Source organism: Chenopodium quinoa, unplaced genomic scaffold, assembly GCF_001683475.1.
Source record: "Chenopodium quinoa cultivar QQ74 unplaced genomic scaffold, ASM168347v1, whole genome shotgun sequence".
Lineage (NCBI taxonomy): Eukaryota > Viridiplantae > Streptophyta > Magnoliopsida > Caryophyllales > Amaranthaceae > Chenopodium > Chenopodium quinoa.
Window position 1 is genome coordinate 2,272,924 of NW_018744878.1, and position 71,047 is coordinate 2,343,970.

The 71,047-nt window shown below is 37.9% G+C and overlaps 5 protein-coding genes and 1 long non-coding RNA gene across 10 annotated transcripts; 3 read left to right on the forward strand and 3 right to left on the reverse strand.

Annotated features, from left to right (window-relative positions):
• Positions 1 to 2,064: 2,064 nt before the first annotated feature.
• On the forward strand, positions 2,065 to 7,512 carry LOC110705488 (vacuolar-processing enzyme alpha-isozyme-like). The gene is made up of 9 exons (XM_021883370.1): positions 2,065 to 2,316; positions 2,509 to 2,673; positions 2,794 to 2,950; positions 3,067 to 3,152; positions 3,249 to 3,448; positions 4,073 to 4,121; positions 5,043 to 5,267; positions 6,088 to 6,294; positions 7,073 to 7,512. Exons 1-9 carry the CDS (start codon positions 2,119 to 2,121, stop codon positions 7,214 to 7,216), a joined length of 1,431 nt encoding a protein of 476 aa, XP_021739062.1. The 5' UTR covers positions 2,065 to 2,118; the 3' UTR covers positions 7,217 to 7,512.
• Positions 7,513 to 10,720: 3,208 nt separating this feature from the next.
• On the forward strand, positions 10,721 to 16,111 carry LOC110705490 (putative F-box/FBD/LRR-repeat protein At1g78760). 2 transcript variants are annotated; one of them, XM_021883373.1, is made up of 8 exons: positions 10,721 to 12,359; positions 12,454 to 12,612; positions 12,697 to 13,018; positions 13,254 to 13,516; positions 13,749 to 13,899; positions 14,699 to 14,832; positions 15,378 to 15,492; positions 15,610 to 16,111. In XM_021883373.1, exons 1-8 carry the CDS (start codon positions 11,544 to 11,546, stop codon positions 15,831 to 15,833), a joined length of 2,184 nt encoding a protein of 727 aa, XP_021739065.1. In that variant the 5' UTR covers positions 10,721 to 11,543; the 3' UTR covers positions 15,834 to 16,111. The 2 variants fall into 2 exon arrangements, with proteins under 2 accessions (XP_021739065.1, XP_021739066.1); XM_021883374.1 differs by lacking the exon at positions 15,378 to 15,492 and having other exon boundaries at positions 10,723 to 12,359; positions 15,610 to 15,777.
• A 48-nt stretch (positions 16,112 to 16,159) lies between these two features.
• On the reverse strand, positions 16,160 to 20,543 carry LOC110705491 (vacuolar-processing enzyme gamma-isozyme-like). The gene is made up of 9 exons (XM_021883375.1): positions 20,307 to 20,543; positions 19,189 to 19,353; positions 18,194 to 18,350; positions 17,720 to 17,808; positions 17,391 to 17,590; positions 17,178 to 17,226; positions 16,870 to 17,070; positions 16,576 to 16,782; positions 16,160 to 16,472 (listed from the first exon to the last, which is right to left on the reverse strand). The coding sequence occupies exons 1-9, from the start codon at positions 20,520 to 20,522 to the stop codon at positions 16,335 to 16,337; spliced, it is 1,422 nt and encodes a 473-aa protein (XP_021739067.1). The 5' UTR covers positions 20,523 to 20,543; the 3' UTR covers positions 16,160 to 16,334.
• A 3,883-nt stretch (positions 20,544 to 24,426) lies between these two features.
• Positions 24,427 to 33,238, forward strand: LOC110705492. Of its 4 annotated transcripts, none has more exons than XR_002508088.1 (8): positions 24,427 to 24,641; positions 25,704 to 25,818; positions 25,954 to 26,066; positions 26,355 to 26,506; positions 27,167 to 27,428; positions 27,583 to 27,842; positions 32,253 to 32,366; positions 32,740 to 33,238. It is a non-coding gene; the product is annotated as an uncharacterized LOC110705492 (long non-coding RNA). The 4 variants fall into 4 exon arrangements; XR_002508087.1 differs by having other exon boundaries at positions 26,355 to 26,501; positions 27,164 to 27,428; XR_002508086.1 differs by having other exon boundaries at positions 24,428 to 24,641; positions 25,951 to 26,066; positions 26,355 to 26,501.
• A 13,366-nt stretch (positions 33,239 to 46,604) lies between these two features.
• LOC110705296 (cysteine-rich receptor-like protein kinase 25) lies at positions 46,605 to 49,062 on the reverse strand. The gene is made up of 2 exons (XM_021883134.1): positions 48,665 to 49,062; positions 46,605 to 47,160 (listed from the first exon to the last, which is right to left on the reverse strand). Exons 1-2 carry the CDS (start codon positions 49,058 to 49,060, stop codon positions 46,627 to 46,629), a joined length of 930 nt encoding a protein of 309 aa, XP_021738826.1. The 5' UTR covers positions 49,061 to 49,062; the 3' UTR covers positions 46,605 to 46,626.
• A 13,194-nt stretch (positions 49,063 to 62,256) lies between these two features.
• Positions 62,257 to 70,928, reverse strand: LOC110705831 (cysteine-rich receptor-like protein kinase 26). Its single transcript, XM_021883763.1, has 4 exons — positions 70,536 to 70,928; positions 69,870 to 70,081; positions 63,251 to 63,593; positions 62,257 to 62,781 (listed from the first exon to the last, which is right to left on the reverse strand). Exons 1-4 carry the CDS (start codon positions 70,926 to 70,928, stop codon positions 62,257 to 62,259), a joined length of 1,473 nt encoding a protein of 490 aa, XP_021739455.1.
• Between the last annotated feature and the right edge of the window lie 119 nt (positions 70,929 to 71,047).

The window sequence follows — 71,047 nt, forward strand, 5'->3', positions numbered from 1 at the left end:
ATCAATCAATCACAATCAATACATAAGGCTTGTTGTAATATTGGATTTCAGTGAAATAAAAGTCTTCCAATCAACTGTAGTCAAAAATAGAGACTTGACTTTGGTACCCTACATGATAAATTGCTCCATTATTAGTGTGAAATTGTTTATTGTCGAGTAGACTTCACCATTGAAGTCATTCTACTATAGTACTATGAGCATGAAAATTGAAAAGTAATTGCATGCACTAATATCTAAGTGGGTACGATTGACTTATAATACGTTCAAATTTAGGTTAAATAAGATAGTTTCGTCCTTTTAGTGAATAAATATTTGATACAATTTCTTGAATCCTATATATTACTCCATTTTATTTTATTTTATTGTGAACCAGGTTTATACTTGTCAGTATATTTTGCATATAGTGGTTCTAATTTTAATAATGTGGACTTTATTAAAACTTGAGTAAACTTCACAATAGTAATATTGAACCCTGAGGTCCACGCGTGCCAAGTGATGACGTTATTTTGAGCATAGTTACCCTAATTGAATATAATGTCCTTTATTGTCCATATTGACCATTATATTAAAACTCTCAGGTAATCATATATTAATCTCTTGTGACCTTAGCTTTATTATAACTCAACTTTTATTATAATAACTTATTTTTAACTTAGTGATCTTATTGCTAATATGACCACCTATATTTTTAGATAACTGTACAACATTTGAATATAGTGACCTTAATATTAAAGGCTCACAATAAATCAATGAGAATTATGGGCTATCTAAGAGTTTGAGTTTTATTTATTTATTATTTATTTATTTTAACGAGAGTTTGAGTTAATGTTATGTTCATATCCAAATCAAATAAAAAGAGGGAGATATTGAATATATAAGACTATTGAAAAAGTATAAATTAACAATTTAGGTAATGAATCATGTCTATTTACAAAAATAAAAATTGTAATAAATCATGTCTAAGGTAATTGTATACGTAATACTCCATAATACAGAAAAGAATCATATTATGATACATGCAATTAATTCTGATTATTGCTGTTATGATTAGCATATATGCTCTTTATAATTGTTGCCTTCTTAAGCATAATCCTTGCACGTTATATGGATTCCAACAAATGTAACATATGTTTCTCTTATATAAATGAAGAACAATTTAATGATTGAAAAAAATAAAATTAGGAAGGAAGGAGTATTACATACATAATTGAACTCGAAATGAATTACTTCATTTCATATATTTGATCCATTGAGCAAGCGAGTTGACGAAAAGCAAGATACATTTCGGACAATGTGTTCATTGAATATAAACTTAAGATTCAACAAATCATCCATGGTTAATATAACTTTGTACGTATTGTTAATTTTATGTGCCACCACCAATCTAGCCTATATTAGTATATCACCATGGCCTATTTGGCTTCCATAAAGATGCATAAATTAATTTCGAAACTTCTCTCTATGATCAATAAATTAGTTTTAATAATCGTTAAATTGAATCCACACTCCATTATATATCTGTGTACTCATTTCAGTGATACATATAGGATTACAAAAAAAGAGAGTTATAAAATTTATTCTAACAATACAATATTCAAGTGTTACATTATAAAATATGGAAGGAATATATAAAAAATTATTCAAAATTACCGAATAAAATTGTACATAGTATAATTTTTTTTTTATTAAGGGGATTTTTATTTATTTTTTTTAAAATATTATGAGATTAAAAGATCATAAGATGTACAAAATGTTAGATTATTTATTAAAAAAAAAAAGAGCTAATAAAGTGGATCCATCGACAAGAAGAATGATCCTTTTCATTAAATTTTCTCATTAATCAAACAGTGATGCTACTCTATATTATTTATTTATTTATTTATTTATTTATTTTCTCTTTAGCTATTGTTCAATCAAAATTGGAATCTTTCACCAAATATCTTATTAAAGAAAAAACAATAATTGGAATCTTCTATTCCATAGAATATCACATCAATGTGCATTTCGTTATAAAAGTACGTGTCTATATACTAACCCCTATAAATACTCCACTTTGTCATTCCAAAGTTCCGGCATAATTAGCTTGATATCACACTATTTTCAAAAGTTCTCATTATTATGGCTTTCAACTTCCAATACTTCTCTCCTATCTTAATCTTTCTCTTGGCTTTACTCATTCAATTTACCGAGAGTCGTCTAACACAAGAAACATTCAAATCAACTTTTGGAACTTCATCAATATCTAACGCTGATGAAGGGACAAATTGGGCTGTACTCGTGGCCGGTTCGAGGGGGTATGGTAATTATCGACATCAGGTTTGTACACTTTTATCGTATTTAGTAACTTTTTTTTTTTAAATAGTATCCCTTTGATTCGATGGATAATTAATTAGTCGCGTCACATAAAGCTGACTGTATACATGATCTGAAAGACAATCATGTATATATTCTCGATTTTGTAAGAGGATTTTAGAATTGAATATCGGAGATATTCATTTTATTTTACAGGCTGATATATGTCATGCATACCAAATCTTAAAGAAGAATGGTCTCAAGGATGAAAATATCGTCGTTTTCATGTACGACGACATAGCTCATAATGAAGATAACCCAAGAAAGGGAATTATAATTAACAACCCAAAAGGAGGAGATGTTTACAAAGGAGTTCCTAAGGTTTGATTCATTTCACTTCTAATTTACGTCAACTTATTTTGGTAGGTTATCAAGTAAATATTCTTGTTGATTACTTTGAGTTGTTCACACGGTATAATATTATCATCCTTGATCATGTAGGATTACACAGGCAAATATTTGACAACTAGCAATCTTTTGGCTGCGATACTTGGAAATAAAACAGCTATTAAAGGGGGCAGTGGCAAAGTCATCAATAGCGGTCCAAATGATCGTATATTTATTTATTATTCCGACCATGGAAGCCCCGGCGTACTTAGTAAGTAACTTTTGTACGAGTTTTATATTACATAACACGGAATATATATTATGTTGTACATACTGACCTTTATTATTTTTTATCATTGGTATCTTACTCGTGTGGCTTTATATTAGCTATGCCAAATGATGACGATCTATATGCGAAAGATTTTATCAACACCTTAAAGAAAAAGCACCAAATGGGAACATACAAAAGCATGGTAATTAATTAATTAATCTATAAACACACATATTATTTATACTATATAGTTTGGTTGGAATTTTAATTATAAGACTGTTTAAAATTAAATATGTAGGTGATATACGTAGAAGCTTGTGAAGCAGGGAGTATATTTGAGGGTCTTCTGCCGAAAGAGTGGAACATATACGTGACTACGGCATCTAACCCTGAAGAAAGTAGCTGGGCTACTTATTGCCCTGGCTTTGATCCTAGCCCTCCCGAAGAATATGATACATGTTTAGGTGACTTGTATAGTGTTGCTTGGATGGAAGACAGGTACGTAATTAATTTATACTCTCTCCGTTTTTTAATACTTGCTCTATTTCTCTTGGATAAGCATGTCAATGCTAATCTTTGATCATTAATATCTTTAATTATCAATAAGTATAAATTCTAACAATTGAAAATTAATAATCTATTCATTGAGATGATTCCAACAAGTACCCACAAGACAATATTTTTTCTTATGTATAAATCACAAACATTTGTCAAAGTAAGACAGATGAATAGTGTAAAACATAGAAATGGAGCAGGTATTTAAAAACGAAGGGAGTATATTGCACTCCGTAGTCACTATCTTTTCTTTACGAACACATTTATGAATTACGACTCAATCTAACTAGATAGGAGCTTTGAAATGAATCACAATCACTGGCATATATGTACCATGGTCAACACGGAAAAAATATGAAATTGGGTAGACTTTATATAGTACGGTGTATTCCTTAAAATATTTAAAAGTATCTAAACGGAAAGTGTAAAGTAGTACTACTAATGTTGTCATTTCAAAGGTACGACTTATGACCAATGAGTCAATGGCTAATTATGTTTTAGTCTAATTTGTTGATTTTTTTTTTTTTTTTTATTTTTTTTTTTTTGTGTTTCAATTATTGTCAACAGTGACATGCACAATACCCAGTCAGAGACAGTGGAACAACAATATCAAGTGGTAAGAACTGTACTCCGTAGATTATATAGTAATTGGGTGGCTAATTAGTAATTATTACCTTAATCATTTTATTTAATTACTTTGGTATTATTTTGTAAAGATAAAAGATTAGCTCAATATATCTAATACAAAAAGGTCATAACGCGTACAGCAGTGTAACGATAAGATGCATAAATGCATTATAATCTACTTTTAAAAAATATCGATCATAATCATTGTTTTAACTTTCAATTGTCGTTATAAAATGGCCTAATCAATCATGTCAGTGATGTCACTTAAATTCCTTTTCATATTAATTTTTGTGATTAATATGTTCTGTCAAAGAAAAAAAAAAACACAACATAGACGTCTTTGACGACTTGGTCCACCTAATACCTAGTATTATGCAAAATAGCTCTATACATTAAAACACTATATAATGAACGTGGAATTTTATTATTCCCTCTGTTTTTTTATAAGCAAGAGTCAAATTTGCATATTTATCGAGATATAACTTTGACCATCAATATTTTTAATGAGAGATTAGTAAAAATTATGAAAAAATTAATTTATAAAAGTAGACATAATTACAAATCCAACAACATATTATATGATCATATTTATATATAATATATTGTTAAAAAAATTAAGTCAATAATAACATTTAAATTGTGAAAAATATCAACTCTAGCTTATAAAAAAAATGGATGGAGCATAAATTTCTATGCATGCTAATATACTTTTATTTACAAATAGAAGTACACTTGATAAATTGCCGGATATTTCAAAATATTATATATATGCATGTACAATTTTAATAACATCTCATGAAATTTCATGTACTATTCCAATTTGGTGTTTTATAGTGAGCATGAGTTTGCAAAAACCTAATCTTATAACTTTGGTAAAAATTAAAGAATTCATCATAATGTAAACATATAGGTAAAGAAAAGAACAGCAGATGCTGGAGAACATGGATCTCATGTAATGGAATATGGTAATATCAACTTCAGTAAAGATCATCTCTCGCTCTACATTGGATCTTCAACCACCACCGATTCCGGCCATAAACATCACAACAAAGGGGGCAAAGGCAACCACAATAATCAAGCATCTTCGACTCCTGTTGAACAACATGAGGCCGACATTCTCTATTTAAAGCGAAAGGTTTGTTTAATTACTACTCTCTTCGTCTCATTATTGATTAGAATTTATCATCTACCTCATTTGACTCTTTTTTGCATTTGGTGTTTTAATTATTTTGTATGGAATCATCGAGTATTCCCGTTGTTCCTTGCCTTACTAACTAAGGAACGTTTTAAAGAAGGGAAAAAAGTGCAAAGTAAAATAGGAGATTGAGTTTAGAAAATATTCTATAATTTACACAACAAAAGGTGTTTTTTTTTTACGACGTGTAGTTTGGAACATTCTAATGGTGCTTTCTCCTCAACATTAAACAAGTGCTGATAAGTCTCAATAAATTTTAATCAAGTCCAATCAAATCCAATAAATTCACTCATTTTCAATTAGCCACGTATATAATAAGGTCTAATAAGTTTTACTCTTTTGCAATTAGGTATAAACATGGTCAATAAGCTCTAATCAATTCCAAGAAGTTTTAATTAAATTTAATTTAATTAAGTTTAATTTAGTTCAGATTGGTTTAGAAGATTGTAGGTGCAAGCTATAGAACAAATAAAGTGGGACAAAATGAATAATATTAGTTATCATAATACATGGGAATTTTATATATTCCTAGAGTTTTACTTCATTAAACTACACAATAAAGTGTATCCAACATAAACATTAAACTAACTATTTCAATGTGAATAAAAATAGCATTAAACTATATATATATATATATATATATATATATATATATATATATATATATATATATATATATATATATATATATACGAGTATGAGTTATTGTATTTATATTTTGATCTTTTGAAAAATAATAATCATATGAAAAAAAAAAAAGGTTTCAAGAGCACCAGAAGGATCTATTAAGAGAAAAGAGGCCCAAAAGGAATTGGATGATGCACTTTCACATAGAGAGCATGTAGACTGCACCTTTGAAGAGATTGGAAAAACTCTTTTTGGTGAAGAACAAGGCAATGCGATGATTAAGACCGTCCGATCAACGGGGCAATCGATTGTGGACGATTGGGATTGTTTCAAAACATTGGTACGTATCTATAACACCTTTCTCAATCTTTATGTTTTATATACTTAATTTCGTTCATATTCCATTATCAATTTGTCAAAATACTTATTTAAATCACATAGTTAATACCCACTTATGTCTAATCAAGATATTTATGACCGTACTTATTGTAGTTATCAATATATTATGTTTACATTCATGACTAGACTACGTAAATGTAATTTTTTTTTTTGTTCGTTAATAAATCGTTAATAAATTAAAATACGTAGTATAGAATATAAAGCCTTTCCACGAGCAATTGACATTAGAAGTACAAAAAGTTCATGGTTAATTTGACCTTTTGCTCTATTAAAAAAAAAAAAAAAAAGTTTGACCTTTTGCATGAAATAATTCTAGAGAAATAGAAGCTGCAAGAAATCTAGGTCTTTGTTTGAGAACGTTGTTTTTTTTTTTTTTTTTTTTTTTTTGATATTTCAAAGGTTTGAAAATGGAGAATATATATGTGAATTAGTCTGTTGGATGGTGTAAAAAAAATCTATATACTCCATTTATGAAATATAATACAAATCTAATATTATATGGTTACTCTTTTGTCATCAATGCATAGTATCTAATTATCTATACATTAAGAAGATTTTATATATTCAATTTAATTTCTACGTTTTTACCTTCTCATTATTAATTCTACAATTAATTATTTTGATACAATATACTAGCTAGGTACATATATAACATTTTTTTTTCCTTATCTTTTTAGATGTTAACAAAATATTCATAACATTATGTTAATTGTGTGTAGGTTGAGACTTATAAGACACATTGTGGAGCTCTATCAACCTACGGAAAGAAGCATATGCGGGCATTTGCAAATATGTGCAACTCTGGAGTGCAACAAGCTCAATTGGCTAAAGTAGCATCCCAAGTGTGTGGGAAACAAGTTTAATTAATTAGCTATAATAATCCATAATTTAGCCTTAATTAGCTTCCCAACTCAAGATAAAGCTCATATATTATTTACAAATGTATGAAAGAAAAAAAAAACAGTCGCAACATATATGTAAATGTAGAATAAATGGATAACTTGCAATTCTAGATAATATGCGCACTAACAAGATAAGATGGGCATGCATTCCTAGAATGTGCTAGCTATAACAAAGAAGTGCTAAGTGTAGATTATTAAGATGTACGGTTTCACGTCATGAAAATCAATTACACAAGCCATTTACTTCGTATTATCAATATTCAATACACCATCCATTAACATGTACATATGAAATATACCACGTCGTTCAGAATTGATTCCCGAATCCGAATTATTAACCCCGGATAAAACACCAAAAAAATAAAATAACAACATACAAATGAAATATTGATATTAAATAAGCTACATTCCATTGATATGTTTATTATACACATTTTTTAAAAAAGATAAGTAACTTAAAAGTTGGTGCTGGTGGAAATAGTCCAAAATCCAAATATTGGGTTGATCTTTATAATTTATTGGCTCTACTTTACTCCCTCCGTTTTTAAATATTTGCTCCATTTCTCTTGGACACGCATGTCGATGCTAATCTTTGATCACTAATATCTTTAATTATCAATAAGTATAAATTCTAACAATTGAAAATTAATAATCTATTCATTGAGATGATTCCAACAAGTACCCACAAGACTATATTTTTTCTTATGTATAAATCACAAACATTAGGGAACATCTACTACTGCCCATGCTACTGGGAAGATGTTATTACCATCTTTCCCAACAGCTGTGAGCAGTATACCTGGATAAGCTCCCCTGAGATGAGCACCATCAACTCCTAGGATTGCTCTGCATCCTGCTATGAATCCCTGTTTGCAAGCTTGAAGGCAGACATACAGTCTTTGAAAAACAGGTTGACCAATATCAACTCCATCTACCGTCACAACAGTTGTACTCCCTGGATTTTACTTCAAGATAGCTGCTGCATAATCCCAAACCTTCTCATACTCCAAACTTGCATCACCAAAGATCATTTTGAATGCTCGCTCCCAAGCATACCAAACTAAATAATATCCTTTTTCAACTTTGCACTCTCTTCTTGCTCTTTTGATAAATGCATCTAGCTTCCAAGTAGGATCATCCCTCTAATCTTCTAGATACCTCTCTACTAAGTATTGAGAAGTTATCTTGGAGTTCTTTACCTGATGTCCACAAATGCGCTTCAACTTGAGACTTTTAATCTGTCATGTATCCTCCCTCTTTAACTTCCTACAATGAATCTTAAGCCTGCACTTCAATTCCTTTTGCAGCTTAATTTGCATTCCAATATCCTTGCTCTTTTCCAAGAGCAAGCACATATGTGTGCACAATAAGCACTGACACTTACTCTATTGTTGTGCAGGAAATAAAAGTCATACCCATGCTCAATTGCATGGTACTGCAAAGCCCTCATAAACTCCTTGTTGCTAGGGAACTTGAGCCCTTTTGTTAACATAACCTTACCTTTAAAATCAGTAGCAGGGTTAAATTCAGGATAAATAGTTTCCTCATCATCAGAATCAACAACACTCACTACTTCATCATCAGAATCTACAATGTCTTCCTCATTCCCAATATGCAGGCCATGATCATTTTCATCCTCGATCAACATCTACTTCTGGTGCAGCCTTGGACAACCCCCCTAAACTCCTAGTAACCCTCTCCTCTATGTCATGATCTATAAATTCACTGAACAAATCATCATCCTCCTTGTCTTCTATGTCATGCTCACTTAAATCTGCCTCATCCTCCTTGTCTCTCTCATCTTCCCCATCAGGATCTCCCTCATCATCCCTAAGAAATGGAATAATCTGCAACCAATTTTGTTCTTCATTGGTTTCTAAGCTAATTTCTTGCCTAATTTTTGGGTTGCCTTCTATGCTAGGTTGTGTTTGATACTGTGGGTTATTAGGGAGTTTGTGGACAGCTGAAGGTACTGTGTTTGTGGTGTTTGAAGTAGGAGGTGTTACTAAAGTCAATGGCGGTATGATTTTTTGTGGTTGATTTAATGGGAAGCTTTGTTCTTGTACAATGAGCAACAGTTTGAGTTGGGGGAACGATTTGAGAAGTAGAATCAGATCTAGGGTTTTCAGTTTGGTTAACGTGCACCATGTGTGTTTGTGGACACCCTTGACTTTATTTAATGAGTCACCAAGCAACCTCATTGCTTTCATCTCACTCTCTTTGCTCTCACTGTCTGTGTAAAAACTAAAGATTCCTTCTCACATCCACCACTTGCTCTTCACGCACAACATAAAGGTGATAAAATCCATCCTTTTCAGGTGCCTCAAGAAACTTAGTTATGTCCTTATCACCCTCAATTTTTGCCTTGCCAGTGTGTAATGAACAACCCTTCTTCCTAAACCAAATATCCCCCACCTCAGCAAATCCCAAGTCATTTTCAATGCAATACACAAACTCAAAATAGCACACCTCCTCAACATTCACATGCAATACAATCCCCCATTTTGATGGATCTACATTTGGCTTCTTTTCATAAGTTGTCTTGTTTTTCTTAGTCACAAAATGCCCACTGTAATACATCCTAATGCTAATCGAATCCATAAATTTAAACCAAGGTTCAAACACATTCACTCTACCATTAAAAACCTGACCATCAAATAAACCAATAAAAAATTGCACAAAGACAACATATCAAGGACGAGTTTCAAGCAATCAAGTCAACAAATTGAAAAATCATTCAATGTTTATGGGTTTAGTATAAACTATTCAACACAAATTCTCAAACAATTAGGTGAATCAAGTTAATTTTTCATGCAATTATTCTGCTAAACCCTAACAATTTTACTACATTTATGCATTTCCAGTGCTTGATGGAAGAACATACCTTGGTTTGTGCTTACAATGTAATTAGGGAATTTTGATTTGCGTCCAAACGTCCCTTTTCGTCCTCCTTTAGCCATGGAAAAGAAGAAGTTCGTAAGTTCAGAGTTTCTGAAAAAAGCCCCAATTTTTTTTGTTATTTCAAGTAACATTATGGTGAATTTAATCTTATCTAACCTTAATTAATTGCATGCACCAGGTGAGAGGGAGAGAGAAAGCCAAACTGACGTGATTGATTTGCAGAGTTGTAATGACAAACATAGAAGACAGAGAGAATAGAGTGGAGTTGGAGGGAAAATAAAAGGGAAAATAACAAGGTGGAGTGCAAATAAAAAAATTGTGGGTGCAAGTAGTGAGAAAGGGGAGGTCAACGCCGAAATTGTGTAGTCAATGCCTGAAAAGTGAGGTTTGGTTTCTTTAGACAAATTTTTTCTTCGTTGTGGTTTTTTTTAACAAAAAATCGTTTAAAAGGTTTTTTTTTGCAAAATGAAGCTTGTAAAAAGTTTTTTCTAACAAATTTGCCTTTTAAAAAATCGAAGGGGGTATTATTATATTCAAACAATCAAATCACTTCAACAATAAAAAAATTTCCCAACCGAGAACCACCCTTTTTAGCCGGCCTTGAGAGTTGAGACTATTTACAAGGCTATGACTCTATGAGCCCATTTTGAAGCCCCCAACTTCCATAGTTGAAGTTGATGCATCAAATCCTGTCACTAAGAAAATAAATAAGAGTACGGAGTACTAATTATAGCAATACAGGCATAGCAACCCTTCTCCACATCCCCAATAGCAACAACTAACGCCTACCACAACGCCCACTGCTCATCGGAGCAACCAAGGGTGGCTGGAGTTTGATGGCGTCTTCTCACCCACTGCTCTTCCTCCGTGTACGGCGACGGTAGTCGGAGCTAAGCGCACTCTCTCTCTCTCTCTCATCTTTACTCATCCTTGTTTAATTATATTCTAATTTATCAAATTTTATTATAGCTGCTCAGATCTAATTTTTAAATTAAGAGTTTTTACTCTTCCAAAAAATTGAATTCAAAAACAAAACCGTGTTTTCACATTGTTTTTTTTAAGGAAACTTAGGTCCCAATTATTTCCTTTTATAATTTGTTTCCTATTTCCTGTTCATGTGACAGGAATTTGTTTCCTAATCAAATTCATATTCCTGTATTATTATTATTATTATTTTGTATAATTATCAATTATAAATATTAATCTCGATCAGAGCTGCCTTGATTTTCATAGTGTTCATCAAATATGGACTTATTTGATAAATTGTCAGATGATTTGATTATTCACATATTATCGCTTCTTCCTACTAAATATGCTGTGTTAACCAGTATTTTGTCCAGAAGATGGAAATTTTTATGGTGTTTTGCTACCAACTCTTTAGTGTTTGATGATCGCCATTCATTCCGTGATTATTATCACGATCCTGAAAAGTTTTCGCGTTATGACCCTGATCATCATCGTGTTTTGTATTTTCATGACTTCATTGGCAAAGTTGTCAAACTTAGCAAGGTGTCCCCAGTTGAATCTTTTTTGCTTATGTTTTATATGTCCAGAGAAGTCGAATTCGGTTTCATCATGGATACATGAGATTGTCAACAAACACAAACCTAAAAAGATTGAAATCTACTTTGGTTTTGATCTTTGTATGTGGAAAAAAGAGGTTAGGTTGCCTCTTGAGACTTTCAACAGTAAAACATTGCAAGTTCTTAAATTACATTTTTTTTGTTCCAAACCATTGGCTGACTCCAAGTTTAATAACGCGAATAGCATGTATCTACCCAACCTCAAAATCTTGCATTTCTGGATGGAGGTTTTGAAAAATGAATGGTGGTTCTTTATCTACCTTTTCCGAGCATCTCCAAAGCTTGAAGTAGCATGTTTTGGAGGTAACTTAGAAAATAGTAAGGTTTTGTATAACATGTATGGGCCTTGTTTGAAAAGACTGCGAATGAAATTTAGATCCATAGATTCGTCAAACAAATTCTTCATCAATGCACCAATGTTGGAGGAGCTCGAGATTGTGGATGAATCGTTCCAGAAATATGTCGTTAAAAGTAAATGCATTGTCAATGCAAAACTTGACATTGGACTTCCCTTCCTCAGAAAACTGCAGCGACTACATGTTTATATTAGCCGGTTATGCAAGCTTTTGTGTAGAATCTCAAATGTTAAGTTCCTTAATTTGAAGGCTCATACCATGGATGTAAGTTTATCTGATAGTTATTATGTTATGTTTTTCAAGAGTATTTGCTTAAGGATTGATTATATCTATTATGATCGTTTGTCTTTCATTGCAGGCTCTTAGCATTAGTTGTGATCACAAGGATACCTTCACCCTGCCTCAATTTCTTTCTTTACGTCGTTTCCAATTATGCTTTCTCAACTACTCTTCATGGGATGTTCTCCCAAAACTGTTAGAATGTTCACCAAATCTTGAAGTTCTAGTATTAAGCAAGGTTCTTACTTGTTACTGTTTCATTTTTAAGCCTCTGCTTTCGAAACTTGTACTGTATCTTATCTCTGATTTTTTAATTATTCAGGACTTCAAAGGTAAGGATTCTGAATTCAGGAGTGATTTAACCTGGATTCAGCCAACCAATGTGCCTGCCTGTTTGCTATCATGCCTTCATCTAATTGAAGTGCGGGATTGTGAGTCTCATCAAGTTGAATTCGATCTCATTAGCTATTTGCTTAAGCATGGCGAGGTTCTGAGTACTTTCCTAGTTGAGCTCCTCCCAACTAATTCAAGGGAGGACCTAAGGTTCAGAGAAAAACTGATGGCGATTCCAAGGATTTCAACCACTTGCAAATTAAAAATCTCCTCATACCCTCATTTTTCTCCACATAATGGCTTTTCCCCAGGTTAAATTTCGTACTTTTCGTTCTGTTTGTCAAATTTCTTATAACATTTTTGTTCTAATGAAGAAGTTACTAATTTTTGCCATAATTACTGTACTCAATCAAAATTTATACTTTAAAGCAAATCAAGCAATGTTTGGTTTCATGTATGTTGTTACGAATACTTCAATGCGATTTTTTCCCTTAGACGAAACTTAGAGAGACGTTGGTTAATGCTTTAGCTGTTTGTGCTTCTTAGATTTTGGAGAATATAAATATCAAGAGCTGCAGCAAAGGATGAACCCTCAAAAGTTAAGCTTTGAAGATTTAAGACTTTGCACAAATTACTTCAGTGATGAAAATTTAATAGCAAGAACCAAGAAATTCAAAATCTACCATGGAAAAATTTATCAATCTGGTGCATATGATTCACCAGTTAAGGACGTTGTTGTGAAAAAATGGGTAATACCAGCAAAGAGTCCTTACAAAAAATACAAGGAGGAGACTCTTCGTAGTTTTAATGTATGTAGCTTTGGTGTAGCTTTTAATTTATTTTCTCCTTTTCTTAATATTTGCAACACTTACTTTTCACTTTTGCATTATTCATATACAATGTGTGACACCAATTTTTTGTAAAACAATACTACGAAAATAGAAAATGTTATCATATCAAATTGTTGCAAGTATTAAGGAATAGTTCTGAATCTGTTTCCCCTCATATTTGTGATCATCATTTGAATTTCTTGTCATACAGGAAGAACTAAAGTTACTACAGCATCCAAACTTCTATTGTCATCCTTACTTTATGAACATACTTGGTTATTGCGCAGAAGATAACAATGAAAGACTTGGTGTTGTGTATGATTGCAAAGCCCTTGATTACTTAGAGAACCTCATACCTAAAGGTAAGTGTAGGCATCAAGTAGAATTTATGTTGCTTTGTCTGAAATAGATGACATTGATTTCGTTCTTAGAGCGAGTTGGGTATCGATACTTCTTTTTTTATCCTTAAACAATACATTCTCTGTTTCATATTGATCTTCTCACTTAGAATCTTATTGTGAGACAAAGCTAGTCAAAGTAAGAAATTAATATGAGACGGAGGGAGTAGGAGTGTAGGACACATGCAATTATAAGTAGATTTGTAAGTAATTGACTTAAAATGCCACCACTGTCGGTCGTTTGTATCATTTTGCATATCTACAATATCAATCTAGTCTTTCTTTGGAATGTTTTGCTCTCAGTGTTCATAACTTTATAAGTGTAATAGATAAACTTTTTTGCGCCTGCTTTACAATTTTATGTACATTGAACATTTTAAGGGTAATTATTACCCAATTTGAGGTAACTTTCAAACTTTATTAAGGTAACTTTAAGCATGCTATGATTTTAATGTAAATAGAACATGGGATAAGATTAATAAGGGAAATATAGATGCATTTACATATATACTATGATTTACTTCTGTGAGAGAGCAACTCTATAATTGTTATTTGCGTTTGGGTAATGTTTAACCATTTTAGAGCAACCTTACAACTAATATATTTAAAAGTTTTAAGTGTGATAGTTTGAAATTTAACTAACTAATATTAAAAAGTCATTTGTCAATTTTAGATGGCCGAAATTATTAATGTCATTCAAATAAATACTCCCTGTGACATTATATTCTATACTTTGGCTGACACTTGCTCCTTGGATTGATAGATAGCTTCAAGTGGTTGCAAAGAATGAAGGTGGCGCTGGTTCTGGCATGCATTTTGGAACATATGCATAAGAAGCATGTAGATCTCCCTTCTGTTACTCCTAGATTTAGTCCTGCTTATGTTATTCTGGATCAGGTTTGCATTTTTTTTTCCTAAACCCATTCGTAATTTAGAATTGGTAATTTGTCTGTCCATGCTTGTTGAAATACATTTTCACCCTCTTTTAGGCAAGGTTGTTTGTTTGGTTGGACGTGCGCATGTGTGCAGTGTGTGTGTGTTTTTGTTTGAGAAAATCATAATGTTGTGCTTGTCTTTGATGATGGCTTATTGGCTTTGCATTGTTGTTAATAAGTTGAGTAGAAAAAGGGAGCTTGTGACTCAGGCACGAGAGAGGAGGAAAAAGAAAGAGGGGGGTTTGTCAAAGCCTGATTGTTGACCTTGAAGTCACTTTAAGTTGCCTATGTTTAAGAGTGTCTTAAAAAGTGCTATCTCATAATACATGAATTTTAGGAGCTGCTATCTCATAATACATGATATTTGTTAACAACAATGTCAAAGTCTTCATCTTAAAAGGATGTTTTATTTGTTATTTCCAGTGACTGGTATCTTTTCTTATGTGCGTTTGATAATATACTAATGTATCTCTATTTTGATTTTTATTTAAATTTGAAAAACTTCAGGATTATATGCCAGTATTGTACAACTTTAATCGAAGAGGATATGAATTTAGAGAAGAGGACAATTATGACTATCGTATTGGAAAAGAATACCTAGATTCAAGGAATGACTATGACAGTATGCATGCTGATTAATTGTTTTACTCCCCCATATTTTCATATTGTGAACAATATGGAGGGAGTAATTTTCTTTTTCATGTTTAGCGTTATTGACTAACAATTTGTTAACATACAGTTAAAAAATATGGACAAACTCTTTTGGGGCTAATATCGAAAAGAGCTCACCGATGCCCTATAGGTAAACACCACACATCTGAATGTGTTACGATAGACCGATGGATAGCAGCGCAGAAAGATGATATAGATATTACTTCCTCCTTGTGTAAATCGGAGGTATCATTAGTGCATAAAGATTTGATCGATGATCCAACCTATGATGTTGCTGATGGTTTGAAATAGACACGCCTTGCAATGCGCTGTCTTGGTTTTCCTCAACACCGGCCAAGCATGCATGCAATCGCAAGTTACAGTTTTTTAAAAATAATTGGGATGTAATAGACCATAACAAAGTTATAAGTTCTTACTTTTGATTTGAGTGTGTTATCTCAAGAAATTGAGCAAAAATTGCTTTTTTAGTGCAAATGAGTAGAGAAGATAGTTCATTTTGTGTAAAAGAGTAAATAGTTATATGATAACCAGTTGTACAACACAATTATACTACTGATCTTATGACAAAATTGAAGCTGGTGTAAAACTGCAAAAGTAAGCTATTGCTGGGTCATGGGTGTCAATCAAATTGATACGGAGCAATTGAGAACACGTTGTAATCAAGATTAATTTCTTCCAAAGTTATAGTATAACATATATTTTAATTTGCTAAGAAATTGATATTAGTTTCTTCTCTTTTAAAGTTATACTATATAGCTTTCAAATCTTATTAATCAACTATCCAGAGCTACTTCACTTGGCACAAACTTGAGCCGATACTTGTGCCATCCGATCTATGTAAATCCCTGCGTTACAAAAGTTTGCAAATGCTCGAGCGTACTTCTTTCCATAGGATTGTAAGGATCCACAATGCTCTTCATAAGTACTTACCTACATACCATAATTAACCATACAAATTAGAATCTAGCCATTATATTGATAAATCTTATTTACCGTGATTGTAATGAGAATAAAAAGGTTATAAAGTACGTACCATTGCTTTGAAGCAATCCCAATCATCAACAAGAGGTGTTCCTGCTGGCCTATTCTTTGTAAGATATGAAGGACCGCGCGATTCACCAAATAATTGGTTTGCAATTGCTTGCACAGTTTGATCCACATGTTTCCTGTGTGAAGTCACTTCATCTAAACGCTTTTGAGCCTCAATTTTTTGTTTAGAGCCTTCGGGAGCTCTTCGGACCTATTAAGAAATAGGTAATGTTGTGAGAATTACAATGTTATCCTAGAAAATTAATATTGTTTGATCCGATTAATTAGAGATTGATACCATTTCTTTGAAGTAAATAAGATCAGCTTCGCGTTGCTCAACCACGTACAATGGAGTAATTGGCTCGGATTGGTTGGTCATGGAGTAAGTTTGGTTTGGCTTCCTAGATTCCAAAGCAATGTAAAGAGAAAGATAATTTGAACTCAAGTGAACGTCACCATATTCAATTACATGAGACATTTCACTTGTCCTGTTCTTCACCTACATGATTACAAAATTGATTGTCTTGGATCTTGTTAATTTGCACCATATAAAAACTAAAATGCTCAATCCGGGAGGTAAAAGATCGAATGAAGCCTTAATCTTACCATGGCGAATTGTTGTCTCAAAGTCTCATTTCTTGGATCTTTTCTTTCACTGTTTAATATAGCAAAGAGAAACCAAAGTTTTAGTTTGCATAAAGATTGAACTATTGCACGTACCAACGTACGTATAATATACCACAAATCATGCATGAACAAGACAAACTCTAGTTAATTCTATCTTCATATGTATAATTAAACAAAAAAAAAATTATTTACCTATCTTCCATCCAAGAGATACTATACAAGTCACCCAAACATGTATTATTGTATTCGGATGGGATGCCAGGGTCTCCACCACAATAGGTTGCGTAACTACTCTCGTTGGGGTTTGACGCAGTTGTTGCAAATATGCTTAGGTTATTTGGCAAAACTCCATCAAAAATACTTCCAGATTCACAAGCTTCAATATAAATAACCTATAAAGGCAAAAATTAATTGAGTGCCTAATGTAACAATAACATACAATAATTAATGTGAATTATTGATATAACAATTAAATTTGGCAAGAAATAAATGTTAATTAGCATTAGCTAAATTGATCTTACCATGGATTTGTAGGTATTTGAAGCATGCTTCTTTTTCAAAACTTCTATGAAATCCTTGGCGTAAATTGCAGGCTCATTTTGAGGCATTCCTAGTGTTTCACATAAAGGGGAAAAAAATCACTTCATAAATTTGCATTCTATACAACATGTGATTTACATTATGCAAAAATATAATATGCTTATAATATATTAATAACCATATATTGAATAAATAATTAAAATAGTGGAGTTTATATTTATTATGCCCTATTTAGATAAACTTATCTAGACTTTTTTTTTTTTTTTTTTAAGATAATAAATATTTTTTGACAATTCAGACAAATAAAGTTTTTTTTTTTTTAACACAATTTCATATACATATGTAATACAAGTATATAATTTCTGACAAGATTTGGGTCCATTTAATTTTTGAGGAATTAATAATCCACTTAAAACCAAGATACCAAAAAAAATAAAATGAATTTAGTAATTTACCAAGCATCCCTGCAGAACCATGGTCAGAGTAGTAAATGAAAATGTGATCATTTGGACCGCTGTCCAAAACCTTTCCACTACCTCCTTTGATGGCTTTTTTATCACCAAGTATAGCCGCGAATAGATTTTTAGTAGTCAAATTTTTTCCTGTATAATCCTGTGTAAACCAATACTGTTTTTTGAGCGTGCCAATTGGAATTTTTCACATGCAACCGTTGTAATAATTAATATATGAAGACCCTATTGAAAAGGTTGGTTAACGCTTAAGAGTAGAGAAGAGAGGTACAGAAATCCCCTACTCCCAAACATTTTGAAGTTGGCGGGATCCGAACGTATGACCTCAAAGTCACATAGTGAGTTTCCCATCAATTAAGTTCACCAAGCTTTGCTTGGTGCCACTAGCTATATGGTACACACATAACACATATAGAGTATATTACAATATTTGTTGAGAATGATCTTAAACCGTATTAGCTTTTCATATCTAAACAATACATTCCTATGTTTCCCAAATAATGTCGCAAATCTATCTTTAATACCAAACTTTATAACATTCAGCAATTTTGACCACAGATTTTCAGTGATATTTGGAACTAAACATAATCGAAAAAATCTTGCTGAATTTAAATCAATATAACATCTTTAAACAATTATTTGTGTGTGATCGAATATAATCAATATATATACCTTGGAAAACATAAAAAACAAACTACACTTGTGGTAATTAAAATTGAGCATAATATATATATTTTAATTCAACTTTTATTAGGACCGTACCACACCACGATACTAGGGTGAATTATAAAATACCATCGTTTTAGATAAAATAGTGCACGTCTTGAAATAAAATTATTTAATTTGGTTACAGAGAAAACTCTCCATTCGCCCCTTATTACTGGTCATAGACAAGGGGAATTATAAAAATAATGAGGAATGTCATTTTAGTCACAAACTCAATACTAGTAAGTTTTGCTTTAAATAAAAGAGAATTAAACCTTAGGAACATTTGTATAAACATTTCTGCCAACTGGTCTGTTTATAATAACACCTTGGTGAGGATTATCTACGTTAAATGCAATGTCATCATACATGAAGACGATAATATTTTCATCTTTGAGACCGCCCTTCTTCATAAGTTGGTATGCGTGACAAACATCTGCCTGCAAATTATGTATATCACAATTTATTAATAAAAAGTGTACTGGTATATATGTTATAAAAAAATTTATGGAAAAACCGGTTTTATAATTTTCAACTTTGGCCGGTTTATTTTTGTTATTACAACTTTGAGAAATTTTCTAGTAATTCAAACTTTTAAGGGTATTCGCTTTTTTTATTATTATTTTTTTTTCCAATAGGTTAACGACATATTATAGCCAATTCCTCTACCACAAGATGTCAGCACCCGATTGGTAAATTTTTTATTTATTGTTCCCCTACCAAAGCCGCCAACTACCTCCCTTTCCAACGCCAACCACCCCCTCCTCTCCTTACCACCTTTGACAACCTTCTCTTCCATCACCAACCACCTCCACCTCCCTCCCAGCCCCTCCCCTCCGGCCCCCACCACTGAAAACACCTTCCCTTCTCTACCAGGCCACTAAAATTACCCTTCCCTCGATCTCCTCTCTCACCATTGAAATTAAATCTGATCCTATTTATGGTCGATCAAAGGGGTTGTATAATTAGTGGTCAAAAAGGAGAAAAAACAAAGTAAAAATAAATAAAAATATTCGTTCATCAAGCTAAGTAACCGGTCATATGGGATCAAAGAAAGCAAATACTCCAAAGGTCAAACTATATAAAAACATCACAAAGTTGGGATTAATAAGAGCGAAATAGTCATAATTGAAATTTACAAAACCAAATTTCCATTAATTATTGATAAGAAAAAAATAAATCTTACAAAAGGAGAAGAAATTTAATTATAACATCATGTAACAATATAAATCTCCTAATGCATGATAACATATGAAAAGAAAATTAATTAACAAATTATAGTTACAAAAAAAAAATCATTCATGGTCGGTGGTTTTACAGTACGTGTTAGATGATATGAGATTATAAATTAAGCTATAAACCTGTGCTCACTCAGTAATAAAAATAAATGTACCTGATGCCTATAATTTTCATAACCACTAGAGCCAGCTATTAAAATTGCCCATTTTTCCCCACCATTATAAAAAACGTCGGAATTATTTGATGAATCTAGAGACAAGTCATCAAACACTTTACTTATAAGACGACATTCAACACTTAAAGAGAAAAACAATGCAAGAATTATGATTTTCAATTGGATTATTATCAAATGACAAGAATTTTTCCTCATTGGAATTTTATGAATTTCTGAAAATTTAAACAAATATTTTGTTGTATAATACATATAATGAAGAGCAAAGAAGTTATTTTATAGGCAAAAAAGTTATTTACTTAAAAATTAACAATTAAAATTTTAAACAATTAAATTTATGATATTTTATGAATTATGTGGTCCTTGTAAGTATATAACTTGTTGCATTGTAACTCTAAACCAAATATATCAAGACTTCAACAGCAACAAACGTTAAGGTCCAAAATAAATATATTATGGACCGGTCCACCCAAGATTTTTTAGTCGAGATAAGGTGCGGCAAATTATAATATGCACCATGGTGCATCTAGTTCTATGTGAACCACCAATAAAAATATATTGGCCTTGTTTGGCGGTTGGCTGTTGGCTGGTTCACTTGGCTTGTTTGACCAGCTGGTATGTTTGGCTGTTTATAATGGCTTTTGAAATTGGCTGTTAAAGCTGACTGTTTATAAAAGTGTTTGGTAAATTAATTGTTGGTAGTTGGCTGTTTATTAGATAATTTGTGGGCCAACAAGCCAAAAGCCAACAAAAAAGTTACTCAAAGCAGCTTTTTCATTTTGGCTTAAAAGCTAGCTTTTTCACTGGCTAAAAAGTCAATTACCAAACACATTTTTTGGCTGTTTGAACTTATAAAAAAACCAAAAGCCAAAAGCTAACCAAAAAGTCATTTACCAAACATGGCCATTGTCTCTTCTCTTTTCTCCTATACTTTCCTAATTTCTGATTTCTTTCTCTTTTATTTTCTCTCTCCTCTATTTTTCTCTCTATTTTATTTTTCTCTCTCTAGAATTCATTCATCATCCTTTTAATTAAATTCCTTCATTACCATAGTTGATCATCATAGAGTGAATTCCTTCGTTATTATAGATTAAATTCAATATTTTCTTCAACCTTCGATTTTAAGCTTTGTTAATGGATGGAGTTTTTACAATGAAGTAGTGAAGCTAAAATGGCGCCGTCGTCGAGGAGAAGGTGGTTAAGACGACGGAGATGATTATTTTTCCGATGAGATTTCATTATCTAAATCACCATGGCTAGGTTTGAGTTTTGGAGTATGTAACTTTCATATTCTTTTGATTTTTTTTAGTAATAATTAAGTATTTTGTTATAAACAGTTCTGTATTTGATTATATTTTAGTATTTTGAACAATTTAAGTTAAAAATATGAACGTATTATATTTTTAGTCGTTCTTTCGGGGACGGAGGGAGTAGTAAATTTCTTAAAACTCAAATAATGTGTTCCAATGCAAATTATAACATACACCCTTGTGGCCTTGTGCATGTAGTTTTGTGTGAACTAGTAATTAAACGGTGCGTTTAATTGGGTAATTTCACAAAACTTCAATGTTCTTCTTTTACTTTTGTATTTCGCATGTCTTCCTCGTCTTTCCTTAATTAAATCTGTCCAATTTTCTGACTCCGTCTTCTCTTCTTCTTAAACTTTCCTCCACTTTCTTACTCCTCTATTTTTCTCTCTCCTCTATTTTTCTCTTTCTGAATTGATTGAGTTCATTCATCACTTTGTAACTCAATAAGTTGACCACTCAGCTTGTATGAATTCGTTAATCGCCATTAAATTACTGAGCACCATGGATGACATTCTTATACATACCTAACGATCCGAGACCGGCAATGTATGCCAGATTTTTTTTATTACAATTGATATTAATTTCTAATTAATTACGTCATATTTTCTTAATGCATTTTAATGATTTTGAAATTGAAATTGATTTGATTGAGGTTTTGATGATTTGGCAATCTAAACTACGTAATCTTTCAATTATTAGTTGTAATTTGGTTTACTTTCTTATAATTCAACTAGCCTTTTGGCCCGTTCAATGCACGGGTTGTTACTTGGTTTTTATATCTTGGTTTTCTACTTTCTTATAATTCAACTAGCCTTTTGATGATTTGGCCCGTTCAATGCACGGGTTGTTATTATTGAGGTTTTATATCTTTTCTTATGTGCGTTTGATAATATACTAATCTTTCATGTTCTTTGATGATGCTTCTACTCCGAGGTTTTTGTTCCTCAAGGGGAACTTCTCTTCTCTGGTGAAGCTTTTGTTCCCCGAGGGAAACTTTCTCTTCTCAAGTCTTCAATTCTGAAGCACCAGTTCCTCCTAAGGAACTCTTCTTTTTGGATAGCGCAGCTTTGCTTCCGGACTTCTTGTTCCTCATGGTATTTTCACAAGACTCTTAGTTCTCCTGGTCTTTGCAACTGACCACACACTTAAACAATCAAGTACTTATTAGTTTGTAAGTAAGGGAGGTTGTGTCATCATTAAAATCATTAAGTCCAACAATTTTTTTTTAAATAATATTTAATTAGACCAATTACATTACGACACATGTCCCGGGGAACCGGTTTTAAAGGTTACAAGTTTTTTGTCTTGTTTAAAATTAACACCCGTTAAAAGTTATATTATTCTAGAATAATCCAAAGGTTGTATTACTTTATTTTTTTTTAAAAAAAAAAACGGTCAAAGGTTGTACTCCGTATTATTTTCTACAATTTTTCCTATTATTTATGGTTAAAATAACAAATAATTAAGTTTTAGTAGTAACCATGTGTGGCATGGGTCCTAAACATAAGTATACTTAACCCGTAGTTGAAACTGACCAAAACCCAAAACTATTCGACTCAAAATGAATATAATTCCACCGACCATTTTAACATTTCTAATCTAAATTAAAAAGATCAACTTCCCTAAATTACAATCAAATCATCAAACAAGGAAAGAAATCAGATTATTAATTGTGGAAAGAATTCACAAGCAAATTAAAGAAAAAGAATCAACTCATGCGTGTGAAAAGAAATCAAGTCTTTGCATAGTTGCATACAATCAGTTTTATGTTTGCTAAATGTAACATAAACTTGGTTGCAACTTGCACGCAAATCACTTTTGTTGCACATATGTTAATACTTTCCCAGAATTTCATGTTGTGAAATGTGCATGCATAAGAGCATCTTTAAGGGTGAACATTTTAATAGTTCACAATGAGTGAATAAATAAGGTGGTGGCTTAATGGCAAACTCTTTAATTGTTCATGTTGAGTGGTCATAAGTTCGATTGCAGGAGCAAGCACTTGCATGAATTAATTCGCTGTGGGCCCCACCAATATTTTGGACTGATATTCATGCAAAACGACGTCGTTTTGCTGTTTCATGTTGCAAAACGACGTCGTTTTGCTGTTAAAGGTCAGAAAAAAATAGAAATCAGCGGCTGGGAGCGCGCCACTTGGCCCAGCCGCTGCTTGACACGTGTGTACTGTTTTAAATATATCCGTTGTAATTTTACAACGGATATATTTTACAAAATACAAATCAAAAAAAAAAAAAAAAATTGCCAACGACTATTTTTTTTCCCCTCTATAAATAGACACCCATATTGATATACTTTTTTCAACTTTGAAAATTCATTTTTTTTTCTACTATATTTTTCTCTTCAAAAATCCCCTCTATAATTACCAATATTATTATTATTTATACCAATAGTAATATTATTATTGTTATTATTATTTTTAATTAGTAATCACGATTAAAATATTAGTTTTTTAAAAAGCTGATAAAAAAATGCGATAATTTCTTAATTAGTAATCACGATTAAAATATTAAATACGTCAATTAATTACATTGACATCGGGTTAATAAATTATAATTATGAAACAAAAAAGATTATATTTACAAAAATAAAATAAGGTGGGGTAGGGAGTATTGATGATGAACCATTGTTTAGTGTTCACTGTTAAGAGTGAATATTGTAAATGGTTTGTTGGGTTGATGTGGATGAGAGAGAAATGGTGATAGTGACCCATGAATCATTTTTTTGTGTTCACCAATAATGATGCTCTTATAATCTCACGTGCTCTTGTCTGAACAAAGTAGCCCAAGCAAACTTCCAGCCCAATTCTAACAAAACCCCGTATTCTTTCATTAATGTTTAAAAGCCTCAACTACAGTCTCTCTCCTCCGCGATGAACTCATCGACGAAATCACGAAACAAAATTTATTAATCAAAGAATGAAATTTTGCTGCAATTGGTCGCAACAAATCAATTAATGAATTAGAATCAAGCACAAATAACAATGAAGGTATCAGTCTCTATTTTGTTTCAATTCTGCCAAAATTTCGATTTTTTGTTTTCATGAACAATGGGTGTTTATGTGGAGAATAGATCTGAAGCATGCAATTAAGTTTCAAAATTAGGGGAAATCAACATAAAATCATAGATAACTATTCAGATCTAATACTAGTGCACATAAAAATTTCGAATCAATTAAATTATTGAATTTATGAAGCTTAATTGCTTTGATTCATAAGTAAAGAGTATAGTTGGGGTAAAGTACAGATTACATAGATGGTGAATTGATTTTGGTTACATTGATTTTAATCTTGATTAAAAGGATTTGAGTAGTTACAAATAACATAATATACTTATTAAAGGCGACTATAAGTTAATAAAGGTCACTATGGCTATTTTGACATTAGTTGTGTAATAGGATTTGAGTATTAGATAACCTAGAATCAATTTGTAGAGGTAGAGTTACGTATCTACTAATTTCTTTGATTATACTGCCAATGCCAAATCTATATTTCTTTAAGGTGAAAAATATAAGTTTCTTGCAATATAATTTGATTTAATTAAGTCTAAGAATACACCTATCTGAGCTGTGAATTTGAATTGAAATTGTCAAATGGGGCATGAAGGTAGTGAAATGTGCTAACCATTGTCAGACCCTGTGTTTTTAATGGGATCTATTTTTCTTCTTTTTGCACCCAATTTAAGGGTCAATAATCGATCTTACTGGATATCGGCATATTTATGATTTTTGTTGGGGTTTATTATATCATGAAGCAAAAAACAGAGGTGTATGGAAACTTGTTTTCTTAGAGGCATATGTGGTTCCTTCCCTTCTTTCTTCTAGGAAACCAAGATTAAATTTTCATTTTTAGTAAGAGGGTTAAACCTTGCTTGAATATCTATAACCCTTAATAAAAGTGGGAAGTTAGTAACAGTATTTTTTGGGGTTATTACACTTACACCCCCGAAATCAATGGATTGCCGAAATTACCCATTTATTCTAATTGGTTGATGCTTCATGCTTGAGTGATTTATCACCGACTTCCCTTAGCTCTCTTTCTTCTAATCTCAGAAAGAAGCTCAGACTTTTTATGGAAACAAGGAGAGAGAAAGCTAGAGAGAGAAAATATGTTTCCTTCAACAACAATGGCGATTAGCTCAAAATTACCATTGGAGCAGTTTCTGAGGTTAGTTTTTTTCTTTGAATTAGTTGATCAATTACCACTCCTCTCTTGTGAATTCGATTCCTCCAGTTTCGGCCCGCCGTCTCCGAGGTTCCCGTTCAGTCTGAGATTGTGTTTTAATTTCCTCCATTAAAGCAGTAATAATTTACAAGGGCGGCGGCTTAACTATCAGAAGAATGGGGAGATATTCAGCTTCGACGTTTTCGTGATATGCCTACCACCACCGATTTCCCCTCCGTCACAGCTTTTCGGTAACAAAAAAAAATTGATTATTGTTGTTGTTCATTTGATGGTTAATTACCCAACATTTGATTTATTTTTGTTGATTGTGAAATGGGGTAATGTGAATTTTTGTGGGTTTTTGAAAATTTGAGGTTTTTGTGGTTTAATTTAATTTTGTAATTGAATTTTTCTAGATATCCTCTCTTTAATTTAATTTTGTAATTGAATTGAGGAAATTTTAATCAGAAATAATCTGAGTAATCCATGAATGAAGGAGTGTTGATGAAATTCTAAGAATTTTCGCCCTTTTGATTCAGGTTTTCTTTTTTTGTCGAACAAGAAAAAGAGGAGACATATTGCGATGAACGGCGGCAGGGGTACTGGTGATGGCGAAGTTTCCGGCATCCGACTGCCGCTATCTCAGGACTGCAACCACTTAAAATATAGACGAAACTCATAAACTTGTAATGTATTTTCTTTCCCTTTCAATTTGTTGTGGTTGAATAGAAAGATAGAAAAATTGCTCATTTCTAAAATATTAGGCTTCAATTTTTATAAACAATGCTTCTAAATAGCAACTTCTTAATTCAGGCATTCTTTTTTGTCATTGAACTATAAGTTTTGAGTTTTCTTCTCATTTTGGTTATAATATTCATGGGTGTAAAAATTTCTACTTTACTTGAGCTTTGTCATTCATTTGGGTATCCATGTCTGTGAAATGATCTGATACAACTCATAATTTTGTTCTTTCTATTCTCTTAAATTTATTATCTGCAGTATGATCTTATATGATAGTAATTGTTAGTTCAATTATGATTGCATTTGTATAATTGATCATAATCTCATAAAACCCAAAAGGGATCTTATTTAATTGTTATTATATACTTGTGTATGTATTTCCTTAAAAAATTGTTAAATTCATGTATTTGTTGGGTTGGATTTAGAAAAGATTAAGACAAAAAAAAAAGGAAAATTATGATGGACTAAATTTAGAGATTGATTTTAGGCAATGTATTTGATAAGACCCTTATATAAACTATTTAAGCTTTGAGTAGAAGATGAAGAGTTCTAAATTTTGATTAAGAAATTGATGATTTACTAAAATTGAGTATTTTTTTATTATTAGCAGGAGTTGAAATCAATAAAATGTGTATAATGGAGATGTGATCGACAATTCAGAGTGTGAATCCTCCACTAGCACCTCCATTGCCCGGTGCACAACCTAAGAGGGTTTTGCTTAAGTCCAAGGGCATGTCATCTTATGAAGACCAAGGCTCTGTGAGCACTACAATAACAAATTTGTATGACCGCCATTTTAATGAAGATTATTGAGCTGATGTTGTCATTCATATAGATGATGGTGCCGAATTTATGCCCATGCTAATATATTGGTAAGATCTTTCTGAACCCATTTGACTATTTGATTTTTTTTTTTTTTTTTTGAATGAAATTAGACAATTCTTAATTCAGCTTGTCAACTTTGATCAGTAATATGCACATTATTTTTTGCATGCTGACTGCTGTGTTTCTGCTGTCATTCTGCAGCTATAACCCAGAAGATATGGAGGACTATATTTTGCACCTTCTGGTATTGTCTCATGTGTATGTTGTTCCTCATTTGAAAAGGGAGTGTGAGGTACAGCCGGAGAACGACTTGCTTAACATAAAAACAGTGTCGACGTTCTCCAGATTCCTCTTCTATGTTATGCCCCAAGGCTCAGCTCATTTGTCTCTGGAATGCGATGAAAGAGGCTCACCTAATCCTAGAAAGAGAGTTTCTAGCGACTGTGGCCGAAGCTGATAGAGTAAGTATACAATTATTCATTTTTAATCGTATATATATATATGGTGCTCCATGTCTGTCTATATTAATGTTTATTTGTGACTAGTAGAGGTGTCCACCGTGCGAGTCGTGCGAGCTGGGTTAGGGTTAGGTGGGTCGCGGGTTGGGGTTTCATGACACACGGCACGACACACGTAGGGTAGGGTGGGCCGGGTCGTGGGTTGGGTCGGAGAAGTTGGACACACCAGGGTTAGGTTCGTGGGTTAGACGAGTCGTGGGTGGGTCGAGCTGGGTTTGTGGGTTAGACGGATCGTGGGTGGGTCGAGCTGGGTTTGTGGGTTAGACGGGTCATGGGTGGGTCGAGCTAGGTTCGTGGGTTAGACGGGTCAAGGTGGGTTAGTGAGTTAGGGTGGGTCGAAGGGTGGGTTAGTGGGTTAGGGTCGGGTGGGTTTGTGGGTTAGGTGGGTTAGGGTCGGGTGGGTTAGTGGGTTAGGGTCGGGTGGGTTTGTGGGTTAGGTGGGTTAGGGTCGGGTGGGTTTGTGGGTTAGGGTCGGGTGGGTTCGTGGGTTAGGGTCGGGTGGGTTGTGTGGTGTTTTAATTTTTACAAAATTAACAATTTGATGGCTTGCTCTTAATTAAGATGCCTACGTATCCTTATATTATAAAATAAGGAATCAAAGCCAGCGTAGTTCTTATATTGTACTTCTTTTGAAATTTGGGGGGGGGCTTGGACCTATCTTTAGAAAACTAAAATTTAATTTTGCAATTAAATTGTAATTTTCGAAAAATAAGTTGCCTACGTATCCCGAAAGAATCAAAGCCCACGTAGTTCTTAGCGTACCTGATTTAGACTTTTCTAGCCACCCATGTTTGTTGCATCATCATCCCCGGAAGCTGCATCATCCGTTGACGACTCCAATATCATCACAGGATCATCTTCATCGTCTTCGTCTTCCTTTAAACCTTGAGTTCTTCTTTCAGCTTGATCCCAATCTTTCTTACAAACACAAATTTGAATGCTTTCCGGAGTTAAGCGAGATCTTTTTTCATCTAACACTCTTCTACCTGCACTAAAAGCAGACTCGGAAGCAACAGATGAAGCGGGAACTGCAAGTATATCTTTTGCAATTCTCACCAATATAGGAAAACTTTTTTTATGTTCTTGCCACCATTTTATAATTTGAAAGTTGTTGTTGGTCTCATGTTGATATGACAAATAATCATTAATAGCAAGTGTTGAAGAAGATGATGATGAGAATGATGTAGATGCTTTGTGTTTTTTTTTCATAACTTTATCAAGAAAACCAAATCTAGAATCGGAAGTGCTAGTAGTAGTTGGTGTTGCCAAATCAAAACCATAAATAGATGCATAATGATCATAAAGGTCTCCCAAAACAGATTTGCATTTGTTAATATATTCACTAACATCATAATCGATACTTAAACTTGTATAATAAAATTCTAAAAGATTTTCCAAACCTTCAGCTTTGACACCGGGGTCAAGAATAGCAGCAATTCCATAAATGATTGGAAATTCACTAAAATAAGTATGCCACTTACGTTTCATGCTATCAAGAACGGGACGAAGTCCATCAATCTTCATATGCTCTTCGATGGTGTGAACAACTTTAACACACTCAATTATGACTAAATGAACGTTAGGCTCATAAATATAAGAGAAAATATGAGTTGCACTATCAAAAGCATTTAAAACATCACGAACAAAAGAAGCATTAGTCCAATGACTTTCGGTTATTAACTCAGTAGGATCAACACGAGTCTCATTGTAAAGTTGGGTCAAAATATCACGATACTTTATAGCATCACTCAACAACTTGAAAGTAGAATTCCAACGGGTAGGGGTATCAATAGACCATTGTCTTTTCTTAAGACCTCTCTCTTTACACATAGCTATGTACTTTCTTCTAACTGACTGAGTAATCCTAATCCATTTTATAACTGTTCTAATTGGGTTTAGCAATGGTTGCAACTCAGCGAGACCCTCTTGAACAGACAAATTCAAAATATGAGCACAACATCTAACATGCAAGAGACTACCACCCAACAACAAATTCAACTCGGAGTCATTTTTCAAATAGTCAATACACTTTGTGTTTGCAGTTGCATTATCAAGAGACAAAGAAAAAACTTTATTATTCAAGTGAAATTCTTTTAAACAATCCAAAATACGAACTTTGATGTTAAAACCGGTATGCCTTTCTTCCATAGCTTGAAAACATAGTATACGTTTTTGAATAAACCAATCATCATCCACCCAATGAGCAGTAATGCAAAGAAAAGGTTCGCCAAAACTAGAAGTCCATGTATCACTTGTAAAACTAACACGACCATCAAAAGTACGAAATAATTCAATCAAACCACTCCTATACTTATAATAAGAAGTTTGTGTATAACGTCTTAGGGTATTTCGGGGGACACGAGTAAATGCAGGTTGTAATGCAACTTTATTAAAATGCTCAACGTTTGCATTTTCACCGTAACTAAAAGGGTATTCATTAGCAATAACTAAAGTACTCATTTCATCAATCATTCTATCTTTATTATAAATGAAAGGTGTACCTCCGCCGGGTTGGTTCATGTATCCACCCAATTGTGTTTGGACGCCACCCCCCGAAGGACGGGGGCCATTTTCGAACAAGTCGTGTTTATTTTGCAAATGCCGACTCAAGGTTCCGGTTCCATCTCCCGTTTTCCAATTATATGACTTGACATTTGCACCTAGCGCCTTGCAAACTAGGCATGTACACGTGAACCTCTTTGGTTGACCAGGTTGCCATCCCGGGGGTGTGACCTCAACTCGTTCAAAATGTTTCCACACCCAAGAAAAATGTGCTCGACCTCTACTTTCACCGCCACCACCTTTCATAAATCAAATTATTAAAATTAATTTTTAAATGCTATTCATGAAAATAAGCTTTTAAATTTTAAATATTTTAATTATACTTATTTAAACGCATTTTTCATGGTAATTAACTAATTGTAAATCATAGAAAATTGGAAACTAAACTAACTTTATAATCATTAATAATAGTTTTTTTAAATATTCATAACAATAAAAATTTAATTAGAAATTATCTCGAGATGAAGGTTGAGATGTTGGTTGCGATGGAGGTGGCATAGTTGAACTTGATGATTGGTGGGACTCGTGGGAGAAATGTTGTGGTGGAGACGTTTGAATATTTTGCCTATCTCCTAAACCATAATCTCCATATTCATTGACAAATTGGTTTAAATTTTCCGTATTAATTTCATACGAAAAATTTGCACCACCACTCCTTTGGCTACCACTTCGACCACCACTTTGACTCCTTCCCATTCCTCCTCTTGAGCTCATTTTTTTTTTGTATGATTACTAATTATAATATGGAGAAGAACTTTTTTTTTTTAGAATCTTAAGAATACTAATAATAATATTAAGGAGATTTTTTTTAACAAAAATATAACTCTATATAACACTTGAGAATTTGAGAACAATAAGAATTTTTAAGTAAGAGAGAAAGAAAGCTTGAATTTGTGTGGAAATTTGAGTGAAATGGAATTGGTATTTATAGGAAAAATAGAATGGATGATCATACACTTAAAAAACTAGCCGTTAGATACAAAAAACTAGCCGTTTTTTTTTTTAAAATGGATGTTAGGCCGTGCGGGCCGTGCGGGTCGTGCGGGCTGTGCGGGCCGTGCGGGTTGTGCGGGCCGTGCGGGTTGTGCCGGCCGTGCGGGTTGGGTGGGTCATGCGTGCGGGTTGGGTGGGTCATGCGTGCGGGTTAGGTGGGTTGGCTCGTGCGGGTTGGGTGGGTCATTTGTGCGGGTGGGCCGTGCGGGCTGGGTTGTGCCAGGTGGGTCGGGTTAGGTGGGTTCACGGGCTAGGTGTGTCGAATTAAATGAGTCAAAACGGGTTGTGCGATTTGGGTCGAATCAAACGGGTTAAACTGAGCTGGGTTGAAATGGGTTGTGTCGAAAATTTTGGACCCACGACACAACCCGGATTAAATCCGAGCTGTGCCGGGCTGTGCCGGATTGAAACCGGGTCGGACCCACGTGACCCACCAGCCGTGCGAGTTAGGGTGGGCTGGGTCCAACCCGGCCCACTGGCCACCTCTATTTGTGAGTATATTCTCATTTGCTCAATTTTGGACTAAGCTCAACTTTTGACCTTTATAACTTTGTAAGTAATTAATTTATATGAAGGGATCTAGAGAAAATGGGAGGAGTATAAAAGTATATTTTTTATATTTTACTGAACCATTTCTTCTAGGGTTCCTTAGATACTGTAAAATTTATTTGGGTGGGAATTTTTTGGCATCAAAGATTAGGTGCGACGGTGACACTAGGTTTATAACGTTTTGATTTCAATTGGAGTCGGTGTATAAGTTGATTCAAGTGAAATTATGGTGGTTGTTGCTACTGTCAGGGCTGCTGGAGCAATTGCGGAGGTTTATTTCTGTGGATTATACAGGGCACTAAACATGTTTAAAGGAGTTTCTGATGGTAAAGGGATCAGCAATTGGTACTTAAGAATTGGGTGGTAAGTGATCCCATCCATCTCTAATTTTGTTCTAATATTCAACCAATTGGTTTGGAATATTTGCTGTTAAATTTCCCCCTTAATTCATAGTGGTGGACATTGGTGTTTTGTATCAGCCTAAGATTTATGTTCAGTTATCACTTTGCTAATTCAGGTGTAATAAGCACCGTTATTATTTCCTCTTTTTTTTTCTGTATGCCTACTTATCCTTTTGGAGCTTTCAGTATGTGACTTTGTTTGTGTTCGTGTGTTTTGTTTCTGGTTAGCAGAGCCTTCGAGTTCTCATTTTGCTTTTATTAAATTTTGGTATTGATGGACTGAAATTGATATACGAACACACAATGATTAAGTACTCAAACTATCAATTTTGCAGGTAAAGGGTAAAGAACTATTTTAAAGAGATCTGCCATCACTTGATGATTCCCGTGCTGAACAGCTTCTGCCAAGATGTTCGACTTGGAGGAGGTAATTTGTTTCAGATGATTATAGCTTGTGGTGGTATTAGAAAGGAGATTCTAGATCATTATCTCTCTCCTCCGTTCCCTTGATATCTGAATGTTGAATTTCCTTCCATCTTGTTTGGGTTTTCATTGTGGCATACTGGCATTTTAACAAGCAGTTGGTGTTCATGCTGGGGTTGTTAAATAGATGTTGAAAAATTGCTTTGTGGTTAACAAATTTCGGCCTCACACATCTGGGATTTGACTAGGTTTCTGAATTGTGTACTTTGTTGTTTGATATGGGCTTTTCTCGAATTGTTTTGAGTTAATGTAGGATTAATGGAAAAATGGTTAAGGATCTTATGTATGAACTTAAGCTGAAATTTGATCATTATCATTGAAGCCTATTGGAAATCTGGACTATGCAACTGCTAAGTGGTGTTTTGGACTTAGATTTCATGTTGGGAGTTCATATGGAGCTTTCGTGACTAGGTAGTGAATATGAGTGTTAGGAATTTAATCGGCTACTTGCACTGTGATTTCTTTGTGTGCAAAATGGCACACCCTTGCTACAATCTGCATAATTATTACAACCCCAAGATTATAAAATATACTTGTCCATTGCTATTGCCTATATTGATGAGTAAATCGTAGAAATTAAGGTTTAACAAAAAAAATATATCTTCTAAACATTGTTGTTCACTAGTAGAAAAAACATGATGGGAAGCGGTTCAAAACCCCAAATGGGAAGCGGTTTTGAACCGCATGGGTTTGGGGGGCTTCCCAATTGCCATGTAAATGGCCAGTGGTTCCCATTAGATTATGTGCAGTGCAAATGGCAAGCGATTTTGGCGCCAAACCGCTTCCCATTTGTATTTTTTTATTTATTTTAATAATATATATAATTAATAATAATAATAATAATATTATTATTAGTGACCTATTTTGATATGCACATTAATCCAGTTTTTTAAAAATTATTATTATTATTAATATTATTATTAATTAATATTAATAATTAATAATAATTAATTAAAAATATTACAAATTTTGGAATAATAATAATTCAATAACAATAAAATTCATAATAATAATAACATATATAAAACTCATAAATAATGTATAGTACTAATTACAAAATAAGTAATATAATGTACATATGGATTTACTACATACTAAAAATATAACTCAATCAAATTCATTATCTAACTAACACACACACACACACACACACACATATATATATATATATATATATATATATATATATATATATATATATATATATATATTATATTTTCTACCTAGATGCCATCAAATGTCACAAAAAAAGCCCACATGTCGCGAATTTCATCAACTTCTTCCTTTGTCAAAGGGCCTTCCCTTTGAATCTTACAAACCTTTGAAAAGAAAAAAATACCAAACATTAAACATCATTCATGTATTACATAAAATTCAAATTAATAATTAAAAAATAATAATATATATATGTTAAATATTTCAAACATCATTCTAACTTGCCCGATTTAGCATTCAACGAACTAAGTTTTAGGACGACTTTTACCAATTTGCCCGTTTTCTACATTTCTTATCTAATGAGCTATTTATCTATCATAACATGTCAATTACAACTAGTCTTAGGTGTCTAATGTTTGAAATCATAGCAAATTAGCATTCTTCTAAGTTTTAGGATGGCTTTTACCAAAAATCGCCTATTTGACTTCTAACTTGCCCGATTTCTACATTTCTTATCTAATGAGCAATTTCTTTATCATAACATGTCAATTATAACTAGTCTTAGGTGTCTAATGTTTGAAATCATAGCAAATTAGCATTCTTCTAATTTTTAGGACGTCTTTTAACAAAAATCGCCTATTTCACTACTACTTTGCCCGTTTTCTACATTTCTTATCTAATGAGCTATTTATCTATCATAACATGTCAATTACAACTAGTCTTAGGTATCTAATGTTTGAAATCATAGCAAATTAGCATTCTTCTAAGTTTTAGGACGGCTTTTACCAAAAATCGCCTATTTGACTTCTAACTTACCCGATTTCTACATTTCTTATCTAATGAGCAATTTCTTTATCATAACATGTCAATTATAACTAGTCTTAGGTGTCTAATACACTAACAATGCAAGTACGTAAAAATTACACAAAATTGCATGAACGACTCGGTTTCTTGAACGGATGATGCCTGGGCTGCTGCAGGAGGAGGCAGCTGCCTTGGCAGCTTCCTGGTGGCTGCTGCAGCTGCCTTGGCTGGTGGCTGCAGGAGCTGCCTTGGCAGATGCCTGGTGCCTGGCAGCTGTTGCAGTTTGGTGGCTGGCTGCTTGCAGCTGCCTGTCATAACCCGAGGCAAGTGTTGTAGTTGCCTCGGGTGCTCACTTTCCCAATTTCTACATTTCTTACCTAATGAGCAATTTCATTATCACAACATGTCAATTATAACTAGTATTACGTGTCTAATGTTTGAAATCATTGCAAATTACCATTATACTAAGTTTTAGGACGGTTTTTACCCGAAATCGCCTATTTCACTACTACTTTGCCCGGTTTCTTCATTTCTTATCTAATGAGCAATTTCTTTATCATAACATGTCAATTATAACTAGTCTTAGGTGTTTAATGTTTGAAATCATAGGAAATTAGCATTCTACTAAGTTTTAGGACGACTTTTACCCAAAATCGCCTATTTCACTACTACTTTGCCCGATTTCTACATTTCTTATCTAATGAGCAATTTCTTTATCATAACATGTCAATTATAACTAGTCTTACGTGTCTAATGTTTGAAATCATAGGAAATTAGCATTCTACTAAGTTTTAGGACGGCTTTTACCCGAAATCGCCTATTTCACTACTACGTTGCCCGATTTCTACATTTCTTATCTAATGAGCTATTTCTTTATCATAACATGTCAATTACAACTTGTCTTAGGTGTCTAATGTTTGGAATCATAGCAAATTATCATTATACTTAGTTTTAGGACGACTTTTACCCGAAATTTAATCGCAAAAAAGTAAAAACAAGTACCTCCTCAATGTGTGCTGGGCTTCAGTGCACCTATTGACTATGTCATGCATAAACCTCATCACGTATAGGGCACAATCAACGCCGTTGTCTTGTTGCGCACACTAAAATGACACAAAGTTAAAATAGTCATGCTATGATAAAACTCAAGGCAATTTTATTAAATAAATCAATATATCAAGGCTTTACCTTTGCATATTTCCACGTGGGACCCGCAACCGAACGACAATTCAACTTCTTCATAACACTTCAAAAAAATTAAAAACAAACGATTTAGGAACATAGCCACTCAATCACTTAGGTGATGATACAAAACAAAATATATAAAGCGGTATGTACCTATTCAATAGGTTATTCACTAGCAACTTCCTGGGTGGCCATATACGGGCCGAGTCAAAGTAGTAGATTGTGTTATTGGAAACACAAATCACCATAAGGCTCCAATGTAGACTACATGTATATTAAAGCAAATATCAATCCTTCAATTGTTATGCGTCAACATCTATACTTAACAAACAAATTAAGAGTGACATATTTAAACTTACTCCTCAAAACAAGGGGCTAATAAGAACTTGTTTTCCGCACGCATTGATTCTCTAATACCCCGCTCAAGGTAATCTATCACATCACGAGGGTTATGCAAGCATTTGGTTACGGAGGTCTGCTCGGGGCATAACCACCCAACTGCTGCTTCACCATCGGGTTTACTAGCAAGGAGCTCCTATAGTGACCTTCAAGAAAGTAATGTGTGCAAGTAATTACTAGTTGCATTGTTTTGGTACGAAAATATCAAAAATACAATATGTTTAGAAATAGTCTCGTTAATTTACCTCATGAATGTTTGAATGATGGAAATGTTAAGCATGGAACCGGTTAGAAATTCCGTCACATCCTCTTTAGAAATGTATGCGATCGAATCCTCATCATAGTGGAGCAATGCCTTAGGCAAGTTCACTTGAATATGTGTACCCGTAGGCAACTCACTAACACGGTTGTGAAGAAAAGTACACGCTTTTGAAAGCGACCTAAGGACTTTGACTTCTACTAGTGGAGTACATGAAGCTCTCGAACTCTTCTTCGACACTTGTCCTTGTTCCATCTTCAGAGGACCTTCTTCCTTGGATTTTTGCTTCTCCACCTTCTTCCTTTTAGCGGAATGAATGTCCATAGTAATCTAATAGCATAAAAAAACATGGTCATTGCACAAAGCACATGTTAATCTAGTTACATACAAGTAGTTACATACAAGTATTGTTTACTTACCCCTCCTACCAACCTCAACCGATCACGTGGCCATTGCACAAAGCTCCCGGTCGCGTCACGCAGCTTAAAAAAATCATATTACTCTCTAGGTACTGGTAGTGGTAAGTCCTCAAACCCAGCAACTATAGAATCGATCCCGACCGAGATGTAATGGGTGCTAGTATTAGACTTAAAATGCACCTTGTCAAAAGGTTGTGCACTATCATACCCCACCAACTGCAACTGTCCACCAGTTGTTTCCCCGGGGTGAAGAAGCTCACAAGGCGTCTCTTCCTACATAATTGGTTAGGAGTTAGGACATAAGTTAAGAAATAATAAACGAAAGCCTAACATAAGAAAAGCTGATTACGTAGTGAAGTTCACCTCAACATCTGGGAAAGGTTCAGGCATCGGATTTGCTCTCTTCAGTGACTCTGCATCCCCAGGATTTGGATCCTGCAAAAGTAAAATAATTAAACATGCAAACGACCTCATTAGACGAACTTCATATGAGGTATTTCGTCCTTTTACTAAAATTACCTCTCTCTCAACTACTGGATCGTCCTCGGGGCCTCCTGGGTGACTACTCATATTTAGTTGATTGATCTTAGGCAAGGGATAGAAGTCGGCTACTCATATTTAGTTTCTTATAATGACTGATGCTAACATATATTTCTGAATGTGTAGGCAAAAAGCGAACAAGCTAGAATTAATGCCGGAAAGAAATTGTATAACCATCATATGGGTTGTAAGACCTTTGCGGAGTCAAGACCAAAGTGGGTCAAAGCGGGTCTATACCCCAAATCCATAATGTCATCAACTGATAAACCACTTTCTTCCACGGTCACAACTTTGGTTAATTGTGCAATCGACTGGTGGTGTGCTATGCATGGGATGGACAAGGAAACTGGCAAGTATGTCATGCAACCGGATAAGAAAGTAGTAGCAGATGCACTTGTAAGCAAATTTTTCTACTTATTAATTATATTTCCTTGTCAAGTACATTGTACTAAGATCTGATAAATTTTTGTGTTGTTAAATTAAGCTCGAGCATACTTCGGAAGTGATTGAAGGCAAGCTGACTCCAAGCATCGAACATGATCCTTTCACCTTAGCTTTGGGAAAACCATACCACCCTTGGCGAGTAATTGGTTTTGCCGGGAAACAACTAGGTTGGGAGAAGGTAATGGGTTTAGAATACACCAAATCAACAAAAAGCAAATTAAGTGTTAATTCGCCGACTTCTATCCCTTGCCTAAGATCAATCAACGAACGCCGGGGTGTACAATTATAAAATGATGCCCTTCGGATTGAAAAATGCGGGGGCAACCTATCAAAGGCTGGTGGATCAAGTTTTCGCCGATCAAAAGGGCCGAAACATGGAAGTCTACGTCGACGATTCGATCGTCAAAACCAAAAAATCTGAGGACCATGTTAAAGACCTGGCTGAAACCTTCGCCACCTTAAGAAAGCATCAAATGAAGCTGAATCCAAAGAAGTGTGTCTTCGGCGTGAAGTCCGGGAAATTCCTTGGGTTCATAGTCAGCAAGAGAGGGATTGATGCCAATCCCTCCAAAGTCAAAGCAGCGCTCGACCTTTCTGAGCCGAAAACAAAGCGGGATGTTCAGCGGCTCACCGGAAGAGGCAGCCCTCTCGAGGTTCATTTCCAGAGCTTCGGATAAGGGGTTACCTTTCTTCAAAGCCCTGAAACTCCCGAAAATAAAAGAGCTCGTTTGGGAGAGAGAGCAAAAAGAAGCCTTTAAGCAGCTTCGGGAGCATCTGGCTCAACTCCCAACGCTGGCTAGCCCAGCAGAAGGAGAAACTTTGTATCTGTATGTGGCTGTTAGCCCAGCCATCATCAATGCAATACTGCTGAAGGAAGAAAGCAAAAGTCAGCAACCGATCTATTTTGTCAGTCATAAACTGACGGATGCCGAGACTCGCTACCCTCTACTCGAGAAAGTCGCTTTTGCGGTAGTGGTAGCTGCTCGGAAGCTGAGGCCCTATTTTGATTGCCATCAGATAGTGGTCTTAACTGATCAGCCGCTGGAAAAAGTTCTCGGCAAAGTTGAAAAATCTGGTAGGCTGGCCAAGTGGGATTTTGAGCTCACCGAATTCAGCATCAGCTACCATCCGAGGGCTGCCATTAAGGCTCAAGCTCTAGCGGATTTCTTGGCCGAATGCTCATACCAGGAAGCGCTAGACAATGAAAAGAAAGTCTGGACCGTGTTTACGGATGGATCTTCCACCAAAAATGGTTCGGGGGCAGGAGTAGTGATAACCTCCCCCGAAGGCAAATCCTTCGAGTATGCACTAAAATTTTCTTTTAAGACCTCGAACAACGAAGCCGAATATGAGGCAACAATCGCTGGCCTAGAATTGTGCATCTCCCTGGAAGCCGATCATGTCTGCCTGAAAACAGACTCTCAGCTAGTTGCATATCAGATCAGCGGCAGCTACGAGGCCAAAGAGCCCTCCATGATAGCGTATCTTGCCAAGATCAAATCAGTCATTGGAAAGCTTAAAACTTTTGAGGTTCAGTTGATCCCAAGGGGTCAGAATACTCAAGCCGATGCACTCTCCAAACTAGCCAGTTCAACTCTCACTGAGCTGAACAGATCTGTATATGTGGAAGTGCGTCGAGAAAGAAGTGTCGACGAAGCACCTGAAGTGTGCTGCGCTGACCCAGAGCCTAGCCGGATGGACCCCATCCTAGCTTTCAAACTTCGGGGAGAGACTCCCGAAGATAGAGCTTTGGCCTCCAAGATGAAGAGAACCATCTCAAGGTTCATTGTCTTCAGGGGGGAGCTTCTGAAAAAGTCCTTCTCAGCCCCATTGCTGAAATGCGTGGGACCAACAGATGCAGATTATATCCTACGGGAGATTCACCTCGGCATCTGTGGGAACCACATCGGGGGAAGGACCTTAGCCCACAAGGCATTGAGGGCTGGATATTACTGGCCCACCATGATCGCAGATGCTAAGGAGCTGGTCCGAAAATGCAAAAAATGTCAAAAATACGCACCAGTTATCCACCAGCCAGCAAGGGATCTTCAGCCGATCCTTAATCCACTCCCGTTTGCCCAATGGGGACTGGATATACTAGGACCATTTCCAGAGGCTGTGTACCAAAAAAAATGGCTGATAGTTGGTGTTGACTACTTCAGTAAGTGGATCGAGGCCGAAGCAGCCTCGAACATTATAGAGCAAACTGTCAGAAAATTTATCTGGCAGAATATCATCACTCGTTTCAGCATCCCGAGAGTATTTGTCTTCGATCATGGGAGGCAATTTGATAACTTACCACTGAAGCGGTATACAGACCAGTTCGGTATCAAACTGGCAAATTCAGCGGTATGCCACCCGCAAAGTAACGGACAAGCTGAAGCTACAAATAAACAGATCCTAAATGCCCTCAAAAGAGGGTGGAAGATCAAAAGTCCAAGTGGCTGGAGGAGCTCCCTGGAACCCTTTGGTCCCTTCGGACAACTAAAGAAGAGGCAACGGGTTATTCACCTTTTGAACTGGTGTATGGTGCCGAAGCCGTTCTTCCAGTGGAAATTGGCTCTGAGAGCTTACGAGTGCATCACTTCTCGGCTGAGAATGAGCGGCTGATGAAGGAATCTCTCGATTTCCTCGACAAAGTAAGAGACTCGGCCCGAGACAGAAAGACTGCTTATAAGCAGAGAATCAGCAAATTTTACAACCGAAGGGTCCATGCAAGGCCTCTCAAAATTGGAGACCTTGTCCTTCGAAATGCTGCTGCAGTTCAGAAAAGCCGAATTCATGGAAAACTCTCAGCTGCATGGGAAGGGCCCTACGAAATCTGTGATGAGCTTCAGCCAGGGACATACCGATTTTGGCAGTTGGAGGGAACTGAGTTGAAAAATCACTGGAACGCTGATGTACTGAAAAAATATCATGTGTAAACCCTTCGGGGCAGAACAATCTTTGTAAGTACATTTTGAATTAATGAAAGGCCTTGGAGCTGCCATTTATATAAATATTTGCAACTTTTTATTCTTTCAAAGTTTTCTTGGTTCTATCTACTCTTTAAGGGTTTTTTATTCAGCCTCGTCTGAAACCTTCGCCTTCGGGTAACTGGGTTTCAGATTGCTGACAAAACTCGTCTTTTTAAAGAACACTGGTCTTTCAGCTGAAGTCAAACTTTAGTAAGACTTGTTCTCCAAAGGCATGAGTCCATGGACAATTCTGGAATATTGCCTTAACTGAGCCTTGTATTCCAGAAAACCATTATCCGAAACATTGCCTTCAGCTGGCCCTGTGTTTCGGATATCCATATTTTTAAAGATAGCCAGAAAATTAAGGATAACAACAACTATTGGAAATTGTTTATTCAGCCTCGTCTGCAACCTTCCCCTTCGGGTAACTGGGTTTCAGATTGCTGACAGACTCGTCTTTTTGAAGAACTCTGGTCTTTTAGCTGAAGTCAAACTTCAGTAAGATTTGTTCTCCAAAGGCATGAGTCCATGGACAAGTCTGGGATATTGCCTTAACTGAGCCTTGTATCCAAGAAAGCCATTATCCGAAGCATTGCCTTCAGTTGGCCCCGTGTTTCGGATACCCATTTTTAAGAAATAGAGAAATTGTTTATTCAGCTAAAGTCATACTTCAATTTCTGGGGGGGCAAGAGGCACTACCAGTGCAAGTTTACGTTCAGCAGAATTGAAGAAACAGTAAAGCATTCAAAGTAAGACAAAGCAGTTGAAGAAAGGAATGTCAGATTAATAATTCATGCTCAGAAATTGAGCTACAAGTTCAAATAAATTAAAAACTATATCGGCAGCCGCCCACAAGCGGAAAATAACAGCTGCCGAAATACGTACAGAAGCAAAAAATAAACTGTTTGTACGACAAGGCAAGCTGAAGAAAAAAAACAAGGCAAAAATTCAGAAAGCGGCAAGTCTAAAGTTGAGCGCATGATGAACCGTAAGATTCTGAAGTCGACTGCCCGAGTTCCTATGCTTCAGCCCGAGGATCAGACTAATTAGCATTGTGGGGCCCCATGGTGGCCTCAGCCCCAGCAGCAGAAGAAGCAGGCTTTGCACTCTGCCGAGCCTCCCTTTCCCTCTGTTCAGCCTCCAACTCCTTTCTCTCAGCTTCTTCTTCGGCTTCCTCAGCCTGAAGGATCTCAGCTTCGATTGGAGTTGCATATTTCATATGAGGGTCTTCGGGATCCTGGACCCATTCAACACATTTGGACCAGTCCAACTTCGGCTCAGCATGTAGGCAAACTCTTCGGTACACTCTGAACCCGTTTCTTAAACCCATTTCATACTCTTCTTGGGTATAGATACGGACTTTGAGTAGAGCCTCAGCATCAGCCAACTTCTTCTTTGTCTCCTCCAAGTCTTCCTTGGATTTCTTCAGCTCATCGGCGAGCTTGGAGGAGGAACCTTTCAGCTCATTCAGCTCCTGCTGAACTTGGGAAGCCTCTGTCTGAGCCTGGGTCAGTTCTTCTTTTTTGGCCATCAGCTGAACCTCAACTTCTTGGAGCTTAGCTCTCTGAGCTTCAGCAGCATTAGCAGCCTCTGAGAGTTGGACATTCCGGGCTTGGAGCATCTCTTCAGCGGCCATTCTACTGGCTTCAAGAGCTTCCAGCTTTTGCTGCACTTCAGCTTGTGCAGCAGCTCCTTCCTGGATTCGGCTCCCAATGGTAGCCTTGAACTTGGAGATGTCCACTCCCATGTGCTCTTGAAGGAATTTTTCCCCTTCCATCAGTGGGGGAAAAACTTCCTTCTCCATAGCATCGCAGAAGGTTTTAAGGGCTTCAGCAGCTCTCTTTTCATATTCTTCACCTTTCTGCTGCTTCTCTTCAGCTGCTGCTTGCTTCAGCTTAGCAAGCTTTAACTCCTCCTCAGCTACCTTCTTGTCATTCTCGGCAGCATCTACCCTATCTTGTACGGTATCTATCAGCTCTACAGTGAGAGTCTGATTGTGCACGAACTGGAAACAGGAGCACAAGTAAAAAAAAAATATATAAAATATATAATAACTGAACCTGAATTGAAGAGCTGAATTGAAAAAGAGATAAAGGCAAGGAGAATCACCTGCATCATCAGCAATTGGTTAGACCTGGCTGGGTCTGGAACTGATCTGCTGGATTCGCCCATCCCAGCAGTGGCCTTTAGCGACCAGATTCTTGCCCTATCTACTTCGGACATGCCAGCAAAATCGCCGAAGTAGGCTGCAGCACCTTCTCGGTTCTGACCCCATATGAGGTCCCAGATGTGATCTGGGATTGGAATTCGGGGGGCCGAGAAACCCATTTCCCCAGACTGCAGCGTCTGGAAGGAAGGGAAGGATGACGATGGAGCTTCTTGAATCTTGGATGGCTCGGCATCCCCCTTCTTCTCAGAAGAGTCAATTATTATGACTTCTTCTTCTTCAGGTGTGAGGACGAAAGCCTCAACCTCTCTTGCAATGTATTCCGTGAAACCCTCAGCACTGGGCATTACAGCATCCTCATCTCTGTGCTCAGCAGCACTCTCTTGAACTTCCTCTTGGACCCCTCCCTGAAGTTCGGGAGTTTTCTGATCCACCTCCATCTCGGGAGGTGGCGGAGGGGTCTTTGGAGGTGATTGAGGTGGCGGCCGGGGAACCCTCGGTGATCCATTGCCTTCCTCAGGTTCCCTTATCTCGACGCCGATGGTCATCGGCCTCCGCTGAAAGTCATGCGGGCCGATGATGGCCATTCTTCGTCGCCTTTTCTGAAGCGGCTGCTCATCCATGTCTGAGTCTGAAGACTCTTCTTGTGCCTGGTCTTCGGGACGAACAGGGGCTTTCCCTTCTTTATGTCTATTACTCTCTTCGGACTGTAAAAGACGGGGGGAGGAAGAATGTGAGTAAAAAAAAAAAAAAAAAAAACACAGACAAAACTAGGTCTAAAAGCTCACCGACGTCTTCAGCAAAGCCTCGTCTTCTTCAGCTGCCCTAGCTGCAGCTTCTTCTTCAGCAGCCCTGGAGGACCCTTCTCCTCCTTCACAAGCTTCAATAACCCGTGCAACCTCTTCGGCCGTACGGGCAGCTTCAGCTTCTTCGTCTAACAGCTGAAACCAAGGATCTCTCTTCTTCCACCAAGGCTTCTGCCTCTGATACAGAGCAACAGCCTCAATTTGGAAATGGGAAGAGTCTAGATGAACTTTCCTATGCCTCGGTTCAGTGATAGAAGGGGCCCGATCAGTTACAACTCGTTCTCGGTTGACGCCAAGACGAGCGTAGTTAATGCCGACGTTGGTCTCGTCCCGCTCTGAAAAAGAAGAGGGAAAAGGTCAGTTCAGTTAGGTTGGCACAACATAAAAAAGCGAAGTGAAAACGGAGGAAAAGAGATAATTAAAAGGCCTCGGCCCCACTCGAAGAAGCTTACCATCCCTAAACTTTCGGCTGAGGTCGACAGCTGCTAACATGTTCTCTTGGAAGACATAATGCGTATCGGGGAGCCAAGTCTCCGGGATATGCTGCATTCGACCGCTGCCCCCCCGGTTCGGCAGCTTGCCGAAGATGTTCTGTTGATTAAGGTTCGGATCTGGGTTATCTTCGGGGGGACCTAAACTTCCCATGTCGGGATCAGGCTCAGCAAGATACCTGGGAGCGCTGAAGACGCAAGGGTGGCCCGGGTCCGTGGGCGCCCTAACCCAAATCCATTGACTTCTCCAGTTCTTGTCTGAAGAGTCGTTCGGCCACATGGTTAGGTACTGGGGCCGAGACTCAATCCGGTACCACCCAGAACCGTGACTTCCGTGCCCACTTTGAATATCTGGCACTAGACGATGGAGCTTTTTGAAGCAGTGCAGGTTCGGCACATACCTGAAGAACTTGCAGACCCATAAGTATGTCATCACCCTTCGGATGCTATTGGGAGTTAGCTGACATAGGGAAATATTATAATGGATCATCAAGTCTCGGACGAATACGTCCAAAGGGAACCTCAGCCCATACTGAAGTTGTCTTGTGTACACCCCCACATACCCCGGGGGTGGACGATGGATTCTATCGGATGCCACGGGCATTCGGCACCAATACCCATCAGCTTCAAGGATGCCGTAATGCAACTCAATCTGTTCGGCAAACCGATACTGTTCAACATTCTCTACCCACCATGAGTAGGGGCGGTTCTTTATCATGGCCGAAGCTACTTCAACATCCTCCCACTCCGAAAACCCAGGAAGGATGTCCCAAAGGATAGCGGGAACTTCATCGTCCCGCCCAGAAGCGCTCGGCCCCTCCGTTCTCTGGGGAGGAGCCGAAGAAATGGGAGTCGCCCTAATCCCTTCAGCAGGGTCAGGCTCTGCTCTCTGTCCATTCCAGGTCCCAATCCTGTTCCTGGGATCGGGAATTGGCCTTGCTCTTCTTGGAGCACGGGCTCTACCTCTAACTCCTCTCACCATGGATGAGTTTCGAAGAAAAAAAGTCGAAAAAAGGGGAAGGAGTTCAAATTCGAAGAAAAATAAACTAAAATCAAAGGAATTTACCTTAATCTGAAGCGAAAGCTGCCGATTTACGAATTGGTAGTGGCGAGTCTCAGTTTCTAAGCTCAATGCTCGGGGAATTTGCGAAGTTTTGACGCGGGTTCTTGGGCTTTCTCGAGAATTCTGGGTTTGTGTTGGTGAATAAGTGAGGAGAGATGACGCGCCTCTAATTATATCTCCAGAAATGGGAATTCTGGGAGTCCGCGTTTCAATTTCTCTTAAACATCCCACTAAGTAACCGTTAAACACACGACCTTGCGATTAAATCGCCCATTATCCGTCCAACTTCCACAATTATTCGCCTTAACTGTTGTTATCTCATTAATTACGGTTTAAATTCAAATTTCTTGGATTAATTAAATCATTCACTTCCCTCCTTTTCTGATTAATTAAACCCGACCCGTCATCCTTCCAAATCGGGTCTGGGGGGCAAGTTGTTTGGGTCCAATTTAGTCCAATTGGGCCTAGTCATTAAATGATCCAATTAAAAGCCCAAGGTCAAGGTTCAACTCTCCAATTGTGCTAATGTCAAGATCAGTCCACAAGGCAAGTCAATTGAGCTAAGGCCCAATTTCTCCATATATGCAAAGGTATAAAAACTATCAATATTACATTTGTACATTCATTCAAACAAAGCCTCAAGCAATTAATTCTCTTGCATAGCATTCTCTTTCTACACACTGTACTGACTTTAGCATCGGAGGGGCCTTCCTCGGCAACACCCCCGAGGCTAGTTTACGTGTGTTTACTGTGCAGGAAACCTTCAGCCCAACATCACTTGGACCGAATCCAGTCTTCTCCACTTCATCGGACCTTTGACAAGGTCCATTGTTTTCACCCGAAACAATAGTTATGTCTTATGTGCCTGATTGGCAAAAATTTACCAATCAGGCTGATCAACTAGTATTTCCCCAATTATTATTATTATTATTATTATTATTATTATTATTGTTATTATTATTATTATTATTGTTATTGTTGTTGTTGTTGTGTACATCAGGGGCAGAATGTCTTCTCTTTTTCACACATACAAAAGTAATACATGTAATATTATTGCATTACATACAATAAAGACATTAAAATTATGAAAAGACATAAAGAAAGCTTTGGGATGGAAATTAATGAAGGTTGACCTGAAATTTCTATATCTTGATCATTTAGAGGAGGTGAATGCGAGGGTGAAATAAGGTTCGACGACACATTAAAGAAAGGATTAACATCATATCTCATTTGGCAACTTGGTCCATTAATTTGACCCCATAATCGGTTATCACTCGCACACGACTCGACCGTGAAGTTTAAAGCATCCGTCAAACATTCCTTGCATTGTACCTTGCTTAGATCTGGTGTACATTGCACCAAAAAATAAAAGTCCCTATCTACTATTTCGGTCCCGTTTTTAATTGCAAAGTAAACCGATGATGAACTTTCTGTGATTGCTTCATCGATTAGTGATTCGAGGTTTGATTTGATATCCCCTTTGATCCCACGGTTGATGAAATAGACTAGGGCACAATTTGTATAGTTTGGGGTGAGTTCCATAGTTGAGAAGATCATGCGGTTCGCGTAGCGTAACATGCATTCCTGTAAAAAAAAAAATATTTGGTTGGTTCATTCGTACACCCGGGTGTATTATGTGCATGGTACACGCAGTATGAAGCGGAAAGAATATACTCCCTCTGTTTTTTTTTTTATATGCATCACTTGGTGATGCGCGGAGTTTTAGAAGGGTAATATAATATTGTGTGTGGATGAATAATTTATTATAGTATAAATAAGATGGGGACCATAAAAGAGAAAGAATGTGAGGGAGAGTAGATATTTTTATTATATAAGTGGGGACCATAGAGGAGAGAGAAATGATAAAATAATTTAAGTGGGCTTTAAAGTAAGAGAGAGAAATGATAAAATATAGTATAAAGTTTCCAAATAAGGAAGTGATGCATTTAGAAAACACCCATAAAAGGAAAGTGATGCATATAAAAAAAACGGAGGGAGTAGTATATTTTTTTTTTTGAAATCGGAAAGAATGTAGCTTATAAATGTAAAGAACATCGTTAAATTATAAAAGAACATATCATTGAAATATAAAGAACATGGTAAGTTATGAGAAACTAATGTTAAAAAAAGGTAATAGATAAATACTAATTGATTTTTACTGTTTCAAAAAAAAAAAAAAAAAAAAAAAACTAATTGGTTTTTACCACACATTTAGGGCGTGTTCGGCGTTAGCTTTTGAGTAGCTTTTAGTGGTTTGACCAAGTCAAACCACTACTCAACAAAAAATGTGAGTGTTTGGCAAAGTAGTGGTTAGGGTAGCTTTTAGTGGTGGAGGTAGCTTTTGTGAAAAGTTAGAAACATTAGCTTTTGAAATTAGAGGTAGCTTTTCAAGTAGCTGTTGAAAATTTAATCTATAGTTTTAAAAATAAAAAATTGATTTTTATATTTAACAGCTAGTCAACCACTACTTTACCGAACACTCATATCTAAATTATTTATCTTCACATCTAACAGCCTGTTGACAGCTAACAGCTACCTACACAGCTAACAACTACCTCCACAGCTACAGCTACCTTCACAGCTATATTTTGCCGAACACGCCCTTATTGTCAAAATCAGTTTAAAATATTGATTTTCCAGAATTTCTCAATCTAAGATTATAATCTATCAAAGATAATTCAAGATTTCATTTTACAAATTTCAAAAATTCAAAATTTAAAATTTCATAAATCCATTTCATGAATCAAGGAATATAACTAACAAATTATTCCCTTAAATCAATGAGGGAATCGTTTTGGTTTTATTTATTTATTTATTTATTTTTATTTATTTATTTTTTGTGCCTCATGTACTTTAATTTGTATGCAATGTTCTTTATGCCTTTATAATAACCTTTGTACTATGACATGGTACACCCGAGTGTATGGTGAAATTTAAAAAAAAAACTATTGATATTGCATCATAATTGGTTTCTAACAATAATGAACGGAATAACATAAGATTGTCATTCTATATGATCAATATCAACGAAATAGCTAGAAAAAAAGATGCATAAATAGAAAAATAAAAGAGTTCACTCTATTATTACCTCATATATGATAACGGCCTCTTTAGGTTCTTTATAGCAAATGTCTAGTGTACTATTGACAGCATCCTCGATGCAGCCATGACATTTATCAAGGGGAATATCATTCCGGCAATCATAAAGGGCGTAAACTTTGTTAGCCTTATCATCATCCGATCCGACCGTGACATTGGAGAAGATGTGTGAAGAAGAGAGGGCCGTGAGATTGGAAAATGCAATTCCAAGATTTGAACTAAAAGTACTATTACTAGTGTAGGTGCCCCTGGTATCGTCACATTCCCATTCTTTTGCCCAAAACTCCCTCAATGCTTGAGTAGTTAAAGGAACACAAAGGCAGAAAGCTAAAATAAAGAGGGAACAATAAATTATGTTGAAGCCATGAAAAGGTGATGAAACCATGGTTCGTGTTTAATTTTGACAAGGTACATGAATCTAAAGGTTCAATTTAGCCTCATATTTAACAAGCTAAGGACGTTGACCTTGTTCACGTAAAATAAAGAATATGCTAGTGTTTCGGATGAAAACAATCGAATCTCGGAAGATCCTTTTATCTTGAGGGAACTTGGTCTCGGTCCGAACGACGCAGGAGCCGAGGGTTTCCTGCACAACAAATACACGTAAACTAGCCTCGGGGGGGACGCCGAGGAAGGCCCCTCCGATGCTTAAGTCAGTATATTAGAGAGAGAAAGCTGTGCAAGAGTTTAGTTGCTTGAGGCTTTATTGTCTTACCAAGAATTGACCAAATTGTTGGCTTTTATACCTTGGCTAATGAAGGAGGCGGATTGGGCCCGGAAGTCAGTTGGGCTGGGCCAAGCTGATTGGGCCGTTGACTGACCTTGACATGGCTTTGAGGATGTTGATTTTTGACTTTAGCACATTTGGAGAGTTGAACCTTAACCTTGGGCTTTTAATTGGATCATTCAGTGACCAGGCCCAATTGGACTAAATTGGACCCAAACAACTTGCCCCCCAGACCCGATTTGGAAGGATGACGGGTCGGGTTTGATTTAATCAGAAAAGGAGGGAAGTGAATGATTTGTTAATCCAAAAATGTGAATTTAAACCGTAATTAACCCATGATTAATGAGATAACAACAGTTAATGTGGATAATTGCGGAAGTTGGATGGGTAGTGGGCGATTTAACTGCAAGGTCGTGTGTTTAACGGTTACTTAGTGGGGTGCTTGAGAGAAATTGAAACGCAGACTCCTTGAATTCCCATTTCTGGAGATATAAATAGAGGCGCGTCTTCTCTCCCCACTCATTCATCAACACAAACCCAGAATTCTCAAGAACGCTCAAGAGCCCGCATCAAAACTTCGCAAATTCCCCGAGCATTAAGCTTAGAAGCTGAGACTTGTCACTACCAATTCGTAAATCGGCGGCTTTTGCTTCAGATCAAGGTAAATTCCTTTGATTTTATTTCATTTTTCTTCGACTTTGCACTCTTTCCCCTTTTTCGACTTTTTCCTTCGAAATTCGTCAATGGTGAGGGGAGTTAGAGGTGGAGCCCGTGCTCCAAGGAGAGCAAGGCTAATCCCCGATCCCAGGGACAGGATTGGGACCTGGAATGGACGAAGGACAGAGTCTGACCCTGCTGAAGGGGTTAGGGCGACTCCCATTTCTTCGGCTCCTCCTCAGAGGGCTGAGGGGGTGAGCGCTTCAGGACGGGATGATGAAGTTCCCGCTGTCCTTTGGGATATCCTCCCAGGGTTTTCAGAGTGGGAGGATGCCGAAGTCGCTTCGGCCATGATAAAGAACCGCCCCTACTCATGGTGGGTAGAGAACGCCGATCAATATCGATTTGCCGAGCAAATTGAGTTGCACTACGGCATTTTTGAAGCTGATGGATATTGGTGCCGAATGCCCTCAGCATCCGATAGAATCCATCGTCCACCCCCGGGGTATGTGGGGGTGTACACGAGACAGCTTCAGTATGGGCTGAGGTTCCCTTTGGACGTTTTCGTCCGAGACTTGCTGATCCATTACAACATTTCCCTGTGCCAGCTGACCCCCACCAGCATCCGAAGGGTAATGACGTACTTATGGGTCTGCAAATTCTTCAGGTACGTGCCGAACCTGCATTGCTTCAAAAGGCTCCATCGGCTAGTGCCAAACATTCAAAGTGGGCACGGATGCCATGGCTCTGGGTGGTATCGGATTGAGTCTCGGCCCCCGTTCCTAACCATGTGGCCGAACGACTCTTCAGACAAGGACTGGAGAGGTCAATGGATTTGGGTTAGGGCACCCACGGAGCCGAGCCACCCTTACGTTTTCAGCGCTCCCCGGTATCTTGCCGAGCCGGATCCTGATATGGGAAGTTTAGGTCCTCCCGAAGATAGCGGGCCAGACCCGAACCTTAATCAGCAGAACATCTTCGGCAAGCTGCCGAACCGGGGAGGCAGCGGCCGAATGCAGCATATCCCGGAGACTTGGCTCCCCGATACGCACTATGTTTTCCAAGAGAATATGCTGGCAGCTGTCGGCCTCAGCCGAAAGTTTAGGGATGGTAATCTTCTTCGGCTGGGGCCGAGGCCTTTTAATTATCTCTTTTCTTCTTTCATTTTGCTTTCTTGTGATGTGCCGAACTAACTGAATTGACTTCTCCCCTTTTCTTTTTCAGAACGGGACGAGACCAACGTCGGCATTGATTACGCTCGCCTTGGCGTCAACCGAGAACGAGTCGTAACTGATCGGGCTCCCCCTATCACTGAACCAAGGCGCCGAGAGGTTCACCTAGACTCTTCCCACTTCCAAATTGAGGCTGTTGCTCTGTATCAGAGGCAGAAGCCTTGGTGGAAGAAGAGAGATCCCTTGTTTCAGCTGCTGGAAGAAGAAGCTGAAGCTGCCCGTACAGCCGAAGAGGTTGCACGGGTTATTGAAGCTTGTGAAGGTGGAGAAGGGTCCTCCAGAGTTGCTGAAGAAGCTGCGGCTAGGGCAGCTGAAGAAGACGAGGCTTTGCTGAAGACCTCGGTGAGCCTTTAGACTTAACTTTGTCTTTCTTCTTCTTTTTTTTTTTTTTTACTCACACTCATCTTCCCCCCTGTCTGTTACAGTCTGAAGAGAGTAACAGACACAGAGAAGGCAAAGCTCCTGTTCGTCCCGAAGATCAAATACAAGAGTCTTCAGACTCAGATATGGACGAGCAGCCCCTTCTGAAAAGGCGCCGAAGGATGGCCATCATCGGCCCTCATGACTTTCAGCAGAGGCCGATGACCATCGGCGTTGAAATAAGGGAACCCGAGGAAGGCAATGGATCGCCGAGGGTTCCCCGGCCACCGCCTCAATCACCCCCAAGGGCCTCTCCGCCACCCCCCGAGATGGAGGTGGATCAGAGAACTCCCAAACCTAAGGGAGAGGTTCTGGAAGAAGCTCGAGAGAGTGCCGCCGAGGACAAGGATGGAGACGCCGTGATGCCCAGTGCTGAGGGTTTCACGGCGGACATTGCCAGAGAGGTTGGGGCCTTCGTCCTCACACCTGAAGAAGAAGAGGTCACAATAATTGACTCTTCTGAGAAGGAGGAGGACGTTGAGCCACCCAAAGCTAAAGAGGCTCCATCGTCATCCTTCCCTTCCTTCCAGACGCTGCAGTCTGGAGAAATGGGTTTCTCGGCCCCCCGAATTCCAGTCCCAGACCACATCTGGGACCTCATATGGGGTCAGAACCGAGAAGGTGCTGCAGCCTACTTCGGCGATTTTGCTGGCCTGTCCGAAGTAGATAGGGCAAGGATTTGGTCGCTGAAGGCCACTGCTGGGATGGGCGAATCCAGCAGATCAGTTCCTGACCCTGCCAGGTCCAACCAACTGCTGATGATGCAGGTAATTCTCCTTGCCTTGATTTCTTTCTGAACTCAACCTTTCAGCTATTATTTTTTACTTTTTTAACTTGTGCCCCTGTTTTCAGTTCGTGCACAATCAGACTCTCACTGTAGAGCTGATTGATACCCTACAAGATAGGGTAGACGCTGCTGTGCACGAAAGGAAGGTGGCTGAAGAGGAAGTTAAGCTTGCTAAGCTGAAGCAAGCAGCAGCTGAAGAGAAGCAGCAGGAGGTTGAGGAGTACGGTAAAAAAGCTGCCGAAGCTCTGAAAACCTTCTGCGATGCTATGGAGATGGAGGTTTTTCCCCCACTGATGGAAGGGGAAAAATTCCTCCAGGAGCATATGGGAGTGGACGTCTCCAAATTCAAGGCTGCTATTGAGAGCCGAATTCAAGAAGGAACTGCTGCACAAGCTGAAGTGCAGCAGCGTCTAGAGGCTCTTGAAGCCAGCCGAATGGCTGCTGAAGAGTTGCTCTTGGCCAAAGACGTCCAACTCTCAGAGGCTGCTGCTGCTGCTGAAGCTCAAAGAGCTAAGCTACAAGAGGCTGAGGATCAGCTCACTGCCAAGAAGGAAGAAATGGTCCAAGTTCAGGCCGAGGCTTCCCAGGTTCAGCAAGAGTTTACCGAGCTGAAAGGCTCCTCCTCCAAGCTCGTCGATGAGCTGAAGAGATCCGAGGAAGACTTGGAGGAGACGAAGAAGAAGTTGGCCGATGCTGAGGCTCTACTCAAAGTCCGTATCTATACCCAAGAAGAGTATGAAATGGGTTTTAGAAACGGGTTCAGAGTGTGCCGAAGGGTCTGCCTTCATGCTGAGCCGAAGCTGGACTGGTCCAAATGTGCTGAATGGGTCCAAGATCCCGAAGACCCTCACATGAAGTATGCCACTCCAATCGAAGCTGAAATCCTTAAGGCTGAGGAAGCCGAGGAAGAAGCTGAGAGGATGGAGTTGGAGGCTGAGCAGAGGGAAAGGGAGGCTCGGCAGAGTGCAAAGCCTGCTTCTTCTGCTGCTGGAGCTGAGACCACCATTGGGCCCAATGAAGCTGATCAGTCTGATCCTCAGGCTGAAGCATAGGAACTCGGGCAGTCGTCTTCAGAATCTTGCGGTTCATCATGCGCTCAACTTTAGACTTGCCGCTTTCTGAATTTTTGCCTTTTGTTTTTTTTTGCTTCAGCTTGCCTTATCGTACAACAGCTTATTATATTTTTATTTTGCCTGTACGTATTTCGGCAGCTGTTACTTTCCGCTTGTGGGCGGCTGCCGACTATTTTTGTAATTCAACATTTTTATTTCAAAGAAGTTCACTTTCTCAGCTTTCTTGTGTATTTTTTTTTTCTTCGCTTTACCAGTCTTCGCACTTTACTGCTTTCTTTGAATGATCTTTCAAATATTTGCTAAGTGCAGAACTTCGGCTAGCGAGAATCATTTCTGCTGAGACTTCTTTTTGCCGTTTGTACTCGGATGTTTTCAACTTGTGAAAAAACTGACATAAGTATCAAACTTCGGCTGAGCTGAAGGGTATTAGATCAGTTGTGCCATTTCTCTATTTCCCTCTGCCCCCCCAGAAATCTGAAGATGAGGTCTTCTGAATTCTGGAATGGCTGATAATTTTTCTCGGCTAAGCCGAGGATCTTTGAACACTTTGCTTTATTTTCTACATCTGTTTTTAAAGTACTGATTTCCCACCTGAGAGTTTTCACTCTAGAGATGGTACTCTTGTGACACTTTCTTCAATTCATCCAAGGGAACAACTATCCGAAACACCATGCCGGGGCAGCAGTTTATCTGAAGTACGAGGCATCATCATGCAATACTTCAGAGTTGCAACTACCACCCGGAACTGATTCATCCGAAGTACAAGGCATCACTATGCAATACTTCGGGGCTTTATCAGTTCCTATTTTTTAGGCTATGTTTCGGATAAGTCTATGGCCTTTTTGCCCAAAGGAACAGATTCTCCGAAGTACAAGGCATCACTATGCAATACTTCGGGCTTGTATCTTTTTTTGGCAGGTTTTACGGCTTGCCGAGGTACAAGGCATCATTATGCAATACCCCGGACAGCGCCGAATGAAACCTTGAATTTTTGAAAAACCGTAGAAAGCATAAAGACTTAAAGAATACACGCAATCTGAATGAATACTGGCTCGATGGCCTTTTTGTAAACAAAATCAGTGTACTTACATAGATTGTACTATCCGAAGGATTTACACATAGTATTTTTTTGAGCACATCGGCATTCCAATGGTTTTTCAGCTCGGTGCCATCCATTTGTTTGAGTCTGAAGGTACCGGGCTGAAGCTCTTGATAAATTTCATAAGGTCCCTCCCAAGATGCTGAGAGTTTGCCATGAATGCGACTTTTTTGAACAGCTGCAGCATTCCTCAAAACTAAATCCCCAACCTGAGAGGTCGTTGATAGACTCTTCGGTTGTAGGACTTGCTCATTCTGAGCTTGTGTGCAGCCATCCTTTCTCGGGCTAGATCTCTAATCTCGTCAAGGAAGTCGAGGGACTCTTTCATGAGCTGCTCATTTTCCTCGGCTGAGAAGAGATTCACTCGTAGGCTTTCTGAGCCCACTTCCACTGGAAGCACTGCTTCGGATCCATACACCAGCTGAAAAGGTGAATGCCCCGTTGCCTCCTTCTCGGTTGTCCGGAGTGACCAGAGGGTTCCCGGAAGTTCCTCTACCCACTTGGACTTTTGATCCTCTACTCTTTTTCTGAGAGCGTTAAGGATCTGTTTATTTGCGGCTTCGGCTTGGCCATTACTCTGAGGGTGGCAAACCGCGGAGTAAGCCAATTTTATCCCGAATTGATCAGTGTATCGGCGCAAGGGCAGGTTGTCAAACTGTCTGCCGTGGTCGAACACAAAAACTTTTGGGATGCCGAACCGAGTTATTATGTTCTGCCAGATGAACTGTCTGACAGTTTGCTCAGATATGCTTGAAGCAGCTTCCGCTTCAATCCATTTGCTGAAATAGTCGATTCCGACTATCAGCCACTTTCTTTTGTATGGGGCCTCGGGAAAGGGTCCCAGAATATCCAACCCCCATTGTGCAAATGGAAGAGGATTAAGAATTGGCTGGAGATCTAGGCATGGCCGATGGATTACCGGTGCAAATTTTTGGCATTTCTCGCATTTTCTGACCATGTTCTTTGCATCCGAGATCATTGTAGGCCAAAAATACCCTGCCCTGAGAGCTTTGTGGGCTAAGGGTCTCCCTCCTATGTGGTTTCCGCAGATGCCGAGGTGAATCTCTCGGAGAATATAGTCGGCATCCGCTGGACCCACGCATTTCAATAATGGAGCGGAGAAGGATTTTCTGAGGAGTTGGCCGCCGAAGACGAGGAATCGTGAACTGATCCGCTTTATCTTGGAGGCCGAATTCCTATCCTCGGGGAGCTCGTCCCTGAGTTTATAAGCCAGGATGTCATCCATCCAGCTCGGCTCGAGTGCAGCGCAGCAGATTGATATTGCTTCGGCTACACTCTTTTCTCGGCGCACCTCCACATAGACAGAACGGCTTAACTCAGTCAGAGTTGAGCTTGCAAGTTTGGAGAGTGCGTCCGCTTGAGCATTTTGACCCCTTGGGATCAGCTCTACTTCGAAAGATCTCAGCTTCGCAATTGTCGATTTGATCCTTGTGAGGTAAGCTGCCATTGAAGGCTCTTTAGCCTCATACTCCCCCCGGATCTGATTGGCGACCAGCTGAGAATCTGTCTTGAGGTAGACATGCTCGGCTTCCAACGATATGCACAGGTCTAAGCCAGCAATGGCTGCTTCATATTCGGCCTCGTTGTTAGAGGCTTTGAATGAAAATTTTAGTGCATACTCGAAGGTTTTGCCTTCGGGAGAGGTGATGACGACCCCTGCCCCCGAACCGTTCACGGTGGAGGACCCATCCGTGAAGACGGTCCAGATTTTCCTCCTTGCATCCAGAGTCTCCTGATAGGAGCACTCGGCCAAGAAGTCTGCCAAGGCTTGCGCCTTGATGGCTGTTCTCGGCTGATAACCGATACTGAACTCGGTGAGCTCGAAAGCCCACTTTGCTAGTCTACCGGATTTTTCAACCTTGCCGAGGACTTTCTCTAACGGCTGATCAGTTAGAACCGCTATTTGATGAGAATCAAAATAGGGTCGCAACTTCCGAGCAGCCACCACCACTGCATAAGCCACTTTTTCTAACAATGGGTAGCGCGTCTCGGCATCCGTCAGGGTGTGGCTGACGAAATAGATCGGCTGTTGAACTTTTTCTTCTTCCCTTAGCAGCACCGCGCTTACCGTGGCTGGACTGACCGCCACGTATAAGTATAGGATGTCTCCTACGACTGGCCTTGCCAGTGTTGGGAGTTGAGCCAGGTGTTCACGGAGCTGCTGAAAGGCTGACTTTTGTTCGTCTCCCCATTCAATGCCTTTTGAATTTTGGAGCTTCAGCGCCTTGAAGAAAGGGAGCCCTTTGTCTGAGGCTCGTGAGATGAACCTGGACAAGGCAGCCATTCTCCCGGCTAGACGCTGAATATCTGTTTTTGTCTTCGGCTCGGGGAGGTCTAAAGCAGCTTGTACTTTGGCGGGGTTTGCATCAATCCCCCTCTTGCTGACCATGAAGCCGAGGAACTTGCCTGACTTCACGCCGAAGACACATTTCTTCGGATTCAGCTTCATTTTGTATTTTCTGAGGGTGGCGAAGGTTTCGGCTAGGTCCGTGACATGATCTTTTTCTTTTATGCTTTTGACGATTGAGTCGTCAACATAAACCTCCATGTTTCGGCCTTTTTGCTCGGCGAAAACCTGATCAACCAACCTCTGATATGTTGCCCCCGCATTTTTCAATCCGAAGGGCATCATTCTGTAATTGTACAACCCGGAACTTGTTATGAACGCTGTTTTAGCTCGGTCCTCGGGGTGCATGAAGATCTGATGGTATCCCGAGAATGCGTCCATGAAACTGAGCAGAGCATGCCCGCTTGTCGAGTCGACCAGTTGGTCGATCCTCGGCAGCGGATAGGAGTCCTTGGGACATGCCCTATTCAGGTCCGTGAAGTCAACGCACATCCTCCAGTTACCATTTGCCTTCTGAACCATTACAACATTGGCCAGCCACTCCGGATACTGACAGGGTTCAATGAACCCAGCATCTAGGAGCTTATCGACCTCAGCTGCGATGTTCTGGTTCTTTTCGGCGGAGTAGTTCCGCTTTTTCTGCTTAATGGGTCGACTGGAGGGGTCGACATTAAGCCTATGGGAGACGAAGTCCGGATCAATCCCGGGCATTTCTGCGGCTGAGAAGGCGAACACGTCTCCACTGGCCCGTAGGAGTTGGACGAGTGCCGCACGGGTGTTTGGCTCCAGTGACGACCCGATGCTAACACATCTGTTCGGATCTCCTACGGTCAGTTCTATTGACTCGGTCAGGTCATCCGTTTCCATGCTCTTAGAGTTGGATTCCTCGAATTCCGGCCTGCTATCAATATTAGCAGATTTTCCTGACCGCGGCTGGCCATCAGAGTCGTTCGGCTCTGAGGCGGAGTCAGCCTTTTGGCCCCCATCAGATTTCTCGTTGTCTGGGGCTTCATTAGCCGAAACGTCTGAGCCTCTCGGCTTTTTGGCGTTTCGGTCCCGGTGCTTTTCCTCCCCATCGCCACGGTCGCCTCGGCGAGACGTGGATGGCTTGAGGTGATTGCATCGGCGGGCTTCTTTTTGACTGCCCTTTATTTTCTCGGAGCGTCCCTCGTCTGAAACGTATATCATGATTTGATGATACGTGGAGACGACTCCTTGAATGCCGTGAATGAGGGGTCTCCCCATGATCACGTTGTATGCAGATGGAGCATCTACGACCAAAAATTCGGCCATGATATTCCTAGCTGCTCGGCCTTCGCCGATGGTGACAGGAAGTGTAATCTTCCCGTCAGGATACGAGGAAGAGCCGTTGAATCCAGACACCGGGTAGGGTGCGGGGGCCAGGTGCTCGGCTCCCATCCTCAGCTGGTCGAACGCTCCTCGGAAGAGGATGTTCGCCCCGCTACCGCCGTCGACGAGGGTCCGCCAGACGTTGCGGTTGGCGATGCCCAGAATGATTACTAGTGGGTCATCGTGGGGGTATACCACCCCCTCACAGTCTTCGGCTGTGAACAGGATGTTCGGCGCCGGTGACTGGGACTGCCGAAGCTCAGCCTGATGAATCTGATGGGTTAGACCCCTCAGTTGGCGTTTGGCTGTGCCTCGCGAGATTCCCCCGGAAATAACCAGGATGTCGAGGGACTCCTTGCCCTGAGGTCCCTTATCCTTCTTCCGAGCGTAGTTGAGGTCCTGCCGAGAATCTTTTTCAGCTTTTTTCTCCTCGCGCCTGTCCGCGAGGTATTGGCTCAGGTACCCCTTGCGGACCAGATCCTCAATCTGGTCCTTCAGCTGGACGCAGTCCTCGGTGCGATGTCCGGGTGAGTCATGGAACTCGCACCACTGGTCCTTTCCCCTCGTCTGATGCCAGGGAGGCAACGGACGAGGTTTTTTGAATCTCCCCTCGTCCTTCGTCGTGCTGAAAATCTTAGCACGGGGAAGGGAGAGTGGAGTGTATGAATCGTACCTTCCCGTGTAGGGAAAGTGTCTTTCCTTCTTCGGCTCGGCAGCAGAGGACGGTTCTGAGGCCTTAGCCTTCCCTTTCCTCTGCGCCGAGACTTCGGGCTGCTGCCCTTTCGGCTTCTCAATTCTCGGACGAGACTGAGACCTGGATCTGTTCCACTCCTCGGCTCGGATGAACCTATCCGATGCTTCCAAGGCTTCCTCCAGGGTCTGCGGGGGATGCATGACCATGAAGTCCAGGAACTTTCCAGCTTGGAGGCCGTTCCGTAGCGCGAACACGGCCAGGCCTTGATCCAGGCTTGTGATTCCGGATGACTCGTTGCTGAAGTGAGTCAGATAGTCGCGGAGGCTCTCGTCCTCCGCCTGCTGCAGACTCATTAGCTCTGCAGTGGTCTTCTCTCGGCGGTTGGCCGTAGAGAATTTGCTCTTGAACTTGTTGGAGAGGTCGTTCCAACCGGTTATGGAGCCTTCCTTGAGCCCTTTGGTGATCCAGGATTGGGCAACACCTTTGAGGGTCGTAGGAAAGTATTTACACCAGGTAGCCTCAGACCTCGGGTTCAGATACATGTGCCCCTCGTAAGAGGCAATGTGATCCTTAGGATCTGAGGTACCATCGTAAGTAATATGTGCCGGGATTTTGACCGTTGGCACATGCTCTTCCAGAATCCACTTCTGGAAGGGCGAGTTCGATGGAACCATGACCGCCTTCCCCTTGTACCCAGCCTCAGGGACCTCGCTCCCTCCTCTCTCAGAGGTGGAAGTGGTTTTCGTCCCCGGCTGAGACAAGGTTGGGTGGGGTCCGGTATCCTCTGGGAAGGTGAGGCGGCTATGCACACTCACCTCCCTCGAACCCAAGCGTTCGTGAACGCTTTGGCGGGCGAATTCCGGGTCCTTGGAGGGCCCCATGGAATTCTGAGCTTCGGAGTGGTCAGAGGGTTGAGGGTTCCTCCTCCTCTCCTTACTGGAGTTTCGGGTGTCCCCTCGCCACCTCTGGCCGAGCTCTCTATGTGGTGGAACTTGTCCACCATCATCCTGACCGATCCTCCTTTTCAGGTTTCTCGGCTGGTGATCATCAGGCATCTGGATTGGAGCCCCTTGAGCTTTAAGGAACTCCATGCAGATGGCCACTGCTCTGGCCACTTCCTCGGTGGAGGGTCCGGAGGGAGGAGTCTCCCGCGGATGTGACCTGGATTGCACGCTATGGCGCGGCGGGGAGTTCCTCGCACCTGAGCCACTCGGTCTCGGGGATGGCCCCGGCTGCCGAGTGTGGTGCGAGGTGTTCTCCTCCTGGAGGCTAGGACCTCTTGAGGCTTCCCTTTCCGGAGAAATGGGGGCCTCCGATTCGGAAGAGGCTTGCTCCGGGGAGGGATAAACCGGCTGGCGTTCCCTCACCGTAATCTGGCCTCCTCCCTTCTTAGCCTTCTTGGAACTCTTTCCACTCTTAGTCATGGCGACTGCCGGAGTGTTTGATGACTGACGCGAAATTTAGTAGCGTTCCCCACAGACGGCGCCAAATTGTTTCGGATGAAAACAATCGAATCTCGGAAGATCCTTTTATCTTGAGGGAACTTGGTCTCGGTCCGAACGACGCAGGAGCCGAGGGTTTCCTGCACAACAAATACACGTAAACTAGCCTCGGGGGGGACGCCGAGGAAGGCCCCTCCGATGCTTAAGTCAGTATATTAGAGAGAGAAAGCTGTGCAAGAGTTTAGTTGCTTGAGGCTTTATTGTCTTACCAAGAATTGACCAAATTGTTGGCTTTTATACCTTGGCTAATGAAGGAGGCGGATTGGGCCCGGAAGTCAGTTGGGCTGGGCCAAGCTGATTGGGCCGTTGACTGACCTTGACATGGCTTTGAGGATGTTGATTTTTGACTTTAGCACATTTGGAGAGTTGAACCTTAACCTTGGGCTTTTAATTGGATCATTCAGTGACCAGGCCCAATTGGACTAAATTGGACCCAAACAGCTAGTATAAGGAATTTTTGCATTGACTATTTTATTATTGTTTTGAAGTAGGAGGGAAGTAACTTCTATCCAACTATGTTTGACCTAGGAAGCGTACCACATTATTGTATATTATCACTAAGTTGTATCATATTGCTTAATAACTAACTTTAGCTGCCTTTTGTAAATTATAATATGAACGAAAATGAGTAACAACTAAATAAAAGTATGCATGTGTAGCAATTAATGACTCAGTGCATCCTATGATATTTAATATAAAAATATAAATGATGGCAATTAATTAGTACATATAATATAACTAAAGCGGTCAATTTGCCTGTTTAATTGACTCTGTATAGCCTAATAATTATCAAAAAAACCAAAGAGAAGTCCATTAATTGTGATTTTCATATTAAGCAACATTTGACTCAATTGATATGACATTCGCCTTAGATCATACAAGTGTAGGGTTTGAATCTTATCAAGAAAGGGCACCTAATGCATGCTCGATCCATAAATTTTCATAATTCCATCCCCAATCTCACTTTTACTAGCTCTTTCTCTCTTCCTATATATACATCTTATTAGAGATATGATATATCGGAAAATATATGTGATATATTTTCTGTATAGAAATTGTTATGAAAATAATATATTTAGTATTATCTTATGTTAAGATATTGTTTAGAGAATATATCATTAGGTTATAAAGTATATCTTTTAGGAATATTGTTTCCTATTTTATGTTCGTAGGTTTTGTACACATACTCTACCTATTGATCATTCATAAACAAGTCATTCTATTCTATTTCCTCTCTAATTTGTCATGATATCAGAGCAGGTTAAATCTTGGGACAACTATATATATCATATCTCTAACACATCTCCATTCTTAATTTCCTATAGTACATGATTTTCTCTTTTCAAAATAAAATTGGACTAAAGGTCATGCAATATTAAAATTATTGGGCAAGCTCTTCAAATAAATTAGGGTTGTTAAATTATTTGCAAATTGATAGAAAGATAGAGAAAAAAGTGAGAGTAGGGTAAAATATGGAGTTAGCTAGTGTGTGTGCATTACAAATGATTAAAGTATCGGAAATAAGACAAGTCAACAATTGAAATTAATTTGGATTTTCCCACTAGAATACAAAAATAAGATTCTTTTTTCAAATGTATGATTTTTTAAAGGTATCTTCTCACAATTCACAAATACATTTAATAGGTCTAATAAATTATAAACTTGGGCAAACTTAAGATTTTCTTCGACAAATTATTTTAACCAACAATGCAAAGACAAAAACCACACATATGATTACGATAAGGAAAGAAAGTTTAGCCTTGGACTTGGAACTCATAGGAGTAGAGCTATAGTCGGACGACGACACATTAAAGAAACGTTTAACATCATATCTCATTTGGCAACTTGGCCCCTTAATTTGACCTCCTAATCGGTTATAACTCGCACACGAATCGACTGTGAAATTTAAGGCATCCGTCAAACATTCCTTGCATTCTACCTTGCTTAGATCTGGTGTACATTGCACCAAAAAGTAAAAGAACCTATCTCCTACTATATCACTCACATACTTAGTTGCAAAGTTACTCAATAATGATGAACCTTCCTTGGTTGCTTTGCTCATTAGTGTTTCGAGGTTTGACTTGATCGCCACTTTGATCATACGGTTGGTGTAATATTCTAAGGCGCAACTCGTATAGTTTGGGGTGAGCTCCATAGCTGAGAAGATTGTGCGATTTGCATAGCGTAACATGCATTCCTGGTTAAAAGAGCAAAGTTAAAATTAAGAGACATTAATAAATATATATTTATACATTTTAATTTTTGTGAAAAACTAGTTTCTTATAAAACACTATATGTTGTAAGAAGGTACCTTTTGCATGAATATTGAATTGAATAAGGGATGTTTAATGACCCATTTGCAGTCATCTTTTCTCTTTTTCCCACCCGATTTCTCCATAGCCCCCTTATAACCCCTAATTCCTCTTTTCTTTCATTGTTAAATCAAGCACATGGTAGCTGAAAACCCCCATGGTAGCAACTTAATTACGACATTTATTTTTTATAAGGTTGTTTCTTACAACAATTTTCTTATAAGGTAGTTTTCACAAATTTGAAGTATTTAAGATAATTTTTCACATAAAGTCCTTATATAATATTATCAAATTGAATCCTAAAAAATGGAAATCTGCATAAAGTATATACATGAACGAGTACACTAATATTACCTCATATATAACAATGGCCTCTTTAGGTTGATCATTACAAAGATCTAGAATACTCTCGATGGCATCCTCAATGCAGCGGTGACATTTATCAAGGGGAATGTCATTCCGGCAGTCATAAAGGGCGTAGACTTTGTTAGCCTCATCGTCATCAGATCCGACCGTGACGTTGGAGAAGATGCGTGAAGAAGAGAGGGCCGTGAGATTGGAAAATGCAAGTTTAAGGTTTAAACTAAAAGTACCATTACTAGTATAGGTGCCCTTGGTATCGTCGCATTCCCAATCATTTCTCACAAACTCCTCTTCAGTCGCTTGAGTAATCGAAGAAACGCAATAAAGGCAGAAGCTGAAAATGAAGAGGAAACAAAATGTTATGTGGAAGCCATGAAAATATGATGAAACCATGATTCGTGTTTTATTTTGGGAAGGTATACAAATCTAAAGGTCAATGGTTCGTGTTTAATATTAGCAACTCTTAGAGTTCTTAGCATCATTTTAACATGTTGAGGTTGTACATCATTTAGGTATGTTTATACTACCTCCGTTTTTTTTTTGTGTTGTTACTTTTCTATTATCACACTTGCCAACGATGTTTTTAACGCTTAATATATTTAATTATCAACATTGTGAAATTATAAAAAGTAAATATTAATAAAATATACATCGAGGCAATTCAAACAAGATCCTTTATCGTATATATAAATCACAAAAGCAGGTCAAAATGTAATAATGTAAAAGTCAAATGGTGTCAATTAAAAAAAAAACGGAGATAATATTATTAGCTATATCAATTCATTATTGTTTTGAAGTGGGAGGGAAGTAACTTGGATTCAAATATGTTTGACCTTGGAAACATACCTCATTCCAATCATCAGCAAAAACATTACTATAATTATTCCAGCTAAACTCCAACTATGACTTGATTCTTATAAGTACAAGAATGATTATGACACTAATTCATACTATTAGATACTGCGAGATTTTAATCGTTACATGAATAATTTCTAAACGACTAAACCCCGTCCTGTTTTGAAAGTCACTCCGTCAAAAGAAGAAAAGAAAATAGGGTGTATACAACTCAAATTACATATCATAATCTCCCCAAAATTAAATGCATTTGAATATTGTAGTATTAACATAAATGGAATATGCCTAATTAAACATGATTTTATTATATACAACCGACCACACGTACGTATGTGATATACCCTGGACTGCCGTATTCCATTACATGTTTCTTTATAGCTAAACGTGAATGCTCGCTGTATATTTGGTAAACATAAATACATAATACACTATAGTCTTGCCTAAAAAATCATATAAGTAATTTAAGTTGAAGTCATTTGTTAAACGCGGGTCTAGGCCGCACCCGCAAACCAAGAGAGAGAGTTTACTTCACAAGATCAAAGGAGGTTCCATCCCAAAACCATATGGGAATGGGAGGAGTATCCCCTTAGCGTTATAAAGTGTTTAACTCTCTCTTTTTCAACCAATGTGGGACATTTGAGAGGTTTATTCTTCAACTTCATTACCAAATTAAATAATACAGCGGTGATAATATTCCAATTGAAAAAAAGTGTGTATATAGGTCCATGTTTTATACTCTATTACGCCTTCCTCATACCCGCCGCTTAATAATATTCCAGTTGAAAGTGGGGGGTGGATGAGATTCGAACCCGTGAAAACCTTACTTTCTATACGAGTTAATATTGTATAAATAGTAGAATTCACATTTCACATTTCTTTGTGAGTTTATGTGTGAAAAATTCAAAGAGTGCTTAATTGTGTAAGTTTGCCAAGTTCATACTTTGTCATATTAGTTTCGGATTTCATATATAATCTTGCCAATCATATTTACAGCAATCTTAAAAATATAAACTTAACAAAACTAAATTGCCTCGTCAAATATTGTAAGTCAGGATACTTGGGCTTAACGCAATCTAATCCAGGACTAAGTTCCTGTTGTCACTTGCTCTCCAGCTCTTAGTTGGAACCTCGCAGGCCAAGTTCTTTGTGGAACTTGTCTTCAATGCAGACCAAGTTAAGCTATTCAACTTGCTATCTTCATGTTCCTGTTAGGGAACTCATCAACTAGTTCCAGAGTGGAACTCTTCTTCTACTAGTTTTAACTTTCCCTTTGATTTTCCTCGAGCCTTTATTAAACAAGTTTCTCTTCCACTTCCAAAGTCTATAAACCCGTTCTAATTTCAACACTTAAAAAATGATTATTAGATGAACTTTGCTATTTTGTGTTCATTATCATCAAAACCTTTAAGTTTCAACAGTGACCTTTGTGTCATGTTGGCTCTGATACCATGTTAAAGAAACATTTAAATCAAAAGCTTAATATTATGGTTGAGGTCTAGGAATATGTTTTATACTCTATCAATAACTACTTAAAAACTGTCCATAGTAATACATACTTAGCAACATATTTTTTTACAAAGTTTCCTAACACAACACACAAGCAAAAGAGCAATACAACACGCGAGAATAAAAGAAATTTTTTCCGAGGACATCGAAGGTCGTCGACCTCCTTCACTAGGCGTTGAAGGTGGTGGCAAAACCGGCGTAGAACTCATGGGTGAAAGGTCAGAAGACAAATTATCGTGATCATCTGGAGGAGGAGTAACATAGGTTGAAATAAGAACGGACGACGATACATTAAAGAAAGGATCAACACTATATCTCATTTTGCAGCTTGGCCCCTCAATTCTCCCCCCTAATCGGTCTTCACTCCCGCACAATTCGACCGTGTAATTTAAAGCATCCGTCAAACATTCCTTGCATTGTACCCTGCTTAGATCCGGTGTACATTGCACCAAAAAATAGAAGTCTTCTTCAACTGTATAATTCACGTACTTAATTGCAAAGTTACTCGATGATGAACTATTCATGGTTGCTTCATCGATTAGTGATTTGAGGTTTGACTTGATATCCATCTTGATAGGACGGTTGATGAACATGAATGAGTCGCAATACGTATAGTTTGGGGTGAGCTCCATTGTTGAGAAGGTCATGCGGTTTGCATAGTGTAACGTGCATTCCTGGTATGAAGGACAAGTATAATGGAAATTAAAATTAAAAGAAACCTTTATGTTTTTTTTTTTTTGGGGTTTATTGAAAATTAAAAGAAACCTTTATGTTATATATGTGAAGTATTTATGTTGTTTTTTGTCAATACTGAGCTCAATTTGGATCCTTAAGGAATAAAGTGACTCATAAAACCTTTCTCGAGAAAATTTCACAACTAAAAGAATGTTACATGTAATTCAATACAGTACATTTAATTTTTTCTATAAGCAAAACGAGGCACATACTTTTGTTAATTTTTTGCCCATTTCGAGCTTAATCTGGATCCTTAACTATCAAAATAACCCCTAAAATCTTAACGGAACATTTATCGGCACGCAAATCGAGAAAAAATAGATTGGGCAACAAGTTATTAGTAGTTTTGGGCTGCAATTTATTATTATTTTTTAAAAATGGTTACAATTTGCAAAATATAAACTCAAACTTTAAATGGATGCATTTGATAATTTTTCCATAAAGTTTCAAAGAAACAAGGAGTATATAACTATATACTAGTATGTAAAATATGTTTTGAAATTGGTTTATAACAATGCGCTAGTGCAATATAATATGATCAATAATACATAGGAAATGGAAAGATGCATACAGTATATATATACATATGAACGAAAAAAGTCTATCATTACCTCATACATGGCAACACCATCTTTAGGTTGATAAATGCAACGATCTAAATCTAGAGTATTGTTGACGGCAAACTTGATACAACGGTGACATTTATCTAGGGATATATCATTCCGGCAGTCAAAAAGGGCATAGACTTTGTTAGCCTCATCAGCATCAGATCCGACCGTGACATTGGAGAACATGCGCGAAGAAGAGAGGGCCGTGAGATTGGAAAATGCAAGTTCAAGGTTTACCCTAAAAGTACTATTACTTGAATAGGTGCCCTTATCATAGTCGCATTCAAAATTAAGTCTAGAAAACTCCTCAGTCTCTTGAGTAGTCGAAGAAACATAAGGCCAAAAAATGAAAATAAAGACGATACATAATATTATGCGCAAGTCATGAAAAGGTGACGAAATCATGGTTCGTATTTAATTTGAAAAGGCATAAAAAATTAAAAGTTGATGGTTCATGTATAATATTATCAGCTATTATGGTGCTAGTTAGCATCATATTTAACAAGTTAAGGATGTTGACCTTGTAAATTTAGGTACTATCAAATATAAAGATATTTGTAATTTTCTATTATATATTAGCTAATTCATTATTGTTTTGAAATGGGAGGGAAGTAATAGCTTAGATTATATTCAAATATATTTGACCTAGGAAACATACCTCATTCCCTTCATCAGCAAAAACAATAATAAAATAATTCTAATTAAACTCCAATTATGACTTGATTCTTTAGTGCAAGAATGGTTATAACACTAATTAATTAGATTTGGCAAGATTATAATAGTCTCATGAATAATTCAACGTCCTCCTTTGAAAGTCTCCGAAGAAGAAACCAGGGTGTATACAACTCAAATTACATATCATAATTTTCCCTAAAATACATTATAATATTGTAGTATTAACATAAATGGAATATGCCTAATTAGTAATTAATTGTGTTATTATTATATTCAACGGACCACACATATGCGATATATCCTGGCCGCCTGCCGTATTCCATTGCATGCATGTTTCTTTATTTATTTATTTATTTTTTTTGAAAGAAACATGCATGTTTCTTTATAGCTAAAGATTAACGAGAGCACTCGCTGTATATTTGGTATACAAAATACATAGTACATTACTACATTTATATATAATAGTGTCCTTCATAATTTGGCCTACAAAATAATTAAATTAATTTAAAACTAAGTCATTACCATATTAAAAACCAAATCCAAATGGCAAGGAAAGTATAATGTCTCCTTCACTTTATTATTTATTATAATAGAACATAACTAGTTGTACTTATCGCTCATAGCAATGATAATATGGAAGTTGAGGTATAGTAAGGGTTCTTACCTTAAAAAAACATTATGATAATTTATATTCGATTGACTCAACTCCTAGTTGGTGGTGCTAGAATCATGTTTCATAGTTCATACGTCGTCTTCCATACACTTTGATTCCTCTGTCCCTTATAATGTTATGATCAGTAGAAAGTTTCTTATGTCTTCCTTGCATTTTTTTACGAGGTCTTCTTGCGTAGTAAATATAATCCCAATTATAAGAAAATAAATCTTATTTGCATATATATGATCCTGTTTGTTTTTTTTTTTCTTTGGATAGTACTCCGTAGTAAATATAATCCCAATTATAAGAAAATATTAGTGGCCAATAATAAGGTAAGGGGAGTATGTGCGAGTGTAAAGGATCTCTAACCGCCCCCCAAATAATAATTTCCTTTGGTAACTATTGGTAGGGTACAAACCTCTGACTTTTAGAATTCAATGTAAGAACCTTATCAAATAAGCCAATCACTTTGTTGGCATGGGGGACCAAGTTGTGTATGTAGTTGTAGCAGCAATATAATGATATTTTATATACGGCAAAACGACATTGATGAGTCCTCAAATATACCATTTTCAGAGCGCAAACTAGGATGGTGCCACCGTCGTTGGTTGTTTCTTGCACAATCGACACAATTGTTTTAAGAAAATTGAACACGTTCAATATTAAATTATTATTACATTATTTATTAAAGAAACAAAGAACATCCTTACATTAAACAAAATTAAAAGATGATGAAAAAAAAAACAAAGTTTTTCATTATTGACATGAGATGTCGTTGAACTCCATCACCTATTCACCTGTCTTATCTACTCATAGGTGAAGCTTGGTACATCGATCAGGCTAATGGAGCATTCGAACAAGTTAAAAAGAGTCTCATTTTCTAACCTTGAACTGTTATTTAGATGAAATACTACAAGATGGGGGTGAATTGTATTGAGTTTGCTAGTCATTTTTTTTGGAATTAAAAGAAACTTAACGCAAGGAGAGAAATAGTGCAAGAGAGATTATACGAGGAAAACTTCCGAGGCCTAATAGGAAGTGAAAAACCTCGTCCCAAGAGATTTTGAATCAAAACATTTCACTAAAAAAGACCAACAACGACTCTGTTACAGCCTATGAGCTGAGGAACTTGAGCCTCTACGAAGTTCCTCGACGAACTCATACTCCCTACAACTATTCCCTCTAATAGTTGCAACTCGAGATCTTCCCTGAAAGATCCCTCTTCTCACTTAAAGACTTCACTCAAAACCTTGTTCTTTGTCTACACCAATTTAAGATCTTTTGCAAACACATCTTAAGTAACACCACAAGTGCAATGCAAGAACCTATTAAGAGAATCATAGTAAGTGTAGACATGGTCTTCACCGGACGCGGAGTATAATTATGGTTAGACGATGACACATTAAAGAAAAGTTTATCTTCATATCTCATTTCGCAACTTGGCCCCGTAATATGACCTCCTAATCGATGATCACTCGCACACGATTCAACCGTGAAATTTAAAGCATTCGTCAAACATTCCTTGCATTGTACCCTACTAAGATCGGGTGTACACTGCACCAAAAAGTAGAAGTACCTATCCACTATACGAATCATAGGCTTAGATGCAAAGTAATAACTCGATGATTTACTTTCCTTGGTTGCTTCGTCGACTAGTGATTTGAGGGTTGACTTGATAGCCTCTTTGATATCACGGTTGGTATAATAGACTAAGTCGCAATTCGTATAGTTTGGGGTGAGCTCCATAGTTGAGAAGATCATGCGGTTTGCATAGCGTAACATGCATTCCTGGTTAAAAGAGAGCAAATGTAATGGAAATTCAAATTAATAGATTCATTATAAATTCAAGTTTATCCTTAGAATGTTTAATTAATTACTTTAATTGGTCCTACTTTAATTTCTTCTTCCATATAATGTTTCACCCTATTATAGGACTAGTAAAAGAAAAAAAAAAAAAAAACTACTGCATTGGTTGTTAATAATGAAATAACATTTTTTGGATTTTTTGTCGGAAATTACATAATAAAAAACTCAGATTCTATGAAAAACTACCTAATATGTGACAATGGTCTAAGGTATCATTTAATTACCTTTTGATTAGATAGTTTCTCATAGAATCTGGGTTTTATTAGGTAATTTCTTACAAAAAGTTTTTATATGTATTGTCATTCTATATAATTTAATATAAACATAATGGAAAGATGCATAAAGTACATACGTGAACGAGCATACTTTTCATTACCTCATAAAAGACAATGGCCTCTTTAGGTTGATCATTGCAAAGATCTAGAATACTCTTAATGGCGTCCTCAATGCAGCGGTGACATAAATCTAGAGAAATATCATTCCGGCAGTCATAAAGGGCGTAGACATTGTCAGCGGCGTCAGATCCGATCGTGATGTTGGAGAAGATGCGTGAAGAAGAGAGAGTAGTGAGATTGGAAAATGCAAGTTTAAGGTTTGAACTAAAAGTACCATTACTAGTATAGGTGCCCTTGGTATCGTCGCATATGTAATCTTTTCTCACAATAAACTCTTTAGTCCCCTCAGTAGTCGATGAAACACAATTAAGACAAAAAGTGAAAATAACGAGGAAACATGTTACGTGGAAGCCATGAAAAGGTGATGATACCATAATTTGTGTTTAATTTTGGAAAGATATACAAATTTAAAGGTCGTTGGTTCGAGTTTAATATCTGCAGCGAGCTCTTAGGGTGCTTAGCACCATATTTAACAAGCTAATAAGGATGTTGA

Bases quoted from the DNA above. Each gene is read 5' to 3' on its own strand.
- LOC110705488 (XM_021883370.1), top strand. From the start codon at position 2,119: ATGGCTTTCAACTTCCAATACTTCTCTCCTATCTTAATCTTTCTCTTG. The intron at 4,122-5,042 runs GTAAGAACTGTA...GTAAACATATAG, and splicing joins TGGAACAACAATATCAAGTG to GTAAAGAAAAGAACAGCAGA. The intron at 6,295-7,072 runs GTACGTATCTAT...AATTGTGTGTAG, and splicing joins GGGATTGTTTCAAAACATTG to GTTGAGACTTATAAGACACA.
- LOC110705490 (XM_021883373.1), top strand. From the start codon at position 11,544: ATGATCGCCATTCATTCCGTGATTATTATCACGATCCTGAAAAGTTTT. The intron at 12,613-12,696 runs GTTCTTACTTGT...TTAATTATTCAG, and splicing joins AAGTTCTAGTATTAAGCAAG to GACTTCAAAGGTAAGGATTC. The intron at 13,019-13,253 runs GTTAAATTTCGT...TGTGCTTCTTAG, and splicing joins ACATAATGGCTTTTCCCCAG to ATTTTGGAGAATATAAATAT.
- LOC110705491 (XM_021883375.1), bottom strand. From the start codon at position 20,522: ATGAGGAAAAATTCTTGTCATTTGATAATAATCCAATTGAAAATCATA. The intron at 18,351-19,188 runs GTTTAATTCTCT...TGGTTTACACAG, and splicing joins TTTATACAAATGTTCCTAAG to GATTATACAGGAAAAAATTT. The intron at 17,809-18,193 runs GTAAATTACTAA...GTGAAACACTAG, and splicing joins TGGTTCTGCAGGGATGCTTG to GAATGCCTCAAAATGAGCCT.
- LOC110705296 (XM_021883134.1), bottom strand. From the start codon at position 49,060: ATGGTTTCATCACCTTTTCATGGCTTCAACATAATTTATTGTTCCCTC. The intron at 47,161-48,664 runs GTAATAATAGAG...TTTTTTTTACAG, and splicing joins AGGCCGTTATCATATATGAG to GAATGCATGTTACGCTACGC.
- LOC110705831 (XM_021883763.1), bottom strand. From the start codon at position 70,928: ATGGTATCATCACCTTTTCATGGCTTCCACGTAACATGTTTCCTCGTT. The intron at 70,082-70,535 runs GTAATGAAAAGT...TCTTTTAACCAG, and splicing joins AGGCCATTGTCTTTTATGAG to GAATGCATGTTACGCTATGC. The intron at 62,782-63,250 runs GTAATATTAGTG...TCTTTTAACCAG, and splicing joins AGGCCATTGTTATATATGAG to GAATGCATGTTACGCTATGC.